General features: G+C 44.2%; 1 protein-coding gene across 7 annotated transcripts; it reads left to right on the top strand.

Moving 5' to 3' along the window:
* The first annotated feature begins 9780 nt into the window (after window positions 1-9780).
* On the top strand, window positions 9781-61623 carry NKTR (natural killer cell triggering receptor). Of its 7 annotated transcripts, none has more exons than XM_068145891.1 (17): window positions 9781-9877; window positions 10279-10363; window positions 21621-21695; window positions 27141-27248; window positions 28190-28234; window positions 29995-30082; window positions 40676-40705; window positions 42018-42163; window positions 43409-43631; window positions 44614-44766; window positions 46400-46487; window positions 47524-47669; window positions 48525-51467; window positions 52705-52800; window positions 53950-54009; window positions 55567-55662; window positions 58974-61623. In XM_068145891.1, the coding sequence occupies exons 2-17, from the start codon at window positions 10306-10308 to the stop codon at window positions 59050-59052; spliced, it is 4434 nt and encodes a 1477-aa protein (XP_068001992.1). In that variant the 5' UTR covers window positions 9781-9877; window positions 10279-10305; the 3' UTR covers window positions 59053-61623. The 7 variants fall into 7 exon arrangements, with proteins under 7 accessions (XP_068001992.1, XP_068001991.1, XP_068001990.1 ...); XM_068145890.1 differs by having other exon boundaries at window positions 55564-55662; XM_068145889.1 differs by having other exon boundaries at window positions 44611-44766.
* Window positions 61624-63064: the final 1441 nt, after the last annotated feature.

The raw sequence follows: 63064 nt of genomic DNA, 5'->3' as shown, positions 1-63064 counted from the left end.
TGAAGTCATTTCTGCATCCGCACAGCAAATTGTCTCCAATGAATCTCTGCTGGTGGTAAACTGGTCTGCAGAGCTGCTTTGATGTCTCTGTTTCATGGCCCCCCAACACGCGCAGGGCCCTGAAGCTCTGCTGGCTGTGCACATTTGCATCACAACTGAATTCACAAACCCTCCTGCGATCCACAGTGCTGAAAGGTCCGAGCTGTCTGAGCTAAAACGAAGAAGCTCTGAAGCACCTGAGCTGACGCAGTTCCAAGCATTTCAAGCATTTTCCCCAGCACCACGGAGTGCTCTCAGATGGTGCTTGAAGAGAACACTGAGCCGGGGTTTATGCATCTTTAATGCAAAGGTAAAAAGGTAAACCAAACTTTACAGGAGGAAAAGAAATAATAAAGAAGCTAGGGGAAAGGAATCCTCATGCTATTTCCCCCTCAAAAAGCTATCAATTAGGTATTAGTTTGAACCAGAGTGGTAGTGGGGACATCTCATTTCACACCAAGCTTCTTACAGGGTCAGTTAGCTGCCCCCAGCAGTGTCTGTGATTTTTCTTTCCCCCCTTTTTGTTGTTTTGGGGATTTTTTTTCTGCTTTTTCAGTACCATTTTTTATGTCTAATCCCTACCTCAGTGTCCCTTCTGAATAAGGGCAGGCTTTTAGCCAGAATTGCCTTATTTCTTTCACTGACATAAGACCGATATGGGCTGTCAAAGTACTTACCAAAAGACCTTGGCTGTCATCCACTTCAAGAGCTCATAATTTAATACAAGAAAAGAGACAACAGGCACAGAGAAACAGATGGGCAATTGCAAGAACATGGTAACACAAACAGTCTAATTTTATTGTGAGGGTAAAAACTCGCTTGTGTTGCTGTTCTGCAGCGGGGCCCACTCACTGGCTTCCACACAAGACTCCACATGCAAACCAGACATTGTCTCATTTACTTGTCTCTCATGTGCTTTCCTGTGGCACCAAGTTTCACCAGTTAATTATACACTGCATAAAATACATAAAATAACCTCCTTTTTTTTTTTTTGGACCTAATGCAAAGTAGTATTGACTAGGTAAATCAAGGCTGACATGAAGTATGCTTCATCCTTTGGGTAAAGAATAGTTGTGATGACAAGCAAGGCTTTATTTTCTGTCAACAGCCCTGAGTTATAGCCCTCTGCAGAACGTGGCCCAAAACCAATTTAATTGCAATAGGGTTTGGATCAGGCCAAATGTTGATCTTGAGACCCACACAACAACCCATACGTCAGACCTCTGGCATTTATTGGTTGAGGAAATATAATATCATAGGATCATAGATTGGGTTGGGTTGGAAGGGACCTTTAAAGGTCCCTCTGCAGTCAGGAGGGACATCTGCAACTGGAGCAGGTTTTTCAGAGCCCCAGACAACCTGGCCTGGAATGGTGCCAGGGATGAGGCATCTACCACCTCTTGGGCCAACCTGGGCCAGTGCTTCACCAGCCTCAGTGTAAAAACTTTCTTCCTTCTGTCTAGTCTAAATCTCTCTCTTTTAGTTTAAACATTCATTCCTTGTCCTGTCACAACAGACCTTGCCAAAAAGTCTGTCCCCATCTGTTGGGGTTTGGTTTAAGCAAGAGGGGACATGGGTCCCAGAAACACCTGTGCCATTCAGGCCTTGAAGGATTCTCTGTTGATAATACAGCAGTGGAGTAGGAGCTGTGGGAAAGTGCTGATTGCTTGGCATGCTGAAGTCCAGCTGCCCCTGAGAAGGGAGGCAAGCAAGATAAGGAGGAGGCGAGATCTGGGAAAAAGGGCAAATAGAAAAATTCCACAGAGCTGTGAAAACAATGATGTAACCTTTTAGAGAGAAACCAATAGTATGTGTTACATTAGAATAGAATTAACTATGCATAAGATAAGACTATAAATAATGAAGTGTGGAACAATAAAGTTGGATGATTACTATCACTCATATTGAGTGCTGTCGTCCCTGTCTCCGTTCTCGTCACCCATCTTTCTTAGAGGTCCCTTAAGCACTGAAAGGCAACCAGAAGGTCTCCCTGGTCTCTTCTCCAGGCTGACCAGCCCCAACTCTCTCGGCCTGGCCTCACAGCAGAGGACTTCCAGCCCTCTCATCATTGTTGTGGCCTCCTCTGGACCCACTCCAACAGGTCCATGTCTTTCCTGTCCTGTGGACTCCAGAGGTGGATGCAGCACTGCAAGTGAGGCCTCACCAGAGCAGATAGGGGAATCATCATCAACTTATTTACAAGCAATGAAAGAAGAGTGAAATGGAGGTATTTTTGTAAAATTATGTGCTGAGAACAAAGAGCAAACCAGCAGCTAGTTAGGAAGGTAATGGAGGTGGGTAGCAATCAGGAGCAGCTAGAAGAATGACACAGGAGCTCCATTAAAAGGTGTTCCAGCTTCTGAACTCACTCATATTCAGATTTCCTGACAGCCTTTGCTTTTGAATGTTGTCTGGATGAGATGTTGGCACTGTGGAGATTTATGCCATATCAGCCCCAGACTGAAGCACTTCATTTGTCCAGGAGAGCACAGGCAGCTAGAGGAGGAGAGATCCAGTCTCCCAGAGCTGCCTCTCAGCAACTGCGTGACTTTATTTCTAGCCTCAGCCAGCTGCTGGTGATACTCAGCACACATTGTGTCCATTTAAAGTCCTGTATTGGTTGATGTGCAATAGAGGTATCAGAGCCTGAAGAAGCTACACTTACAGGAATATACCCTGCCCTCTTAAGCAATTCTCCACATAATGAATTAATGGTTTGCTTGTATTTCTGTCGTGCTGGGACTGTCATTAACAAATTCTGTTTACTGCCTGGGTAGCAGATGGCTCCTCCTACTCATGCCAGGGTTGGAAACACTCCTAAAGCTTTAGGGCAGGATAGGGGAAAGCTCTGTAATCCCTGAGGAAGTGTGTTAACGCTTCAGGTATTAATTGGGTTATGGTTCACAGGAAATCCCTGGGGAAAGGGAAGCATGAATGAAGGGAACTGCAGGGAGTGTTTGGATGTGTGAGGTTACACATACCCTGATGAGGATATGTCTGTGCCCACATCAATGTTCCCTCTCAGCAAAAGCAAGTCCTAGGACAAAGGTTTTGCTTGAGACATGGATTCCAGCTGTGGGACAGCTGTGTTGAGTGTCCTACAAGTTTGTCAGGGAGCAAAAGAGAGGGAAATTCATTGGAGCTGGCTCAGTGTATGGGTGGCTATAACCTGGGTTTATTTGATTTCTGTTCCCCAGTCTCCATGAAGTTATTAATGGCATTGTTAGTATGTTAAAAATGGTAATTATAATCCTTCTTTACTTCTACTTAATGCTCATGTTCAGTGAAAGAGTGATTTCCAAGGATCCAGCTTTCCATTCCTATGGGCAGGCTGGCTGGATTGCCCACAGGTAGAACTCTGGGGCAGCCAAAGGGTAACTGCTTGTTTCTCCAGTAACTTTCCCAGGCTTGGTCAGTAGCTGTTAGTGCTCAGTACCAAAAGTGGAAAGCTTCTGTCAAAGGCAGGCATTTGTGACAATCTATCTGCCTAAGCCTTCAAAGCTCCTGCTGCACTTGGAATTCTGTGTCCTTTAGTTCCTAGTTTCCTCCGTGCTGTCAAAGCAGGAACCATTGACCACTTCCAAGGCTCTCCTGAAGCCCAGAATCTTAAAGGCTTTGGTAACATGGACTGAAGGTTCTTGCTAGCCATGCACAGATCCTCAGCACTTTGGTATTCAATGTGTGGGAAAATGCCAGCTGTTAGTGGCATGGTGTGGATTTTGATCAGCAGTCTAGAGCTGGCAGGTTTTACTGTTCATCAGGACAAGGTGTAACAGTTTTAAACTGAAAAAGGGTAGCTTTAGATTAGATATAAGGAAGAAGCTCTTCACTGTGAGGCTGGGGAGACACCAAACAGGTTGCCCAGAGAAGTTGTGGATGTGCCCTCCCTGGAGGTGCTCAAGGCCAGGTTGGATGGGGCTTGGAGCAATCTGGTTTGGGGGAAAGTGCCACTGCCAGGGCAAGGGTGTTTGAACTAGATGATCTTTAAGGTCCTTTCCAATCCAAACCAATTCTATGATAATCTGATTGCTTATCCCCAAGCCATGGGTTTCCCTTTAACATTCCCAATGCTCAGATGCTGACATGAATATTTTTAATTAAGCCCTTTTTCACTCTCTGTGTTTGCCACACAGATAACTGCTGTCAGCTTTTCACTTTTGACTTGCTGTTTGTTCATGAGTTAAGCTTTTCATAATTAAAACACTTTTTCAGTTATTTTGGTCTGAAATGTTTATTCCTCAGTAAAAACACTGAAGAAATGGTTTTGCCTACCTGAGTGATTGAAGGGGAGACTTCAGGTGCTCATCTGTTCTTCAGGCACACAAGTCTCTTAGATTTAACTGTGGCATTTTCTGGCTCTTGTATCCACCATTTCTACACATTCAAAACTTCAATGACCCCTGAGAACAGCTCTGAGTCACTTCTTCTCTGGGTGTCAACACTTTGTGGCCGTTCACACCAGATCAGGATCTGCAGAGAGCAGCTACAGAGCAAGATCTTGAACAAGCAGCCATGAGTTTGCCTCACAGAATTATTTTGAGCACCACCTCTGCAACCCAAATGCACCAGATAATGAAAAAGGGTGTGTTGAAAAGTCCTTTTCCTCCTTTTTTAACTAATGGGTGTGGAAATCACAAAACAGGCAATGAAATATTCAGCAACCTAGGATAGGATAGGATAGGATAGGATAGGATAGGATAGGATAGGATAGGATAGGATAGGATAGGATAGGATAGGATAGGATAGGATAGGATAGACCAGACCAGGTTGGAAAAGACCAACCTATCACCCAACACCATCTAATCAACTCAACCATGGCACCAAGCACCCCATCCAGTCTCTTCCTAAACACCTCCAGTGATGGTGACTCCACCACCTCCCTGGGCAGCACATTCCAATGGCCAATCTCTCTTTTGGGGAAGGACTTCTTCCTAACATCCAGCCTAAATATCCCCTGGCACAGCTTGAGACTGTGTCCTCTTGTTCTGATGCTGGGTGCCTGGGAGAAGAGACCAACCCCCACCTGGCTACAACCTTCCTTCAGGGAGCTGGAGAGAGCAAGAAGGTCTCCCCTGAGCCTCCTCTTCTCCAGGCTAAGCAACCCCAGCTCCCTCAGCCTCTCCTCACAGGGCTGTGCTCCAGACCCCTCCCCAGCTTTGTTGCCCTTCTCTGGACACCTTCCAGCATCTCAACATCTTTCCTAAACTGAGGGGCCCAGAACTGGACACAGGACTCAAGGTGTGGCATAACCAGTGCTGAGTGCAGGGCAGAATGACTTTCCTGCTCCTGCTGGCCACACTATTCCTGGTGCAGGCCAGGATGGCATTGGCCTTCTTGGCCACCTGGGCACACTGCTGGCTCATGTTCAGCCTGCTATCAACCAGTACCCCCAGGTCCTTCTCTGCCTGACTTCTCTTTTCCAGACTCTAGGCCCTGTATAGCATTGCAGCTAAGGCCTTGGAACTGCAACAGCAATGAGAAAGAACTGACCAACAACTTGTTGCTCATAAAAAAAGCTTGTTTTCAGTTTCAGGCTTGGCTTCTAGCCATGGAATTTGCAACAAGATAAGGAAAAGCCTCAATCAATACCTAAACAAAAGCTGGGCAGTTCAAGCTTTCATGGCCACAAGTAGACAAATTATTAGCCTACATAATTCCATTTAGTCTACAATTATTATTTACAAAATAAAGCTGTTTCTGACTTAATTCAAGCAGTCTTACCCTGATGTGCAGGTGAGTCGTGTTACTGCTCCACCATGGCTTGTGTTCCCTCCTGCTTTTCCAGCTCCTGGAGCCAAGCGTGCTCTATCTCAGGAAGGAATGCAACTTTTAGCCAAGATTGGTAAACATGAATTCCTGGGCAAGTGGCCTGGTCTGAGCTAGAACAGGACTAATCCTGGTCGGTGATTTGAATTCTCAGCTCAGTCTCTGCTCAGTGAGGGCACTTTCTGAGTTTCAGGGCATGCTTGCACACAGTGGCTGCTGCTAGCAGGGAGAACTCTGATGGGGAATTACTGACAAGGGCTGGGCTGCAGAAAGGCTCTGGCTTAGACTTGCTCCTTATGGAGACCAAAGTCACTGCTGAATCTTGTGCACCGTGTTGGGGTGCAGTAAGTAAGAGCTGGCTGCTGTTGGGGGAAGGGGACAGCACAGGTGACCCTAAACTGACCAACAACAAATTCCATCCTATGGATGTCATCTTCAGTATAAAGCTGAGGGATCACCAGAGTCTAGTTGGCATCTGAGGTGTCTGTTCTGCCTTTGATCCCAATCCAACTGTTTCTGAATCCAGCTCCTGTCTCCCATTTAGTCCAGCCTGGGACTTCCCCAGCACCTGCCCACACCATGAGTGGTGGTGATGACATCATTGCCATCAGAGGACTGGGTTCAATATTGGTTTGTCACTATTTGTTTGTAACTATTTGTATCTCTTTCTTATTATTGTTATTATTTTGATTAAAGCTGATTTAGTTTTTATTTCCAACCCATCAGTCTCTCTCCCTTAGTCCCTTCCCTTTGGGAAGGCAGAGGAGTTCACAGAAAGTGCCTGTCAATTGACTAGAGGCTGGCCCAGCCCTGACCCTTGACAGCAAGGAATATACCACTAAAAAAACCTCTGAAGTTGAGCTGAGGTACAATAAAGTTAGGTTCACTGATCGTGGTTCATGCTGAAGCTGTCTATAGGATTGGAACCTAGCCATGAAAAACTTAGCCTTTGGAAGGGAGTCTTTCACAGATCTATAGTTTATCAAAAACTATATCCAGGAGCAGGTCTTCATAACTGCACTGCTTTGCCATGCAGACTTGACCCCCCTCAAACAGGCTGCATCCGTGGTCACTGGAATCAATGGGGACTTTGTCAGTGCTTTCAATGAGCACAGGATGTTACCAGCACAGCATCTGCAGCACTTCCCAGAGAAGAACACTGGAGAAAATCTTCGTTTTTAACGAAATGTTTCACGTTTCAAAAGGCTGGCCTCAGACGTGCTTGGGAAACTTTCTTTTCTGGGAATGTCTTTCTTCCACCAAGCTGCATATTTATCAGCTCTAGTCCTAGTGATGATCATAAGAGCTTCTCTCCCAGGGGATCAAAACTTCTTTCTAATTTGCTTTCTTAGTAAAATAATCAGGGCTTGAAATTATATCTCTCTCTCTCTCTCTCTCCTTTTTCCTATTGCTCACAATCTTTGCTACTTGCATGAAGAGCAAGTAGCAAATTTCCACATCTTTTTTGAGACTTTTGTATATTTCATTGCTTATCTGCCTTCAGCAAGTTCATGTTCTGAAAACGGAAGAGGAAGAGACTGAAGAGGTAAAGAGGTAAAAGGGAATGAACAGCTTATTTCAGCTCAGGAGGTACAGAATCCACGTAACCATAAAATCCCAAACCTCTATGCTGTGAGGACAGGCTGAGAGGTTGGGGTTGTTTGGCCTTGAGAAATGAAGGCTCTAAGGAGACCTTCTGGTGACATTTCAGTACTTAAAGGGGTCAATAAAAAAGATGGGCCTGGTGTGACAGGACAAGGGTGATGGTTTAAACTGAAAGAGGGGAAAGGCAGACTAGACACTTTTTACACTGAGGGTGGTGAGACCCTGACCCAGGTTGCCCAGAAGGATGGTAGGAGACATGCCCCTGAAAACATTTGAGGTCAGGTTGTTTGGGGCTCTGAGCTACCTGATCTAGTTGAAGATGTCCCTGCTCCCTGCAGGGAGCTTGGAACAGGTGACCTTAGAAGGTCCATTCCAACCCAAACCAGTCTGTGATTCTCTAATTCTAATACAATACCCTTCTACTTTCTAAGAGCAATTCACAGCTAAATAATTTAGGGCCAGACTGTGCTATGTTTTTCTCTGGCTGTATGATCGCTTACCGTGCCAGTATCCCCACAGGACCAGCAAACCTACGTGACAACTCCAGTCAGGTTTCCTGAGGGACTGTCACATGTTATTAGACATAATAAAGAATGACAGAATCTGCCTGTTCAAACTCCATGAGATGCTCAAATACTACGGTGACAGCAGCAGTTAAAGCTATAGATAAATTCTGTCTAAAACAATCCCACTTCACCGCACTACTCCTAACTTCTAAACCATCCTTTGATTTCAGTATCACTTTATTCTCAGCACATTCATTTTTAATCCTAGACCTCTGAGTTTCTCCTCAGACAAGGACGTAACTGCAGATACTGCTGCCAGGTGAAATTACTGCAGCGACTTCTGGTTCCTACGACTTTGGGAAAGCATTCGGAAACATTTTACTTCACGGGTGGTGAGCACTAAGAATGTCCTCACTGCTTAGAAAGTGACAAAACTTCTTTCCAGAAGTAATAAAGAGGTTTGTTTCTTTTTTCATTGTGTTTTATTGTGGAGTGGTGAGGCTGTGGTTTAGCTGTAGACTACATGGAGGGGCTGTAGGGATGGCACAGTGTACACAGGGTGTCTTTCAGGCAGGAGGTGCTGCTTTCTTCTGCCTTCCCTGAAAACCCATCTCTGTACAGATGGGAACAAAGTTACTTTCACGGGAGAAATTATTAAATCAATAGAAGGTGATACAAAAGGTGGTTTAGGCTGCAGGACATCCCCGGTGTGAAGGGACTTGGAATGAAGGATGTAGTAGGCTGAGGGTTTGGCAATTGAATGCTCCTTCCTGAACATTTTTGATACTACAGTTGCTACAGTTACCACTTCCACACTTTGGGATGGTCCAACATGCCCAGCTCAGAAAAAAATAACCTATGGTCTGCTGCAATGATTAAAATTTCTTTGTTTGTTTGTTTGTTTGTTTTCTTGGATTCCTAAGGCACGGGTGGCCAAGTTTATCCAGGGCTGAGACTGGGCAAGCGTCGGGGTCATCCCAGGCTGGCCCTTGCAGCAACCTTGTTTTCATACTGAAGGAGAACCAGAGCGGTCCTACCACAGCCCTGACAAATGCATTGCAGCAAACACCTTCCCATATGAAACCTTCTCAGATTTTTGTGCTCGCAGAAATATTTTCCCTTGAGGAAAAGAAAAAAAATCTCTGCAAAACTACTCAGGCTTCTCAGGTGTCCCCCAAGCCTCATTCTCTCCAGGCTAAACAATGCCAGTTCCCTCAGATGCTCCTCACCAGCCCTGTTCTCCAGACCCTTCCCCAGCTTTGTTGCCCATCTCTGGACACGCTCCAGCCCTTCAATCTCCTTTTGGTAGTGAAGGGCCCCAAACTGAACCACATACTCGAGGTGTGGCATCCCCAGTGCCCAGCACAGGGGCACAATCCCTGCCATACTCCTGTTTGCCACACTATTGCTGAGCCAAGCCAGGATGCTCTTGGCCTTCGTGGCCACCTGGGCACGCCCTGGCTCATGTTCAGCCAGCCGCTGACCAACACCCTCAGGTCCTTTTCCACAGAGCAGTTTCCAACCACTCTGTCCCCAAGCCTGAAGCCTTCATGGGGTCGTCGTGACCCAAGCGCAGCGCCTGGCACTTGTCCCTGTTGAACCTCATCCCATTGTCCTCATCCCATCGACCCAGTATGGCCAGACCCCTTATTTATTTTTCTCCACAAAGCCCCTTCCTTCCTGCGCCAGCCCCCTCAGCACGGCAAGGAGCTGGGGGAAGGCTCATCCCGCCCCCGCCGCTTCCCCTCGTCCTCCCCTCAGAGCGCTGCGCGGGCGGCGGGAAAGCGCGGCGGGGCGGGCGCGGCGGAGGAGGCGGGGCCGCGCCGTGCCGTGCCGGGGCGGGGCGGGGCGGCCGGACGGGCCATTGAGGCGGTCGGTTAATGGCGCTGGGGGCCGGAGCGGGGTAGTGGTGGGGTGCTGAGGGGGAAAGCAGCAGAGGAACAAAGCGCCGGAGCTGCTAGGTAAGGCCGCGGCCGCTGTCCCACTTCCTGGGGGAAGGGGATGGGCAGCGCTGACGGAGTTCACCCTCCCCCTTTCCCCTCCTCCTCCTCTTCCTTATATCGGCTGTTTGTGAGTGCAACAAATTCTCGGGGTGAATTTCTCTCGCCGGCCTCCTCCCGGGGCCCCGCCGCGGGCCCTGCCGCACGGCCGGGGGTTGCGGGGAGGTGGGCGGGGGGGATGTTGGTGTCGCCTGGAGTTTTTGGCACTGCCGCCGCCGTGTAATTTTACCCCTCGGTGGGAGGGGAGGGAAGGAGAAGAGGGAAGGGAGGGGAGGATTCGGGGGTGGGGTGTGGGGGGGAGAGGGGCGGGATCCGGCGGTCGCCGCTGCTCCTTCCCCAGCGTTCCTCTGCTTTGTGTCCAGGTGGCGAGGACGGGGCTGCCCGCGGCCATGGGTGTGCAGGACCGGCCCCAGTGCTTCTTCGAGATAGAAATCAACCGCGAGCCAGGTAAGGCTGTGCCTCTCGCACAGCCATTCGCCTCCAGTGGGGTGTTTTGGAGAGGTTTTGAACCTGGTTTTTTTCCTTTGAAGGACTCACGCCATTGACGTGTTATCGCCGAGTTAGTTTTTAGCAACTTTGGGTGTTTATTGGGGTGCTGGATGCTTTGTGTTCTCACTTGCGTTTGATTTCTTATTGCACAGACGGAGGTTCAGGGAGGCTGTCACTCCAGTGAGGATAAGCACTCTGTGTCAGAGGTGCTGGCTGGTTACCTATTGCACCTTTACAGTTGTATAAACTGTGGAAAATTAGGGCAAGTTGTGAGGAAACTGGAGACCACCTCCTGGAATTCTTTTTAATCCTACAGTAATTAAAACTGGAGGGGGGACCCCAGGAGGTCATCTGGTCTAAATCTTTTCTCCTCAAAATGAGCCTTCTGAATGTAAATGAAGAATTGACCGTGGAAGCATAGAGTATCTCTCCAGATGGCCTGTTTTAAAAAAAAAATATATTATAATTAAGATAAATCCCTCTCTTTAACTCATGTTTTCCCTGTAGGAAGTGTAATCACCCCTAAGTGCTAGACTGTGAGTTTTAATCCTGGAATAGCTCCTTGATTCCCTTATCGGTTTTCCCCACTCGGTAAAAATGGTTGAGCAGGTTTAGTTACCCATCCTTTTGTCAACGTGAGTTTATCTGTGCCTCTGAGTTGTCTTCACGTGTACTTGGTGCTCTGTATCTCCACTATTTGCCTCTCAGGAAAATGAATAAATGTGATGGCTTCATTATGCTTTCACTTTCATTTTCTGCTTCAGTGTTTCTCTGAAAGCTTTTGAAATAAGAGTTTGTATCTCTGAGTTTTCAGATTTCAGTTGTGTTCAAATAGAGCTGCAGCGCGTTTGGCTTGCTCTTTATCTTCACCAAAGTTGCTAAAGATTCAGTTCTAACATCAGTAACCTGGCAGGGCATGTGTATAAATCTGTTGCTATTGTAACTGCTATTCAGGTTATTTTAATTAGCAGTCCCTTTTCTGAGTACCTCTATTGGAGAGAAAAATGTTACTGTAAATGGAGTTCAGGCACTTTGTGTTGCTTTAAATTGGCAGTGGAACTAGACTAAATATATTTGAGGCTGGGTAAGTTTTCAGTTGAGGACTGGTGGTTAGATGGGATTGATTTATAGCAAAGACCATTCATTCTTCATCTCATTTGCTTGTAATCTTTGTTAGGGTTTTCTGTTTGACACTCCACCTGAAGAATCTCTCCCTCTGCCGTTTTTTCCCATCTCTTTCTTTATGTGCACCTTCCTGTTCCAATTTGGTAATGCCTCTTGCTGCCTGCCTTGTCCCTTCCTCAGCCTTGTGCTGTCCATCACGAGTGAAAGTGGATTACCTTGTTTTCCCTCACATCTACTTGGGTTTGATGACTGATAGCGGCGTCAGAGAGGAATTGCAGTGTTAGTGTTCTTGGTGGTGCAGAGCTTTGGTTCTCAGGAGTAGACACAGGGCTTTGGCTCATTTCGTGCTTCTCTGTATTTATTTGCTCTTTAAAGTAACAGGAATCTCGCAGCTGTATATGAGATTCAGAACCCTGCTGGCTTTATTGCACCTAACTAATGACTTGTGTTTTTTCAGGAAAATGTGCCAATTTGTTAAGATGCTGGTATGGGGACTTGTGTGTAATCTGGATATAGCACTTTGTTCTGCTCTCTGTTTATTCATTCACTCTGCAACTATGTCTTGGGATTTGAGGGTACATTTAAAAAGCTTAGACATTGCTCTTAGCTGTAAGATGACCTTCAAAAGCTGAGTCGAGTGTGAATGATAAAGCAGTGCCTCCAGATGACACGAAGCACTAACTCTGAGAGATGCACTCTCCTGCTGATACTAGTGAGGTGTTAATTTTAACTTTGAAACTGTCAGCAGATTTCCAAATGAACACTGTGCTTATTTGACTGTAATACAGTAAGCTGATCTGCTTGTTCCTTTTTGTTAGATGTAGGGAGGAAGAACTGGGGTAAAGAACAACCCTGTGTTTTGTTGCTAGCCAAGAAATAAGACATTGCCCTCTTGCTGTCTGCACTGAAAAGCTGAACCAACATCTCTCTGCAAAATGCAGGGAGTAAGAGGACATGCCTCTCGCAGTACTGGAAGCATCTCTTTGTCTGCAGAATACAAAACTGTGTCGTTTTTAACAGTGTAGGTTGCCTGGAGTCCAAAAACGTTCCCCCACGCAGCTGCCAAATCTTAGCTTTCCCCTAACAGACTTTGCTTCCCGGTGCTTGCCAAGATACCTGTAGCAATTAAAACCAAATCAAAGTGGTGCACAGACCAGATGAGCAGGAGCAGCAAAAGGTGGGGTGCGTGCCTGTGTGAGAGGGGAGGGCACTGCAGAGTTTGTTTGCTCTTTAACTACATCCCTTAGAAAACACAGGCTTCAATGTGGCAGCTTTGGTTGTGCTCTCAGAAGCTTTATTGCAGCTTTTGTGTCCACGTTTTAATTTTAGCTACAGAGCCTCAGAACAAAACTTGATGCCTGCTTGGATGTGCCTCTTGCAGTGGGGCAGACTTTGCAGGGGCTTTGTGTCAGTGCTATTTTAGGTCTAAATTTAGGCTGCTTTTATTAAGTTGCCTGTTAAGCATTTTTTAGTGCAGGCACATTGTGGTTCGTAGTTTTTACAGAGCAAATGGAGGCTAAATCAGGAAGGAGCATTTATTTTGTTACCAGCACAGACAGCATCTTTCCTTTCTTTTGTGTCTGTGCTACCAGTGGATTTGGATGCATATAGTGTGCTCATAGCAGTAAACTACTTGCAATATTCCAAGAAGTTTTGGGATGGCAGCAGGTGCTTATTTAAATAATTCTGTCTTTACTCTCTGGTGCCAAATCTGTGTGGAGCTTCTGTCTTTCAGGTACGGTGATAATTGCAGCAGATGTCTGACCAGGATGTCACATACAGAGGCTGCTGCTGTAGCAGTTCATGGGGCCATCCAAGATATTTTTTTTTCCCCACACCTCTCTGCTCCACCTCTGTGACTGCCTTTATGCATTGTAAAGTGTCTTCTATTTACTTATTTATGCTTTGTTTCATTCTTAGTCACAGAAGAATTTTCCCTCTCTACTTTCTTTTTTTTTTTCCTTCCTGTCCTCTGTTATTGTTCACTTTTTAATTCCACTTCAGTTACTTTCCTTCCTGGGGTATGTATTTTATCAGTCAGTTCTTTCATTACTTATCTCCTTTTAGTCACTTCTGGTAAAAGTTTGATGTCTTTCCATCTGAAAATAAGGAAAAACTTATTTCCTGTGGGGGTGCTGGAGCTCTGGACTGGGCTTTCCAGAGGTTGTAGCATCTCCTTTCTCTGGAGAGATTCCAAACCCACCTGGACATTGTGGTCCCAGGCCACCTGCTGTGGGTGACCCTGCTTTAGCAGAGGGGTTGGACTGGATGCTCTCCAGAGGTCCCCACCAATCCCCACCATTTCCTTATTCTGTATATTTTGGGATTTCAGCTCTATGAATGTGTGAAATAAGCTCCACTGCAGAAGTCCTTGTGGTCTTCATGAGTAGAAGCAAGGAGGTCTTAAGGGTTTTTTGTTACACTTCTTGAAGACAAACACTGTCCTCAACTGGATTCCCATTAACTTTCAGCCCTTTGAAGACAAAAAGCTGTGGGTTGGCAGAAATCAGATCAGCACTTTGATTCTGTCCTTGAACTGATTGACACTCCAGTGCAGTACAACAGGAGCCAAGGGGCTGTGCTCTGTGGGGAAGCTCTAAGCAGAGGGTGTGAGGGAGATAAGTTACAGATAGTTTCAAGGGGAACTGGTTTAATAAAAACTGCAATTCATTCATTGCATAGAATTGTTGTTGTCAGTTGTGGTGGTGAGAGAAGGCCTAGCTCTCCCTCTCCCACAAAGAAAGAACCCACAGCTAGCTCAGTTGGAGGAGCAAAGCTATATGCTGTATTTACAAGCAAGATGAAATGCAGGTTAATATATACACAATATATACAGTATTAACAATATATACAGAAATACACAGCAAAGAAAGTAATATAGAACAAAACTTCCTCCTCTGGACAGAGGAGGGTTCCCCTCCTGTACCCCCTCTCTCCCCCTACCTCATTTTTTTCCCAAAAAGGGCTAGGGAGAGAGAAAAGCTAATTAATAAGGATGAAACTTTTGTTAGGCCTCAAAGTGCATCCAGGGATTAGTCCTCTTCTCTGTTATCCAAGGTCATTCCAGCTAGTTGCTCAGAAGCAGACAGGCTGGAAAGGCAGAACAGACTGGAACAGAGTGAGACTCAAATTTCACCTATCTACCAAGGAAATTCATTTAGGATATCAATGTTTTAATTTTAATACCAAAACATTGAGCCAGAGTGTCCCAGCACTGTCCCTTTCTTACAGGCACAGCCTAAAACAGTCACATCAGTGCACAGTGAAACATCCTGAAGACTTACCTTGAGGTCTAGAGCAAATTGGAAGAACAAACTGATCAGCCTCTGCTGTTAGAAGACAGTGTGTAGTCTCTCACTTGCAGTTCTCTGTGAAACTGAGATGTTTGCTTTTGTGGAGACCACAGAAGGCTGGAGTGGAGGGACCTTCAGGTAGTGTTTAGAATCATAGAATCACTTAGGTTGGAAAAGACCTTCAAGATCATCAGCTGTTAACTCAGCACAGTAAAGTCCACCACTATGGTTAGTTCCTCAGCATCCACCACATCTACCTGTCTTTAAATCTCTTCAAAGATTTACCACTCTGTTCCAGAGCTTGGCAATCCTTCTGGGGAAGAAATCTCTTCTTAATTCACACCCTAAACTTCTCCTGGCACAACTTGTTTCTTCTTGTCTTATCACTTGTTACTTGGGAGAAGAGACAGACTCCCCCCCACGTGGCTACAAACGTCCTTTCAGGCAGTTGTAGAGACTGAGAAGGTGTCCCCTGAGCCTTGTTTCTTCAGGCTGGAGCTGTTCAACTCCACTTCCCTCAGCTGCACCTTACAGAACTTGTGCTCTACACCCCTAGATTTGTGGAAGATGGGGCTTAGTAGAGAGCTGGGAGGAGAAGTTTATGGAGGGTTTCCATGCAAAGAGTGTAAGGTGGGGTGGGGAAGCATTGACAAAGTGTCAGTGTTTCAAGACTTCATGGACAGAGCTCGAGAGAACTGAGACTTCTGTTGTTTTAACTGGTGTTTTAAAGAAAATCTGTTCTTTTTCCACAGGAAGCATTTTTTTTATTGTGACAACTGTAGTCATAGTTCCACTTCAAAGCAGGCTTTTTAAACTGGTGCTCCCACATTTAGAGATAAATAAATTAATGCCATTAAAATGTGGTCATTTTAGTGAGCTGCTGTTTAAACTTGTGTGCAAGTCTGTCTAAGCTTTTGGGCCTCTTGCAGATGTCTGACCTTGGGCTGTAAGGGAGGTGGGTCAGTTTTAATGGTTGTAATCTCTGCTTTCTCCTTCAGCAGGAGCTTCCTGCTGCTAACACTGGGAAAAGTGCTGCAGTACCTCCTTGGTTTCACTGTGGTTGGAAAAGACATTCAAGATCATCAAGTCCAACCATTATCTAACTCTCCCAGGGCCACTACTACACCATGTCCTTGAGCACCTCATCTAGTTTAAGACACCAGGAAAAGACAAACCCAGTATATTTAAATTCCTTTTTGAATAACCAGGTTTATCTTGGAAGTGTCTATCTGGAATTGTTACTTCTATAGCCTAAACATGACGTTATCTAGCAAAATGGTTTGTTTCCTATGGAAAACACAGTCAAGCAATGTGGTTTGGCTCCTGAGGTGGTTTCTAAGAAGCTAAGCAGCTAAATTGGGTGAAGTCATTTGATAAACATTGGAAATCAATGATCATTTTAATAAACTGCTAGCAGGAGCCCTCATTACAATACAGCATTGGTATTCCTACATGGAATTTTTACCACTTCATTTGAATCAAGTACTAGTTCTTCCTGAGCCGAAAAATAGATCAGAGGTTCAAAAATAAAACTAAAGGAGAAATGTTAATCTTTCAAATTGAAAATAGAGTTCTGAAATGGGATTTTTTTTTCCTTCATCATTATGTCTCCTGTCTCTGTAATTGGTGTAGCTCATTAGCTACAGATAGCACTTTATGAAAGCAAACTTCAAAACATCTTAGACTTTATGCGTGCATCACTTACTCTAAGTAATTATCAGTAGTGTAAATACTTCTTTCATCACTCCCATTTCTATCAAAAAATATCTTTCAGCAATAAATTGAAAGCCTGCTAGCAGATAGGAAAGCTTTATCAAAGAAGCCTTTTACCAGGGACAAGCAAATGCAGACTAATGGTTGGTTATTTCTGTGGTGTGTTCCAGCACACAAAGTGCTGTCGTGCACTGCAAGACCTACACTGTTGTTTCAGATGAACACATCTTCATAGCCATGAACTTAAGAGAATCACAACATAAAGTTAAAATTACAGAAATGTCCTGCATACTGATGCATTAAAACAAAGATTTTAATGGGTTTTGTGACTTCCTTGTGATACTCAAATATTTCAGCTTAGCTGAGGATTTTGTTGTTTAAAATCCCAGCTTTTTTTTGCTTTAGGCTGGAAGTGAGGTGTCCCTCCAGACTCATTGCTTGGGTACAGCCACCAGTGTCCCTCCAGACTCATTGCTTGGGTACAGCCCCCTGTGTCCCTCCAGACTCATTGCTTGGGTACAGCCACCTGTGTCCCTCCAGACTCATTGCTTGGGTACAGCCACCTGAGGAATCTGGGTGGGTTTGTGAGCAGACTTCACACAGAACCACAGAATGTTGGGGGTTGGAAGGCACCTTCAGAGATTGAGTCCAACCCTCCCTGCAAAAGCAGGATCACCCAGAGCAGGTCACACAGGAACGCATCCAGACAGGTTTTGAAAGACTCCAGAGGAGGAGACTCACCTGCTTGAATAATTCTTCTTCGCAATGGCTTGTTTGTCTTTCAATTTACTATTCAAGCAGAAAGCTTGTCCCCTAAGCAGGGAACCTTTGTAGCAGGGAAATGAAGCTGGAGGCATGTATTGTAAATTTCCTTCGTAATGTGAAGGTGGATCATGTCAGAGGAGAGAGGTGTCTAAAGCTGAGGAAACTAGTAGCATCTCAAATGTGTTTATTTTAGTCTGTGTTAAGTTAACATATACCTCAGCTCCAAGTTCAAGATGAGATATTTCCTGCCTTTTTTTTTTTGAGGGAAGAGGTGAGAGAAAGATTTGTAGGCCCTAAGCATACTTTTAATACAGAATTAAATTATTATTATTATTATTAACAGCTGTTACTTGGCTGACCAGGATGTGAAAATGTGTTTGATCTTTCTCTGTCATGCTTAATTGCCTGTCAGTGGAAAACAGCCTTTCAGTGATACTGGTGTTCATGCAGTTTAGGTAAAATACAGACAGTAACCCACCAGATGGGTCCACAGTATGTGGTTTGTGTCTTGTAAGCACATGGCAGTGTTTTATATAGTTGGCTATAACAGGGTGAGCAGTGCTTGATGGAGGAGAGAGCTTTTAAAGTGGGTCGTTCAGTATGGGACATGTGCATTCCAGTTTGGAGGAGTTGAAAGGCATGAGAAGCTGGCAGACTCTGGTGAAATACACTATTGAAATCATGATACCTTCATTCTGAATGGTTTCTCTCATGTTCTGCCTTGAAATCTTCAAGAAGTTAAGATGCCCTTCTTCCACCAGAAGACAGGAGTTGTGTGTGCTGCTTAAGGTGGACCTGGGATGCATTAAGGAGAGTGTGGCCAACAGGCTGGGGGAGGTTCTTCTCCCACTCTGTTCCACCCTAATGAGACTACACCTGAAGTACTCTGTCCAGTTCTGGACTCTCCAGTTCAAGATGAACAAAGAATTACTGGAGAGAATCCAGCAGAGGCTACAAAGCTGATGAGGGGCCTGCAGTATCTCTGTGAGGGGGGGAAAGGCAGAGACACTTGGAGCTGTTTAGCCTGGAGAAGAGCAGCCTGAGAGATCTTCTCAGTGCTCAGCAAGAGCTAAAGGGTCTGGGGCAAGAGGGTGGGGCCAGACTCCTTTCAGTGATACCCAGCGATAGGACAAGGGGTAACAAGTACAAACTACAACACAGAAAGTTCCACCTAAGCTTGAGGAGAAATGTCTTTTCTTTGAGAGTGCTGGTGCCCTGGCCCAGGCCACCCAGAGAATTTGTGGAGTCTCCTTCTCTGGAAAGATTCCAAACCCACCTGGACATTGTGAAGCTGTGTAACCTGCTGTGGGTGACCCTGCTTTAGCAGAGGGATTGGACTGAAGGGTCTCCAGAGGTCCCAAACCCACCAGGCTGTGGTTCTGTTCAGGAGTGTGGTGGAATTTGTCTGTGGAATAGGGACTTGGAACCAGAAGGCTTCTGCAGTTTAGGTCTGAGGGCAAAGATCCTTTCTGGAGCCTGTGGACAGTAACACCTGTAAGTTGTCTGGCAGCTGTCACCTTGGTATATGAGCAGCTCATCTTTGTTTCTGTCCCTTGAGTAGAATGGGGATAGTGACAACATCTTCTCTGAAGGACATCATGTGCTATTTCACACAGTGAGTGCCAGAGGAGATCTCTAGGTGCCTTTCCAAAGCACTCAGGCACCGTGCAAGCGGAGGAATGGATTTCTACTGTCCTGAATTGCTGCTCTTGTAATGAAAATGGCTAACTCTGTCACAAAACTCCCTTCTCTATTGTGTTCTCTGTACAAATCCTCAATCCACACAGCTTATAATGGTTTCTTCACTTCCAAACAAGCTGCCTTTTCATCACAGTACTTACAGCTCACGCTGTTTAATGTGGGGTCTTTGCATATTTGCTGTTTCTTCATCCTTTGGAGATTGTCCCTATGCCTTTTCTTTATAGATGTTCCTGCTGTCATGCCAAATGCTCAGAGAACATTCTTACTGCAGTTAACGAACTGCAGACATTGCAACACTTGAAAGCATCTTGAAGTTTTAGCTGAGAGTACAAAACAGAAGTGGTTTCTGTGTTTCTTGTTTTTCCTTTTCTCCCTTTTATGAACCAACCATTCACCTAGTTGCCATTTTTATGTGTTTGGACAAAGTCCTAAAATTTAACGGAGTTTTTCTTGGTGATGAAGTATTGAATAAAATAGATTTGAACTTTCCTTTAATAAAAGGAAGAATTAAAAAGTACTTCCTGGAGTAATTAGTTTTAAGTTGGATTTGACATCTTACCTGTTTGCACCACTAGAGGGTAGTGCTCATTGACAGATTATTACTGCTCTCCTTGGAATGCTGGCCAACTGTGGCTTCTGTGGCTTATTTCTCTGTTATTTCCACCAAGCTAGCTTTTTCTTAGCTAATGATATTTTATTTTAAGGAGTTCGTACGTGTGGGAGATTCTTGGTGGCGGTTTTGTTGCTTTGGATTTATTTCAAGACTTGAGAGAACTGGGGCTGTTCCATCTTTGAGAAGAGAAGGCTGAGGAGGGATCTGATCAACGTCTATAAATACCTGAGGGATGGGTGTCGAGAGCATAGAATCATAGAATCAATAAGGTTGGAAAAGACCTCAAAGATCATCAAGTCCAACTTGTCACTCAACACCTCATGACAACTAAACCATGGCTTCAAGTGCCATGTCTAGTCTCCTCTTGAACACCTCCAGGGACAGTGACTCCACCACCTCCCTGGGCAGCACATTCCCATGGCTAACAACTCTCTCAGTGAAGAACTTTCTCCTCACCGCCAGCCTAAAATTCCCCTGGCACAGCTTGAGACTGTGTCCTCTTGTTCTGGTGCTATTTGTCTGGGAAAAGAGACCAACCCTCACCTGGCTACAATCTCCCTTCAGGTATTTGTAGACAGCAAGAAGGTCTCCCCTGAGCCTCCTCTTCTCCAGGCTAAACAATCCCAGTTCTCTTGGCCTCTTCTCATAGGGCTTGTGCTTGAGGCCTCTTACAGCTTTGTTGCCCTTCTCTGGACACATTCAAAAGTCTCAGTTCTCTTTGAGAGGAGGAGGTTGAGAAGGGATCTGATCAATGTCTATAAATACCTGAGGGATGGGTGTCAAGGTGAAGGTGCCAGTCTCTTTTCGGTGGTGTCCCATTGTAGGACAAGGAATAAAGGGTACAAGCTGGAACACAGGAGATTCACTTCACTACAAGGAGACACTTCTTTGCAGTGAAGGTGATGGAGCACTGGAAAAGGCTGCTCAGGGAGATTGTGGAGTCTCCTTCTCTCTGAACACTTTCAAAACCTGCCTGGATTTGTTCCTGTGCCACTGTGCACTAGGTGATCCCGCATTGGCAGCAGGGTTGGACTTGATCCCTGGAGGTCCCTTCTAACCCCCAACGTTCTGTGATATGCCATCATCTTGGAAAGTCAAGCAGAAAATGTGAATCAGTTCTAGAATTTTTCTAAAGTGAAGGTTTGGTTTTTTTCTGTATTAAACCACTTTCCATCAGTATTGTAAGGTTTCTAAGGTATGCAATGTAGCTACCACTGTGGAGGTAGCTGTACTCGGAATGAGACTTGCTCTGGGAGACTTTGCACAGGGAGAAAGTAGTGTTTGGTTTGTGGTATCTGGCAAGTGGAGCTTTAGTCCTGAATTGGCTGCTGTTGTGTTGCCCTCATTTCATCTTTCCCATTTGCTGCTTCTCTGTTTTGTTTGCTTGTTTTTAACTGAAGGATTTCAGCCCCAGATTGCCAGTGTGTCTGTAATCCTTCACACGCTGTTGGGACTAATTGAGTTGGAATTTTTAGGTGATGATCACAGGGAAAACTGTGGAAATGTAATTAAGTGATGAATGTATTTGTCTGTGGTACCTGGGGGAGAGGATTCCTCCAGCTCTCTGAGGACTTGTATTTCTGGCAAATGGCTGTCTTTTTCAAAACAGAAATGAATTGACAGGATAAAGGAAATCCATTTGGCTTTCCAGGTTGAAATCAAAGTGGAATCAGCAGGGGTTTTTAATACATTAGATGTAACAATATTGCTTAATCTTAGCTCATTCATTTTTATTATCATTTCAGTATTGTTCTTCTCTGCCACTTTTTAAAACATGTAGATATTTGAGATTTTAAATTGTTTTTGGGGTGCTCTGCTTGGTAAAGTTTTCTCAGGAAATTGTATTTCCAAACCATTCTGATTTATTTGTACCTAGCTTTTCTTGTGTGGTAGCATGGGTTAGGTTGGAAAAGATCATTAAGATCATTGAATGAGCATTTAAGATGAGTGAATAAAGAATTCTAAGCCTCTTGATTTTAATTATTTATTCATTTTTCTCTTCTAGTTGGCAGAATTATGTTTCAGCTCTTCTCTGATATATGTCCAAAGACTTGTAAAAACTTCCTTTGCTTGTGCTCAGGTAAGCAACCTGCTCATGGTTAAGATTTTTGTTAAATGTTTCCTGCAATTATTATTTCTGTAATTAGAAACCACAGAAGAATAAGAGTGTTGATCTCTTCATTTTTTGTGCTGGAAACAAAGCTGAGATTTGTGAGCACTGAGGAGGATTTGAATAATGCATAGCAGGAAGTAGTGTGAAATTCTCTAACTGGGGCTGAGTGAGAGCTGTGGAGGTAATACATAATTACACAATGCAGAACTCTGAATTTGTGGAACAAAAACGTTTATTTGCACTTATTTTTGTCCCTGCTGTGGGGCTCCTGTAGGTAGAAATGATTGACAAGGCTGAAGCTGGTGGAATTACTGATTGCTCGAGTCGCACAAATGTGATAAAGACAAGCAGTTCCTTAGGATTTATCAGGGCTTTAGGATTTATCAGGAGAGACATTTAAGCATTAATGTCCCTGCACAGTCCAATGGTGACATTTTATGTGGTGTCCCAAATCAAACTTTGAATATAAATTTTATTTTTCCTCTTACCTAAAGTGTTGATGGTATATAATAAAATGGGAGTGCATTTCAGGTGTGTAGAAGTGTTGCACAGGGATCACAGGATAGGAGCATCAATAAAAGCTTAGATAAACAAGATAAAACCTTCTCATTTATAGCTAAATGAAGGACTAAAAGGGAATGTGGTGTTTCCTTAGAAACCCTGGGCTTGTTTGGTGGAAAGCAGGAGAGGAGATCTGTGAAAGGAGATTCTTCACAGGGAGGGTCATTCATCATTGGAATCATAGTATCAGTCAGGGTTGGAAGGGACCACAAGGATCCTCTAGTTCCAACCCCCCTGCCATGGGCAGGGACACCCCACACTAGGTCAGTCTGGCCAGAGCCTCATCCAGCCTGGCCTTAAACACCTCCAGGGACAGGGCCTCAACCACCTTCCTGGACAACCCATTCCAGGGCTTCACCACTCTCATGGGGAAGAACTTCCTCTTCACCTCCAGCCTGAATCTCCCCACCTCCAGCTTCATTCCATTCCCCCTAGTCCTATCGCTACCTGAGATCCTGAGAAGTCCCTCCCCAGCCTTCCTGTAGGCCCCCTTCAGATACTGGAAGGCCACAATGAGGTCACCTCAGAATGTGCTGCCCAGGGAGGTGGTGGAGTCACCATCCCTGGAGGTGTTCAGGAGGGGATTGGACGTGGCACTTGGTGCTATGGTTTAGTCATGAGGTCTGTGGTGACAGGTTGGACGTGATGATCTTCGAGGTCTCTTCCAACCTTGGTGATACTGTGAGACTGAAATCAGAGGGGCAGCACTGGCAAAAGAATGTCTGGGTATAGCATAGAAAACCTCCAATCTGTTTTTCCAGGTAGGACTTAACTTTCTAAAAGTGGTTTCTAATGGTTTGAAATGTAAGGGTAGTAGTAAGGCTTTGGAGTCTTTCTGATGTGCACTGCTCCTCAGGGATTTTTTTGCTGTAAGTTGCAGATTATTCTTGATGAGGTTATTTTAGGAATTGGTGTGTGTTAGTTATGCAAACTGCATGTCTGTTGGTCATCTCCTGGCCTCATATGTGAATGCTCAGTGACTTGCAGTATACCTTGAATTACCTGCTCCAGTGGAGCCTCTGCCTTGTGTGTATGAAATTATCCTTTCAAATTCATTAGAATGCTCCAGCAAAACTTTCCCAGGCAACGTTTTAACATCTGGCCTTAGTGAACTGCTCTTAGATAACTGGTTATGTGAAACAAATTTGATGTCCTTACTCATTAGCTTCCTAAAGTTCATCTTGTCAGAGCTCAAATCCCAGGACGTGATGTCTTCTAGGTAGAGCTCTCCTCCATCTTCACAGAGATTATATGAGCTTGTGGAGGCAACATTAGATATGCTCTTTTCTCTTTTTTTTGAGGTCTGTGTGGTGATGCCCCCTTTTTATTCTACTTTCTGGTTTTCTTTTATCACTTATGCTTATTAAAGAAGTACCTAGAGATGGATTGAAAATGGGACAGGATGGTACAGCTGCCATAGAAAAATGGGAACTCGTTTGAAGTTTATTTTAAGCAGAAGAGATGACAGAAAGTAAGAAGTAAAATGCAGTAACAGACTGAATAAAGTCATGTCTGTTGTATCTCTGAAGGACTGCTTAAATTCTCACAGTAGCTTAGCTAGAAAAATGTTTGCTGATGACACCAGGGTGTGTGGTGCAGCAGACAGGCTGGAGGGAAGGGAGGCCATCCAGAGGGACCTTGACAGGCTGGAGAGGTGGGCACAAGCCAACCTCATGAGCTTCAACAAGACCAAGGGCAGGGTCCTGCATCTGGGTCAAGGCAATCCCAGGCACAAATCCAGGCTGGGCAGTGACTGGCTGGAAAGCAGCCCTGAGGAGAGAGACTTGGGGGTGCTGGTGGAGAAGTTCAACAGGAGCTCTCAGTGTGCACTTGCAGCCCGGAAAGCAAATCAGATCCTGGGCTGCAGCAGGAGAAGTGTGGCCAGCAGGGCAAGGGAGGTGATTCTTCCTCTCTGCTCAGCTCTGCTGAGACCCCACCAAGAGTACTGTGTCCAGTTCTGGAGCCCCTATTGCAAGAGGGATCTGGAGGTGCTGGAAGGTGTCCAGAGAAGGGCCACGAGGGCTGGAGCACCTCTCCTATGAGGACAGACTGAGGGAGTTGGGGCTGTTCAGTCTGGAGAAGAGAAGGCTCCGAGGTGACCTAATTGTGGCCTTCCAGTATCTGAAGGGGGCCCACAAGAAGGCTGGGGAGGGACTGCTCAGGATTTCAGGTAATGATAGGACTAGGGGGAATGGAATGAAGCTGGAGGTGGGGAGATTCAGGCTGGAGGTGAGGAGGAAGTTCTTCCCCATGAGAGTGGTGAAGCCCTGGAATGGGTTGTCCAGGGAGGTGGTTGGGGCCCTGTCCCTGGAGGTGTTTAAGGCCAGGCTGGATGAGGCTCTGGCCAGGCTGATCTAGTGTGGGGTGTCCCTGCCCATGGCAGGGGGGTTGGAACTAGATGATCCTTGTGGTCCCTTCCAACCCTGACTGATACTATGATACTATGTTAGGTGGAGGTAAAGGAAGGAGGATATGCTGGAGATGATGAAGCAAGCAGAAGAAAGAACAACTCTAAAGAAACAACCCAAAAGTCTGACTTGTGTGTTGCATCCTTGTTTGAATTCTGTTGTACAGCCAGCTTGGCAGGTTTCACTGATCTCTTCAGCTGGAACCTGTCTTTAACTGGAAGAATGTTTGAAAATAGGCTTGAAGTTAGGAGGCTGACTGTTAAGACCAGACTCTGAGGGTTAAAAGCTGCCCAAAACATTTGTTTTGTTCTTGCAAATTGTCTTTGCTGCTGCAAACTTGTAGGGTAGAAAAATTATTTGACAGATAGCTTCAAAAATTCACTAATAAGCACATGGTAATTAAATTCTTCTGTGGAGGGAAAAGCACAGAGAGGAATCTGAAGTAACCTAATTTCTTTTGGTGAATTCAATGTTGAAGAGAATTAAGTTATATGACTTGGGAGAAGAGACCAACCTTGCCTGGCTCCAGCCTCCTTTCAGGCAGTTTAGAGAAACAGGAGGTCTCCCCTCAGCTTCCTTTTCTCCAGGTTGAACAACCCCAGTTTCCTCAGCCACTCCTCACAAGATTTGTGCTCTACACCAGTTTATTACCCTCCTTTTGGACACACTCCATATGCAAGGACTTTGCTTCTCTAAGGAGGCATATAGCTGTGTAATAGAGAGGAGATGCTATCCCTTTCTTAACCACACAGTCTACATAATGGAATATCTTAGCAGCAGACTGTGAGTGTTTGTGCCCTGCATACATTCAGCATTCTGCATGCTAGGCCAGTCCATGTGCTTTATCCTTAGAGGTTTGTGGGTACCCACCTGCATTCAGCTGATAAAGTGATGTGTGTCTTCACTTACACTGTTGTGGGCCTCATAGCAGCTTGGTTTGGTCTGTGAACTTCCATTGTGTCATTGTGAAGAGTGGTTTCACTTGACTCAAGACCAGGTGAGATGCCCCAAGGGAAGGACTAGAGACCAGTGTTTGAAATGCAGTGCCCATAATGATGCCTGGCTCTCTCCATAATCTCTGAGGGAAGCCAAGATTGGTTTTGTCAGAAACAGATGGAGGAGGGCAGGGTGATTCTGGCTGTCTTCCTGCAGCCTGACATTGTTGTCAGAAATAGACCTGACTGCTGTGAAGGAATGCTGTCTGCCCCAAGAGCAAGAGGCTCCTTGTGTTTAAATTCAAACACCTGGACTTGCAAACTGCTGTTTGCAGACCCCTCAGTCAGTCCACCTGTTGAAAACCCACAAGCACATCTGCTCTAGGGTGCTTTGTCAGGAGCTTCTCTTCTCATAATCTCAGAGATCATTTGGGGGCACCTAATTCAAAATGCCTCCAACTAGGTTGGCAGTCAGGGTGTTAGTAGGGCATGCAAAGGTTGGTGCCAGCCACTAATGGTGGCCTGGCCCTGTGCATGGATTGGTGAAGATGTGACACATGCTTGGAGTACCTCAATCCCATTTCTCCAAGAATGGATTGCACTGATACTGAGTTGAAGCCTGCTCTGAGTTCAGATTGTCATCCTGGGCATTCAGCTGGTATATCCAGATATACAAATGGTGTGAAAAGGACTCTGCTGTAAGCTTCAGGTAACAAAGCAGTGTGGCTAAAACCATAGAATAGAACAGAATAGACCAGGTTGGAAATAACCTTTGAGATCATCCAGTCCAACCTATCACCCAACACCATCTCATCAACTAAACCGTGGCACCAAGCACCCCATCTAGTCTCTAACACCTCCAGGGATGGTGACTCCACCACCTCCCTGGGCAGCACATCCCAATGGCCAATCACTCTCTCTATGAAGAATTTGTTGCTAACATCCGGCCTAAACCTCCCCGGTGCAGCTTGAGACTGTGTCCTCTTGTTCTGGTGCTGGTTATCTGGCAGAAGAGACCAACCCCCATCTGGCTACAACCTCCCTTCAGGTAGTTGTAAACAGCAAGAAGGTCTCCCCTGAGCCTCCTCCTCTCCAGGCTAAGTGCACTGCTTCCTGGGAGGGAGGAAAGGAATTTTTTTTTAAGCAGAAACAACCTCATTTTCACTTCAGTCACCTTGTAAAGGAATCATTTCTGCTATTAAGGCAGTGAAAAGGCAACAGGTAGGAATGTGTTGTCTTGCAGTTGTGCTATAGAATCATAGAATTGCTAGGGTTGAAAGGGACCTCAAGGATCATCCAGTTCCAGCCCCACTGCCATGGGCAGGGACACCTCTCACTAAATCAGGTTGCTCACAGCCACATCCAGCCTGGCCTTAAAAAACCTCCAGGGATGGGGCTTGTACCCCTCTACCACCTATTCCAATGGCTCTCTTGTATCCATTAGCACTGAGGAGATAAAATGTTCTCCCTGACAATCTGTACATTCTTTTTGTGTAACCTTCTTGCAGGTGAAAAAGGAATTGGCAAAACAACTGGAAAGAAGCTCTGTTACAAAGGCACCACATTCCATCGTGTGGTTAAAAACTTCATGATTCAGGGTGGGGACTTCAGTGAAGGTAAACCACGTTCTTAAACCTGCAATGCTCCAAATGGAATAGAGATGTTGTAACTTGGGCTGTTTCAATGTAACTGTGGAAAATGCCATTGAGATACTACAGAGCCATGAAACTACTCAATTTGCTGGGAAGTGGAGCACGGCTCAGCCGTTTCCTTGCTCTTTTTTTGCCAGTCCAGAATGTTTCAGCTGAACTAATACTTGTTTAGAAGAATGTATTGACATGAAAGAAACAAAACCAACCTTTGCTGGAGGATTACCTCATTAAAGCAATCCAAAGTGTAGCCTTTTAACTGGGTTTGGGGTTGTCTGCAGTAGAGGCAGCACTAGTAACACTCTGTTGATGTGGGGGCCATAATTATTTGGGTAAGTTTATTAAAGTAATAAAGAGCCTAGAAGTATGCAATGGTTAAGGACATTTTCCAGGAGTTTCTTTGTTTCCTGCTCCTCCAGTATCTCTACAACATAATGTTTAACCTGTTGTCCTTCCTTGCAATGCTTGTCCTCACTAAAATGTGTCCTACGCCCTGTCTGCTGAAATCTTGTGCCTGACAAACCGGACAGGTGAGGGAATGTGTTTCGAGAGTCAGGCGGAAGTGAAGAGGTCTTTAAACCCTTAGCTACTTCCTTACCTCACCTGGGGTTTTGTCTTGTTTGCTGCTGTTATTTTTCTGTCTGCTGCTGCCTTAGCAAATACCACTGAGGATTAGCCTTTGGGGCCCTGCTTCAGACTTGCCAGCGTTCAGAGGCACTGAGGCAATCTTCCTTCTCAATATTTGGAGCGTCAAGAGGATAACGCATGGCTGTGGCTTTTAATTTGAGGAGCTTATGCTCTCACACTGGTGGCCAGAGTATCTTGGTTTGTTATGAACTGGTGGAATGTTAATACATCTGTTTTCATAGGTGAAACAAAAGCTCTAATTAGTGCTTTTTAATGCCTAGGTAATGGAAAAGGAGGCGAATCTATTTATGGTGGCTATTTTAACGGTAAGAGGAAATAATGTCTTTGCAGATCCTTTATTCAGCTCTGAGATAAACAAGTCTTGATTCCCAAGCTACTTAATGAAACCAGGTCTACTTATAGATCACCTTTTTGCATGAAACTAATGTTGCATGAGAATCCTTTTTATATGCATGACTTTCAGATAATTTTTTGGGTAATATTTAACTTTTAACTGACAATTAATTAAGGCTAACATTATTGGTTAAACGTGACTTTCAGCATGGAGGTTAGGCAACTTTATTCATGAATAAACTCCTATCTTCCTGCCTAAAACTGTCAACATATTCTTTTGTTTATAGAGAATGTGGTCTTTTGCAAAATGAAAAGGTAAGAGACAAAAGCTCAGTAACACAAATTCAAACTCTGTTCCCTTTTACCCTCCCTAGTAAATATATAGACAACTGATACATCCCTTTGTAGATGGGTATCTGTGTTGCTTGGAGAAATGAAGAGTTCTGTGTCTAACCTTTCTGAGGGTTAATGACTTATTCTGAGAAAGAATCCTGGTATAATTTCCAGCTCTAAACAGTTATTTCTTCTTTTGTTAATGTCCCTTTTCCTCCCCTTCCCTATTCAAGGTTTGTATGCCTACTGTTCCTTTCTAAAAGTGTTTGAAGTTGTTTACATGCTACACAAATTAGTTTGCTTGCAAAGAACTTGTCAATAAATAAATGTACATTTACCTCTTTGGGAAAATCTGTTGTTGGAAGGAAAATGGTGAGTTTATAAAGCATTCCTTTAGAGACATACAATTCTTTCTTGCAAGAAAGCCGGTAGTTACTGTGGTATTGAAATGTTAATAAAGGCACAATATGTGTTTATGTAAGAGCCCCTGGTTCTGTTTGTTTTGTTCTGCCTGCTTAAGTGCATGCCATTAAGTTTGTCTTAAACAGAGACCTAGTTTGGAGTTGGAGAATTACAGCCTTTAGTCAAAAGAAAAGTCTCATATAGGTCCATTTGCTAAGATGTAACCGGGGTTTGCTTCTGAAGGTGGTGAGTGCTAAACATGCAGCTTTGTGGTTTGATATGTAACCTTAGAAGTAATGGGCTCATACACCAAATTTGGCTGGGTTTTGTTTGCAAAATCAACTTCAGATCTAGTTTTATATTTAAGCTGTACAACCAGAAGTCCTCTTGAATTCACTGGAATACAAAATGCATGTTTAGTTGACTCTCAATTAATGTTGTACTTGGCTTGCAGGAAGAACGTGTTCTTTGGTTGCTCAGCCAGGTGTCTGGGTTTTATTTCCCCTTGTGTGTTTTGAGACTTCCAGTTTTGAATGGAGAGGTGGCTGAACATGCCCTACCAGGGAAATGCCTTTGTCCTTAGATCTTTCTGCCTCAGGTGCATGCTGTGTAAATAACAGGATCATGTGTGTTAAACCTTGCTTTAGGATGTCAGTAAATCTGCCTCTCTCCTTGCTCAGAAAACGCTGGATTCAAATCCAGGCCTGTGAGAACCTAATGTTTATTGAAGGCACTACTCATGACTTCATTAGAAATGTTTGGCTTGTGTCTGAAACTTTTTCTTCAAGAAAGAATGTTTTCTGTCTCATAACTGCATCTCCTGTCACTTTTGGAGGGGTTTGTCTCAATGTGATTTTGGGGGCTTCCAACCTGTTGATGTTTCTTCAGCAGCCGCAGCGCTTCTCTTCCTCATAGCGCACCCCTAAGTTGCTAAGAAAATGAGACTCGTGTTCCTCGCCCAGGAAGACTCTGACAAACATGTTTTTTCTTCAAACAGATGAAAACTTTATTCTCAAACATGACAGAGCGTTCCTTTTGTCAATGGCAAACCGAGGGAAACATACCAATGGTTCCCAATTTTTCATGTGAGTAGAAGCAATGCGGCAGTTGAGCTTTTCTTACACAGAGAAGCGCTGTTCATGAGAAAGATGGTATTGCTCAATTGCCTACAGCCATGGGCTGGGTGGGACTGCTAAATTAGCCTACAGTCATGTTCTAGGTGGGATTGCTAAATTTGCCTACAGCCATGGGCTGGGTGGGACTGCTAAATTAACCTACAGTCATGTTCTAGGTGGGATTGGTAAATTGTCTACAGCCATGGGCTGGGTGGGACTGCTAAATTAACCTACAGCCATGTTCTAGGTGGTACTGCTAAATTAGCCTACAGTCATGTTGTAGGTGGTACTGCTAAATTAGCCTACAGTCATGTTCTAGGTGGGATTGCTAAATCAGCCTACAGGCATGTTCTAGGTGGTACTGCTAAATTAGCCTACAGCCATGGGCTAGGTGGGATTGCTAAATTAGCCTACAGCCATGGGCTAGGTGGGATTGCTAAATTAGCCTACAGCCATGGGCTAGGTGGGATTGCTAAATTGTCTACAGCCATGGGCTAGATGGGACTGCTAAATTAGCCTACAGCCATGGGCTAGATGGGATTGCTAAATTAGCCTACAGCCATGGGCTAGATTGGATTGCTAAATTAGCCTACAGCCATGGGCTAGATGGGACTGCTAAATTAGCCTACAGCCATGTTCTAGATGGGATTGCTAAATTAGCCTACAGCCATGGGCTAGGTGGGACTGCTAAATTAGCCTACAGCCATGTTCTAGATGGGATTGCTAAATTAGCCTACAGCCATGGGCTAGGTGGGACTGCTAAATTAGCCTACAGCCATGTTCTAGATGGGATTGCTAAATTAGCCTACAGCCATGGGCTAGGTGGGACTGCTAAATTAGCCTACAGTCATGGGCTAGGTGGGATTGCTAAATTAGACTACAGTCATGTTCTAAGTGATATAGCTAAATTAGCCTGCAGCCATGGTCTCTGCCTTAATTTAGCTAGGGTTGAGTGGGGTTACCTGCAGCTGAAGTTACGAGAGGAGACTTCGGTTAGCCCAATTTGCTTGTGGCATTCATTGGGATCAAAAGCTGGTACTGCATGGATGTTCCTGCTTCACTGCTTTTTACCCTGAACCCAAAAATGGCTCATGCAGTAAGCTCCTGGTGTCCAGGAAATAGGTTCTTTGGCTTTGTGCATGCACCATGTAAATCTGAACAGATCCTCTGCAAGTGGCAGTCTCAGGCATTGTGTGCACAAGGGAATGAGATCTAGAGGTGGTTTGTGTGGGTTTGCATCTGCTCTTGAAAAGATGAGGACTTTTTAGTTCTTTTGGGGCATTTTTTTCAGGTTTTGTTGGGGTTTTTTTTTTGTTTCAGTTGGGGTTTGGTTGGTTTGGGGGTTTTGTTACTTATTTATTTGGTGGGGAGGAGACTGGGAGTTAATTTTTCTTTATTTTTTCTTTGTTTTTTAAAGCATTTTTTGCTCCTGAAATACTTTTCTTCTGTATTGCTACACAGTTCTGTTTACTTGTCTATATGCCAACACCTTTGGTACCAAAGCTTTGTGAAATTCTGTGATGATAATTTCCCCTCCCTTAATTGCCTTAAAAATATAAACTCTCATGTGCAACAATATTCTGTTAAACTGTAGACAACAATTCCCTGCCATCAACAGGTACTCAGATCTGTGATGTGCAGGGACTTCTGGTTAAGGTACTTGTATTCCAAGTGTTCACTATTGGCATTTTGAAACTAATGAGGTGACCTAATTGTGGCCTTCCAGTATCTGAAGGGGGCTACAGGAAGGCTGGGGAGGGACTTCTCAGGATCTCAGGTAGTGATAGGACTAGGGGGAATGGAATGAAGCTGGAGGTGGGGAGATTCAGGCTGGAGGTGAGGAGGAAGTTCTTCCCCATGAGAGTGGTGAAGCCCTGGAATGGGTTGTCCAGGGAGGTGGTTGAGGCCCCGTCCCTGGAGGTGTTTAAGCCCAGGCTGGATGAGGCTCTGGCCAGGCTGATCTAGTGTGGGGTGTCCCTGCCCATGGCAGGGGGGTTGGAACTAGATGATCCTTGTGGTCCCTTCCCACCCTGACTGATACTAATGAGCTGTTTATTTGGGGCTACTTTTCATGTGGTTACTCTTCCCTGGTAACTCCCTTTGACAAACTGCCTTCTGCAACTATTTGAGTAGCTCTTGCATTTGGAAAGACCTGAATTAGAACTTGGGGCTAGAGCTGAGAACTTTGATGAAATAAGCCTGCTGTTCTCCAAAGTAAAATTTTAGTGCAGTGAACTTGCCCAGAATGAAAACCAATCAAGACCAATTCTTTGCCATCTTTCTTGGGGGATAGGAATGAATGGCGCTTCGCTGTCTGCAGTAAAGGAGTCAATTGTCCTCAAGAATCTTTCTTTCTTTCTTTTATTTATTTTTCTTTGCCTGAAAAAAAAAAATCTATTAAAAAGAGCTTCAGTTTGATATGCCCAAGTTCAGATAAGAGACATTTTTAGGTCTCTTCCTAAAGAATGCTCTAAAAATGGAAAATGAGTAAGAAGCTCGGAGGATCTCTTTCAGTTACCACTGTGAGAAATTGTAAGTGTCAAAAGCTTTTTTTTTTTCCCCCCTCCCTCTATTACCTTCAAATCAAAATTTAGATGATGTGCTTCTTTACAGTAAATCTGGATATGTATACACATTTAATGTGGAAAACAATCTGTGTGTTAAAGACTTTGGGGCTTAATAAGCTCCCTGAAAGCCATTAGTTCACCATTTACTGCATGGTGACTTGCCTTTTGGTCCCCTTGCCATGATTTTCCATTTTTAAGCTTATCTGAACGGTATACATGAAAACTTAATGGTGTCACATCAGTCAAGAAGCTGTCATTTGAGGGCTCTAAAGTTTCTTTTCTCTCCTGCATTTGATTCAGAAGTTGTCTGCTTTCCCTTATGCTTAGTAGAGTCAGCTTATTTGTTTGATTAGATTTAACAGCTATGAACACTCCCCGTGCACCAAAACAACCTCAGGTTGTCTTGGATGCTGAACTACCATTTACATGGACCAATAAAATGAGCAGTGTTTTAAGAGCACTTTCCTCAAGCACAGAGGAAGATTTCTTCCAAAATTCTATATATTCATAATAGAACTGTAAAGAGAGAATGCCAGTTTGGGAAGTCAGGTAATGCAAGACAGAGAAACATGATCATCTCCATGTAAGCTAGATTCTCCTGCAGGAATCTAAAGATGTTTTTAGAGTCCTGGAGTGTGCTACCTGGCCTTCAGCTGCTGGGAGAGAAGGATGAGGATGTTCTGAAGGCCTTGTGTCTTACCTGCCTGCCCCATGCAGATGCTTTGCATATCCTGCAGCACCTTAAATGGCACCAGCTTGAAACTGAATGATGGCCAGAAGTAGGCTCCCAGTATAACCAGTGAGGTTTGGGTGGGCAGCTGTCAAGTCTTTAAATGGTGCTTTAATGCTCCAGGGACCATCTTGACCTTGGCCTTTTTTTCATTGTGCTGGATGCAGACATCAAATGCTGTCTGAGACACCTTTGGGAACTCCAAGACAGGGAGGGAGTGGAAACATGATGTAGCACCTTGCCAGACACCCTGCTGTCCTGGAGCAGCCGCTGAAAGCCAGGCAGGATACATTAGAAGCAGCTCAAAGTGCCTGCACGTTGGCAGCTGAGTGCTCCCCCTAAATCTGACCAGCAGCTGATCAGGATCCTGCCTCACTGGTGGATGCCTTTACTATAGTCCAAGTTTCTGTATTTAAGATGAATCCCACTGCTGGTGTTCAGTGCTGCAGCTGATCCTGGGAGTGAATAAGTAGTGGGGCTGCTTGTGAATGTATGGGGTTTGTGTGCAGAGTCAGTTGTAAGGTCAGGTTCATGTTTGATAACTCATCTTATGAATAAGCAAGGAGGGATGGTGAAACCTTGGGAGACCTTCTTGTGGCCTTTCAGCATTTAGGGGCCTACAGGAAAGCTCAGGACAGACTTTTTAGTGGGGCCTGTTGTGACAGGACAAGGGGTGGTGGTTTCAAACTAAAAGGAGATTTAGACAAGGTACAAGAAAGAGTTTGTTTTATGCTGAGAGTGATGAAACACTGACCCAGGTTGCCCAAAGACGTGGTAGAAGCCTCATCCCTGAAACCATTCTAAGTCAGGTTGGTTGGGGCTCTGAGCAACCTGCTCTAGTTGAAGATGTCCCTGCTGACTGCAGAGGGTTGGACTAGATGACCTTTAAATCTCCCTTTCAGCTTGAGCCATTCTATAATTCTGTGAAACTGAACAATCTCTTTCTGTACAGGCTTTTAATGGTGGGCTTTGTTTTCTGCCTCGTAAGATAGAGAGTTTGAGTTTCAAGATTTAAAGTAGGCAACAACTGCTGAAGATTTTAGTGCCTTAACTTGAAAATGCAGTGAATTGAAGCAGTTAGTCTTGCTTGGTGACATTTATCTGATTACTTCAGGGAATGTACTGTGCATCTGTAGAGCTTTTCTTTAACAGAATGTTTGCTTCCTTCAGTGATACGCTTTGAAACTAAAATGTGTTTCTTGCACTCAGGAACACACAGTTACTCAGTAGTTTGCCACTAGGAAAAACGTTTTCCACCTGAAAATTGTGTGAAAGGCAGTCTTCAGTGGCAGCCTTTGGATTTCTTTTGAACTGTTTCATTTGTAAATGTTTATTGATTAATTTTACATGAAGGGAAATAATTCCTCTCCCTCTGAAGTCCTGTAGACCCCTGTTTGCCTTTTTTTTCCCCCCTCCTAGCTTCTCTAATGTTGATGATCAGGAGGGCAAATAGATTATCTTCTTATAGGAATTTATTCATGCAGGGCTAAAACAGTAGCAAGAATCCTGATTAGAACGCTTTTGCTTACTCATCAGAAGTGCTTTCCCTGCTTACCACAGAAGTATGTCATTGGGAATAAGTAGGGGAGTACCTCTTGGGCAGACTGCACTAACAAATTAGGTCACAACATGACTCCATGCCATGCCTCAAAGTGTTGCAAGTTGAGCTGCAGTGGCCAGTTTTGCTTGGAACAGAGGCTCCAGACTAACCTTCATGTAAAAAAGCATCTGGCCCATCCTGATGTACTATCAGCTGTCTTTGGCTCTTCGGGAATTCCTCTGCCATGAGTGTGCTTAAAGCATTTATAAGCAACAATAGAGAACTGGGCATGGAAAAGACCTTGTAAATATTGTTAGGAAGCTCCAGTGAGGCCAGTGTCACATGAATTAACTAATTAAAACACTGGCAAGATGGGAAAGTTAGAATAGAGCCAGAAATGTGTGTATGTAGTGCCAGAAGTGCAGTATTTAATGCTTGTTGGTTAATTTCCCCCCACTGATTTCTTACTTGAATAGGAGTAGCTGTTGGGTTGAAAGGAGAATGTCTAGTGGAGGAAGGATTCTGTGTTTCATTCACAAGGACTTTAAACAGGCCAAGTCTGTTCCCATGTGTGTCTGTGAGACATTTCCTACTCTAAAGAAATGCATCTTGTTGAAATCCAGCAGGAAGGGTCCAGAAACTATCCCTTTATAATGTTTGCATTTGTGAAATACTGGAATGTTAAGGGGTTTGGTTTGGGTTTGGGTTTTTTTTTGCCCAAAGGCATGTGTGGTAGCAATTTATTGCAGAGCTGTGAAGATAGTTAGAAGGCAGCAGGTTATAAATGGGCTGTTTGTATTTGCAGATAGCACCACTGATTTAATTCTTTCCTGTGAATAACTTCTTTTAGAAACCTCAGTTGTTTAGCAAGTGTTTTAAACACTACCTGAGTGTATTAATCTTTTAGTTGTTCATGTTGAAATTCAGATCTGGAATGCTTAGGGTAAGGTAGAGGTTGGCAGGAACCACTTCTTTTTTCTATATACTCCCATATCTGTTCTGAAGTGCTGTGAAAAAGTTGGTGATGGTTATGATGATGGTGATTATTATTATCAGTATTATTGCTATTGAGGGAGTGCATCCAGAGCACTGCACAAGCACAGCTATTATCTTCAGGTCCCTGCTTTAGAGTTAGGAAGCATAGTCAGCCTGGTTTTGGGTGTTCCAGCTCAGTGGCTGTTGTGACTAGTTGGATGATTTCTTCCCAAGCAGTGTGGTGGGATTCTCAGTTCAGTTGATCTGGTGGCGGTCTCTAGTCTCATTAGAGCAGCTCCATCGTGCACATGGCTGTGCCCAGCCTGCTAGGAAGGAAAGCTGCAGTATCAAAAAAGTGCAACTGTGGTGAAAAACGAGTCTATAAGGTAGTATAATGTTGAGACTCCTGAGGCTTTGCTTCTGTTCTCGTACAAAGTCTGTCAAGCTGCACTTGCTGGAAAAAGAGAAGTGTGGAAGGAAGCATAAAGAAAACAATAGGAAGCCAAAAACAAAGTCACCAACCGCTCTGTTGTCAGTGGGAAGTTCTGTGCAATGGTTAATTTATTGCCTCATTATTTAGCCATGTAGTTTACTGAGGAATTCAGCCTTATAACAACTTAAATAGGAGTCCTAGGTTGTGTCTCTTATCAGTTCAAATGCTTGGAGTTCTTGCCTTTTGTGTTCAAAAGCTATTTAAAACCTGAGGCTGCTTTGCTCTCACTGCTAGGTTTGTTTGTTTATTTACCCATATTGAGGGTGTTGCTGGTGTCATGTGCCTCTCAATCTTTGCTTTCTTGCTCAAAACTGAACAGCTTTTATTCTTTGAACGTGTGGTGCCATGCCTAGTTGCAAATTCTCTAAGCTAACCACTTTGAGCTCCTAATGAAATAAATTGTGAGGACTTCTGGTTTGATTTTACAAATGATTCCTGAGTGTTACCAGCTTGTTCAAGTTACTTCATTCCTTCAGTCTTTTTGGTGTCCCAAAACAGGTATTCTTTCTATCAGCAGTTGGTTGGGTTTTTTCTTGTACTGTGAATGAAATGCCAATTATCAATAACACAAACAGCTGGCAGATTTCAAATAGAGGGGCTGGTGGTGTGTGATCTTTGAGCCCAAGTGATATACCTGCACCTAGCACGCAGGCAGGGCCCCTTGGCTGGACCCAAAGCTGCTGAGAAGGAGTGCAGCCCACGTGAGAACATTCACAAGATGCTTTTGTGTGCCACAGATAACAAACAGATCATTTCAATGCTCAAATATGCAGAGGCATAATTAAGAACTAATAGTTTATTGGCAGGGGCAGGGGGGGAGGATGCCCAGTGTGGGTGAGCTCAGCTGCTGATGCATGTTGGAAAACATTGCTGCTGTTCAGAGTTAGACCAGAGCAGAATTATGGTATTAGCTGGTGCATTTGCTTTGCCTTTTTTCTGTTGCATCTGCAATGTGTTTTCTCTAATTCTGAACACAAGCAATGCACATAGATTAAAGAAAACACACGTTTTCCTTAGGTTTAGAAAAGCTTCATCAGGCAGGGGAGGTGTCAGCTAATCATGAAGTGTACCAAGTTGTAAGCTTCCTGACTTAACCCATTTCATTTGTAAATCATAACATGTGAGCACTGGGGTGCCAATCCATGAAGCATACTCCTAGGGCTGGATTCAGCAGAGCATTTGAACACTTAGGGAGCTGCAAGCATGTGAATACACCCATTGCAACCAGTTATTCATCTGCTTAAGTCGTGTCTGTGTTCTAACACTTATGCTGGATTGAGACTTGGAGGGGTGGGACAATTCTCTCCTAACCATTTATCTTCATAGTGGTGAATGCAAGCAGGTTATGTCTGTAGGTTTCTGTTTGGTTTGGTTTGGTTTGGTTTTTAAGGAGAATTTAACTGTTAGTGGTCAAAGCAATCTTGCCCTCGAAAGAAAATTTAGAGCCCTCTTTTAGGCATCCTTGTTCTGCGTACAACTTGGTTTAACAATGATTTTGAACTTTGTATTTGATAAAACATAGACTCAGTTTTGTCTGGAAATGTATTACAATTTATTTCTGCCATTTTTGTGTAAAATTTACAGAAACAGTGTTACATCGTGCGCTCCAAAGGTAATGTCTCATTCCTCTAAGGCTGTGTCCTTTCCTTTTCTTCTTTCTGTTTTTTATGACCTTTCTTGGGTTTGGTTTTGCCCTTTATTTTTTTTTTTCCTTTTAATTTTTTTTTTTTCCTGATCATATTGTTATGTGTATTGAATACTGTGTTAGGACTGAAGGTCTTGTGGTGGGGGGTGGGTGGTAACGTGCCTTTATCAAAGATGCTTTTCCTCTTCAGCAGTGTCTTTGAAGTGAAGAAAGGTATTTGTCCTTCTGGAAATAACCTGGAGAAGAGCATATATTTTAAGGCAGATTTTTAAGTGGATGACATTATCAAAGTTCTGTATCAAAATGGTTTTGATTAAAAACACTGTTTCAGGGGAGGAGCTCATCATGATTTCAGGTTCCTATAGTGCAAAGGCAGTAAGTAGGTTCCCTCCTGCTTTAAGATTTGAAGTCAAAGCAAATGTTCAGGGATTGTAAAAGGCAGAATACATCCAGAAAACTTGAAGTGCTTCTTTCAAAGTGCAACTTTGCAGAACAAACATCATGTTACAGCCCTGACACTGAATTGAAAAAGCTTTGAAGAGCACAGTGAGGAGCTGGGCTTCTGCTTCCTCTAGGAAGTGCCTGTTGAGTCACCCAACTCCTTGTGCATCTGAGTAGTTTTCTCTTGGGATAATCCTGTTCTTTCTGATGTAATTTCAGGAAGGACTAAATGAAAACACTCCTATCCATTTGATCTATCCAACTGCCAATGTAATGGGAAAAAAAACCCTCTACATGGCTTTTAATGAACCAACAATCCCTTTCTTTGCTTTGTGAGGACTAGTCTAAATAAAGCCTATGCTTGGGTGATCTGCTCAAGTGATCTTCAAGTGGTGGTGCTGCTGCGTGGCAGGAGCGCAGTACCACAGCGTTCATCTCAAGTGTCTTTGAACCTGTTGCTGTTTCTAGCTATTCCTAAGCACTGAGCCTTGTTTATTACTGGTTCCATTAAAGTAGCACACATATGGGTTTTCACTGCTTTAAATCAGCTTTATAATTAAGCCTGCTTAAACTGGTTACCTAACAGCAGGTGGTTAATGCAGTTGACTTTTGGTTAAAGAATTTGGGAAGCTGTAAGAATTTTCTGTCTGTAGCAATACTCTGTGTTAGCAAGGGAAGAACAGAGAACCTTCCCCCCCCTACCACTGAGAAATTAAAGGTTGTCTTTATACCATTTCTTTCCCTGTGTTAAACCAGAGAGGTTTGCTCATTATTGGCATTACAGAAGTGGAAGGGCTGGTTGGCATTTGGAGCTTAAAAAAGAATCAGGAGTGTAAACACTCCTGGTTCACAGTTCCAGTTTTTGGCATGGGTTCCACCACTGCAGTGTTTTATGGCTTAGTAGTTCCACACTTGAGTGAAGATATGTGCTTTGAAAACAGTATTTGATTAGAGCAGTGAAAAAATGACTTCACTGTGCCACATCTGTGTGCTTGTAAATTTAGAAAAAGCATGGAATTATTTCTTTTGAGAGAGGGGAGTTCATTGGAAGAAGGCTAGAAAGGCAAAATAATGCTGGGGAGGAGAGAGGAAGAATATTCAGATATTAAAATAGCTTCAAATGCAAATTTATTTTGGTTTTGTTCCTTCCCCAATATGTAAGATTAATGCAAGTCCTCATGCTCCTTACTGAATTTTCATAGCAAGGTTCCCTGTGGCTCACATACAGAAATAATTCCCTTTCCCTCTTGGAAAAGCATACAGAGAGATGCCAGGTTGTAGCAGTATCATCAGCAAGGTGAATCATAACAGAGAATTATGGATGCAGGGCCTCAAACATCCTGATTTGAAGTCAACTCAGCAATTGGGCATGATTCCAAATGCCTTTTAGGCTAGTCTACAAACTGTAATGCAGTTGCATTTCTCCTCCAGGTTAGAAACAGCTAAATGTGGGAAGCTGAAGCCCATGTTTATCACAGAAATAGAGCAGTGTCTAATGCCTGCTTGCATTGTGCTTTTGGGAAGCCTGTGAGCTCCTGAGCTGAAGTGCTGTAGTCTTGATAGTGGAAAAGTATTGCTTCAAATTCTGAGTCATGAGGGCAATCAAGTAAAGAGAGGGTAAGAAGTGTGAGAGGGTGGAAGCAGAGAATCTATCACATATAAGAACTTCTTGGTTAAAAAAAAACAAGCCAATAATCTATGACCTTGTAATGCAAGAACCTAAGCATTTCAGACACATTGCTAGTCCATTAGTTACCCTGCTGCCGAGTGCCAGGTCGTATCTCCTCTGTGAGTTGTATTTGACTATGTGTTTAAAGGCACTTACATGAAAAACAAAAATAATCATTTATTGCATGCATAAAGTGATACTTGGTATGGTTTTCCAATATGCACAGTTAGGTAAGCATCAAAGAGATTTCATGTGAAAGTATAAAAAAGCTTGTGTGTATAACTTGTCCATTTCAGTTCCCTGTATGTAACTGGATTTTCTCACTTTTTTTTTGTCTTACCTTCATCTCTTCTCTTTTTGTTTTCTTTTTTTCTTTTTTTTCTGTGCCATTCTCCTCTTTTTTTTTTTTTTTTTTTTATCTGAATCTCTGATTTTCTTTCTTCTTTTTTTTGTTTTGTTTTCTTTTCTTTTACCATCTTACCATCCTGCTGTTTGTCAAACAGAACAACAAAACCTGCTCCTCACCTCGACGGGTAAGAATCCTTTCTAGTTTCTGCAGTTTCTGGCTAAAATTTGAAGGCTGTGACCCTTTAAGGGCAAAGAGGCTGGGGAGGGGTCTGGAGCACAGCCCTGGGAGGAGAGGCTGAGGGAGCTGGGGTTGTTTAGCCTGGAGAAGAGGAGGCTCAAGGGAAACCTTCTTGCTCTCTCCAACTCCCTGAAGGGAGGTTGCAGCCAGGTGGGGGTTGGTTTCTTTTCCCAGGCAACCAGCACCAGAACAAGAGGACACAGTCTCAAGCTGTGCCAGGGGAAGTTTAGGCTGGCAGTGTAGAGAAAGCTCTTCCCAGAAAGAGTAATTGGCCATTGGAATGTGCTGGCCAGGGAGGTGGTGGAGTCACCATCCCTGGAGGTGTTCAAAAAAGGCTTGGATTTGGCACTTGAAGCCATGGTTTAGTTGTCATGAGGTATGAGCTATTAGGTAATAGGTTGGACTTGATGATCTCTGAGGTCTTTTCTTACCTGGTTGATTCTGTGCTTCTACTCATGTTCTGTTGAAAGTAGATATCAATGGGGGAAAAGCCCAGTCTTCATTCTGTGAGAGGTTATACAACAGAACACGATGGAAAAGTGAAGTTTCAGCCCTGTAAAAACTGCAAGTTGCCACTTGCTTCCTAAAGCTGCTTGAATACTTGGAACTTCTTAAATCCTGACATCAGTTTTTTTTTGGTTAAAGCTGGTTGCTGCCCTCAGTCCATAAGTCAGTGAGCTGAAATGACAAGTTTGGATAATGCTCTCTCTCGTGGCATGATTTTATCCCCCAAATATATTAGTTCTTGGATGTATAAATGATGGGGCAAACGGAAGGAGGAAAGAGAAACGTGTGATGCGGTAGAACGAGGCTGGGGATGGATTAATTAGAGCTGCCCTTGCAGCCCCACTGGGAATTTGCATTCTGGGTTTGTAGAGACCTGTAAATAAATGCCTCTTCTCCGGGGAAAACTGCATTTCTTCATCATCTTTATATATGGGCTCTTGATCTCTCTGTTGCACAAAACCTTAAAAATAGAAAGATGGATTAGTAGTGATGATCTGTTTACCCTGCCCATATAGAAGAGAGTGGAGTGACATCAAGTATTTCTCTCAAATTGAACTGGAGGGGACCTGTGCTTTGCTTTGCTTGAAATGCTGGCATGGCTGTGAATGCAAAAGCAATAAGAATCTGATGTTTAAGTCCAATACGTTCTTTAAGAGCTGAGCGTTTCTATTTCAGACTGACTTTTTAGCTCTGCAGCTCGCTGGAAAATAACTGCAGCACGTTGGTGCTCTCCAACTGTTTCATTTCTGCAGTGTTCATGTTGTCTTTGGACTGGTTATTTCTGGATTTGAAGTAATAGAGCAAATAGAAAACCTGAAAACTGATACAGCGAGTAGGCCCTATGCAGATGTGCGAGTTATTGACTGCGGGGTGCTTGTTACCAAGTCAGCCAAAGATGGTAAGCACACTACACCTGACGTTCACTGCATGTTGGTATTCTTTTCAGAGAGTATAAAAGTGATGCCAGTGTCTAAAAGTCATTGTGGTAAAACCTCTAGAATCTTGATTCTTAACAAACCTTTAAAACCTTAATCGTGGTGTGGAGGAAAGCACAGCCAGGGAAAAGGCTTTCCTGACCTGAACCTTTGTGTCTTGCCTGCTTCCTGTTCTCCTTCATTAATCCTTGAGGTTAATGTGGCTTATAAAAAAATAATTAGAACTTATTTTGCTGACTCTGAAAGGTGGAGACACTAACATACTTTTCCTCAAGTTGAATTTTGTGTGGTTTCCAAAGGTTTCTTTTCAGATGATGTAATGTTAATGCATGCAGTGTATGCAATCAACATCATTTTCCTTTCCATGGCACTTCCTGGGGAAGGAATTGTCTTAAATCTATTTGAACAGTTACTCTAAAGTAATGGAGTGCTTTACATTTGTGTCTTTTACTTCACTTTTGACTTTCCTTAAGGATAATGTGGCTATTTATGTCCTTCAGAGGAAGTCAAGAGAATAGATGATGTAAAAGCTCAAGGAAGCAGAAAAGAGAGAAAGTCAAAGTTTCAGAAACAAGAAATGAACAATGTAGACTGTGTCTAACTCTGTTCAAGTTTTTGTTGCCCCTGCATTGCCTTCTACAGAAACTACCTTTTTTAATTGTTCAGTGTATTCATTCATTAGGAAGAAGTTGTTCCCCATGAGGGTGGTGAGACGCTGGCACAGGTTGCCCAGGGAGGTGGTGGAAGCCTCATCCCTGGAGGTTTTGAAGGCCAGGCTGGATGTGGCGCTGGGCAGCCTGATCTAGTGTGAGGAGTCCCTGCCCGTGGCAGGGGGGTTGAAACTAGATGATCCTTGAGGTCCCTTCCAACCCTGACAATTCTGTGATTCAAAAATTACTGTGCTTTGCAGTTGTGTGTCTTGCATGGTAGAAGTTGTGCATGGAAGTTCCTGCAGTTTACTTTCAGAAATATTTTACAGCTCTCTGGGAAACATTTGTGTAATTTTATTGGTGGGGATTTAGACAGGACCAAATGATGCAACTTTTTATTGTGCTTCAATGCAACTCATTGTGAAGGGAAGTTCACAGAGTTCCTCTGAAGCCCTGTGTGCGCGTTTATGCCTAGATAAATGTGTATTTTGTGCTGTATGTACACACTGCACACACCTGCAGCTGTACACACTGCAAACTGAAAATGTCTGTCTTAAGCTTTGGAGAAGAAGAGGAAAGTATGCTCTGAGTCAGAAGCTTCAGACTCCTCCTCCAGTGCATCAAGCTCTTCAGAAAGCTCATCTGAAAGCGAGGATGAAAATGAAAGAAGCAGAAGGAGGAAACGGAAGAGAAGAGCTAAGGCCAAACAGTCGAAAAAACGAAGGAAGGAAGAGAGGAAGAAAGAGGATCCAAGGAGCAAGCGAACCTCAAGCCAAAGACGGTGACTAACCTCTTAAACCTAAAAATCTCAGAGAAATCTGAGACACTCTGCTTTGGTTCCATGAAATACTCCAGTAAGGAATATGAAAATGCTTTTATTTCATGTGAATTTTGATGCTTGGTTCATAAACAAACAAAACCAAGTGAAATAAAGCCCTAAAGCTGAGCTTGCTGAGTAACATTTCCCTGGAGGATTTTAAGGTGCTGGTAGCGAGGAGGTGAAGCAACTTTGAAATGAGTCTCAACATGTTGAAGTATTTGGGACTCAGAAGAACTGTTAGACATTAGGCAAATAATAGATCTTTGTCTAATTGATTATATTTCATGACAAATGGCAAATTAAAGCGAAATTATTTGCTGCAAAGCAAGGACTGAACCTTCTTGCCAGTAGTAGTGCACAATGAGCCCTATGAGGAGAGGTTGAGTGAGCTGGGATTGCTTAGCCTGGAGAAGAGGAGGCTCAGGGGAGACCTTATTAGTGTCTACAACTATCTGAAGGGAGGTTGTAGCCAGGTGGGGGTTGGTCTCTTCTCCCAGGCAAGCAGCACCAGAACAAGAGGACACAGTCTCAAACTGCACCAGGGGAGGTTTAGGCTGGAGGTTAGGAAGAAGTCATTCACAGAAAGGGTAATTGGCCCTTGGAATGTGCTGCCCAGGGAGGTGGTGGAGTCACCATCCTTGGAGGTGTTTAGGAAGAGCCTGGATGGGGTGCTTGGTGCCATGGTTTAAGCTGATTAGATAGTGTTGGATGTTAGGTTGGAGTCGATGATCTCAAAGGTCTTTTCCAACCTGGTTATTCCTATGCTATTCCTATTCTATTCTATTCCTCCCCTTAACCTAAACTGAGTTGCTTAATGAAGCCAGATTTGGCTGTTAAACTATCATTCTGATGCATCACCTGGGCTTGTTTTGGTGCTTTGAGAAGCGGTGTTTATCAGTTGACACTTAATTTGGGGTTCTCCACTTTTTGTCCCCCACAGCAGCCTTTCTGACAAGAGTGATACAACAGAAAAAGCAGCTGATGTTAGTGCAAAGAGGGACAAGCCTGTGGTACGTCCTGAAGAAATTCCCCCAGTGCCTGAAAACAGATTTTTGCTCAGAAGAGATGTGCCTGTTGTCAATGTGGAACCTGAACCGTAAGCAACATTGGTGTTCTTGTTATGTTCACTTGGTGGAAACAATGCCTAAACCTTTCCTGCTAACGGTCTGTAGCTACTACTGAAAGCAAATGCTGGCTCTGCTATCAGTATTTCTAAATTAGGTAATTTAATTGCCCTTTTTACAGTTCTCTGTTTCAGTATTCCTCACAACTTGTGTCAGAGTTTTTCAATGAGATCTAATGAGTTAGTTTCATTGACCCTTAGGGATCATACATGGTGTGACCTTCAACTCATAGAGTAGAATCATAGAATCAACCAGGTTGGAAAAGACCTCAGAGATCATCAAGTCCAAGCTATTACCTAATACCTAACACTAATTACAGAAGATGCAAAAACACAGTGAATAACTTCATAAGAAATCCTGCAAGGTAAATCATAGCAAGTCACAAAATGGTTTGAATTGGAAGGGACCTTTAAAGGTCAGCTAATCCAACGCCCCCGCAGTCAGCAGAGACATCTTCAACTACAGCAGATTGCTCAGAGACCCAAATAACCTGACCTGGAGTAGTTCCAGGGATAGGGCTTTTACCACCTCTCTGGGCAACTCAGGCCAGTGCCTCACCACCCTCAGTGTAAGAGATGATTTCCTTCTCTCTAATCTAAATTTCTCTCTTCTAGCTTTACACTATCACCCCTTGTCCTCTCACAACAAGACCTGCTAAAATGTCCCCATCTTTCTTAGACCCCTGTTAAGTACTGGAAATCAACAAGGTCTCCCTGAAGCCTTCTGTTTTCCAGGCAGAGCAACCCTAACTTTCTCAGCCTTTGTTCATAGGAAAACTTGGCACTGGGAGAAGTGCCATCTTACACAGAAGATGAAACTTGGATTCAAAATCAGCCAGAATTTTATGACCCACATGATACTTGAGAATAAGAGAAGATAATCTTCTTTTGATACCAAGGAAGGCAGCCCAAGGTGGTGGTGGAGTCACCATCACTGGAGGTGTTTAGGAAGAGCCTGGATGAGGCACTTGGAGCCATTGTTTAGTTGATTAGATGGTGTTGGGTGATAGGTTGGACTGGATGATCTCAGAAGTCTTTTTCAACCTGCTCTGCTCTGCTCTATTCTATTCTCTACAAACTGTTTGGGATGGGGATTTTTCTGTTTTTAGTTAATATTCTAGTCTCCTTTAAGCCTTTTCTTGAAAGATTAATGATGTTTCCCAAGCTTTGGGTAACTGCTTCTGTCAAGAACAGTACACAAACTGTAAAAAGGAGTGCTGAATTACCTCTTGTTTCAGAAAGAAGCAAGGCTTTAGAACCTAAGGACTCTTAATTGTTGAGGTCCTGAAACCCTTGAGAAAAGCCAGATGCCACATTAACAGAGTGCAAGTTCATAGTTGGGGTTGGTTTCTGCATAAGCTACACATTTGGTTGCAAACCAGTATGTGTTGATTTGCATTTTGTTGCAGAACTGTTTGTCTTGCTTTGTAACTTGGAGAATTCACTGAATTCTTAGTTCTGCCATCTCAAAAATGAGATTACTATTTCGCATGATGAAGTTAAAATCATAGTATCATAGTGTAAGTTGATTTTTTTGCTTGTTTGGGTTGGGTTTTGTTTGGTTTTTTTCCCCCCATGTGTGCTCATATTTTGTTCATTTTTGTAGGAAGCTTCTTGATGCTGCACCAGTTCTCAGTGACCAGAAACCCTCAGTCTCTAAATCTGGACGAAAAATTAAAGGAAGAGGCACAATAGTATGTGGCCACTGAACTTATTCTTTCTTTTCATCTGTAAGAGCTTTCTTTTTTTTTCCCAAGTAGTTGTTGCTTCAGCTCAAAGGATAGGGAAGTTCTAGGTCTTATGGTAGGTTATCTTGATGTTTTTTCATGTTAACAGGGTGTATTAGAGTCTTCTATCTGTAACTCTGAGTTTTTGTTCTGAGAGGCAATATATATTTTATTCTCACATATTGGTTGCTTTTATAAGTGGCTCAACATAATTGAGTAAAACCCAGATGTTTTTCTTCATTATGGAGTTGAGGAGCATCTAATTTCCTCACAGAATTTACCTAAGTGTGTATCCAACTGGGTAATGGGAAATAATGAGTTAGCACTATTAGAGTTTTTTTCCCTCTCTTGCACAAGTAGCTCTTACTGCCTACTTAAATGCTGTGCCTTAGCAGAAATTTTTTAAGCATTGAAGCTTCACTACACTTTCGTGGAAGTTTGGTTTTATTGTTTTGGGCTTTTATGTGCTCAAAACCTGTTCTATACTGTTCTAAACGTGTTCTCTCATTTCTGAAGAGCTGAACAGCAGTAACTTTGGAAACAGGGCTTGTCCTTACTCAGACAAGCAGTTAGGTGTCAGCTAAGTCAAGTGATAGATCTGTGCTTTAGTAGCCAGAAAAAAAGCTAGTTATCTGCAGTGATTGTGGTGTTATTCCAAAAGGTGTTACTTAAAAAGAATCCATGACCTCTTCTTTGATTATTCCTTTTACCTTTTGAAAGAGAATGGACTAGCTGCTGGCCCCTCTCAAACTTTGTGCAGAGCTCTTAGAGTGGGAGAAGTTAATTAGCCGTGGAGTTCAGCTTCTGATGCAGGGTGAATGCACTCCAAAAGTGGCAGGAAATCTAGAACTTGCACTTCTTCATGGCCTTTGCGTGGATAATGTTGTCCACCTGGTGTTATGAAGGTGCATGCAAAATCTGTGCGGGAGACACTGTGTCTTGTCTACATTATCCATTCTCTTAAAGAAAATGACATTATCAACTCCTGTCTTTGCTGTCCCAGCGCTATCACACCCCACCTCGATCACGGTCCTGTTCCGAGTCCGATGACGATGAGAGCAGTGAGACCCCTCCTCACTGGAAAGAGGAGATGCAGAGACTACGAACATACAGACCTCCAAGTGGAGAGAAGTGGAGCAAAGGAGATAAGTAAGATCTCATTACAAATTTATAAGGTCTTTTTTTTTTACACAGCCTTTGATAGATGGTGTAGCTGTAGCCTATCAGAATCATTTAGGTTGGAAAAGACCTTTGAGGTTGAGTCCAACCGTTAACACAGCCCTGCCGGGGCCACCACTAGACCATGTCCCACAGCACCAAATCTACTCAGCTCTTAAATATTTGATTTGAAAAGTGTAAACATTCTTGGGGTTAACACAATCCATTTAAAACCTGAAAATTAGAAGTGAAAAAACCTTCTGAAATGGGACATCAGGTGAACACGTGCAGAAATGCATCAGAAGACTTACTTCTGATGGTGGCATCTTGGATACCTAAGTAATTTATTTGTCTGTCCAGTTTTCTGTTGCTTGTCACATTTCCTTTGTCCTCAAACTTAGTGATATGGTTTGTTTGGATACCAGGTAAGACAAGCAAATCCGCCAATCCTATGTTGGTTTAGTTAAAGGTTCTTTCAGCAAACTCTGTAATGAAAGTCAGCTGTCCAGAATCTCTGTTGACCTCATACTAAATAAGAGATTCTAGCAAGAGGAAAACTGAAGAATATTAATCATGGCTAAATAATTGAAAATGTTTCTGACAGCTCCTTTTACATATAGCCAAAAGAATACTAAATAAGGTGGTGGTTTAAAATTTGTATTTGAGTGTGATTTAAGGATCCTGTAGTTGTGGAGGTCAAAGTCCTGTGGACTGTGACAGTTAAAACATTAAATCTCTTCCCACTGGTTCTGCAACATGCCAAATTTGCTGATGTTGGCCATTTAATTTCTCCCAGAGAATTTGCTCTTGCTAGTGATGTCATCACAGATCTTGTTTGTTTTCTAGGTTGAGTGACCCATGTACAAGCAGATGGGATGAAAGAAGTGCGTCCCGGAGATCAAGGTCTTGGTCACATAATGGTTACTCTGATCTAAGTACTGTAAGGTATTCTAGCCATCACAAAAAGCATAGAAAAGAGAAAAAGAAGGTGAAACACAAAAAGAAATCTAAAAAGCAGAAGCACTTCAAGAAGCACAAACAAACAAAAAAGAAGAAAACCTCAGCCTCATCAGACATGGAATCCTCTCATTCCTTCCACAGGAGGACAAAGTCATCTTGTGATCGTGAGAGGAAATCTCGTTCTTCTTCATCATCTTCTAGACATTCGTCCAAAAGAGACTGGTCTAAATCTGATAAAGATGACCAGAGCTCATCAACTGTATCAAGCAGAGGGACTCGGTCATACTACAGGTCCAGGTCCAGATCCAGATCTAGGTCTAAATCACGATCTTATTCCCGAAGAAGTTCTAGGTCAAGATCAGCCTCTAAATCATCACATTCTCGAAATAGGTCAAGGTCAAGTTCTAACTCCAGGCATCAAAAGACAGTTTCCAGTTCCCCACGAAATATTTCGACACGATTGGCTGAAAATAAGTTGAACAAGGCTGTTGAGCCCGTGAGAGCAGTTATCCTTCCCAGTGATAAAGTGGTTGTAGCACCGGTTGTCCCAGAAAACCTCCCTGTTATACCCTTAAGCGACAGTCCACCGCCTTCAAGGTGGAAACCTGGGCAGAAACCATGGAAACCATCCTATGAGCGAATTCAGGAAATGAAAGCTAAAACAACCCACTTAATACCCACACAAGCTAGTTACAGTTTAGTAGTGGTTAAAGAGGCTAACACTTCTTCCTCCTATCATAAGCGACAGAGGAGTTCAGATAGCGACCGAAGCAGTTACTCCAAGTATCGTAGCTCAGATAGCTGCCCAAGATCAAGAAGCAGATCGTCTCGAAGTAGGTCATACTCCAGATCTTACTCAAGGTCTAGAAGTCCATCTAGCTCTAGGACAAAATCTCATTCTTCTGGCAGATCACCATCACTGAGTAAATACCACAGTGACAGGTCAGGCTATAGCGAGTCAACATCTTGCTGTTCCCTTAGTGATGATGATAGGCGCAGAAAGAAACGAAAATCCCCCCCGAGTGACCAGAAAGCTCGGCCTCTGAAACTGAGGCAAGAGACAAGCTCTGAAAGTACGCTCCCTTATAAGTGTACAAAAGACTACGATGAGTCTTCCCAAGGCCTGAAAGAGAGTGACAGCTTATCATCTTCAAACTTCTCTACTGACAGTGAGCGTTCCGCCAAAGCGAAAGTGCTCCAAGAGAAAGAAGACCGCCTGCAATTAGAGGGAGATGCTCAGAAGCAGGATAAGAATAGCTTAAGTTCGGAGCGAAGGGAGGAGAAGTCCAGGCACGAGTGGGATTCTGAGCAGGCCAAAAAGAAAGCAGCCAAGGAGAAGCCTTCTGAGCAGCCTAGGAGTGGCGCAAACACAAAACGAAAATCCTATTCAGGCAGTAAATGGGACTCTGAATCAAATTCTGAAAGAGGAGAGGCAAGATGTAACAGGGTGGATTCCAGGCCCTCCTCTAGTAAAGAAGAAGGAGAGGCCTCGACAGGATCTGATACAGAGCGTAGCGTGGAGAGAAGGATCAAAAAGCAATCCAATTCATCTGAAGGATTTCTGGACTCTGACTGCGCCTTGAAGACAAGCAGACACTTGTCGTCATCTGAACCTGAGAGCTCTTGCTCTAGCTCAACAAACATCAGAGGGAAGTCAAGAAAACACAAACATGGGTCAAAGAAAACGCTCAAAAAAGCACATTCCAAAAAAGCAAAGGAAAAATCGAAAGGGAAAAAGGAGAGGAAACACAAAGTTCAGAAAAGAAAGGAGATGTTTCATTGGCAGCCCCCCCTGGAGTTTGGTGAAGAAGATGATGATGATGATATCGATGAAAAGCCGGTTACCAAGGATGATAAAAAAGAAAAGCAGCTTAGCAGGGACATAAAGGATAAAACACAAGCTCATGAAAAGGATGAAACAGTCAAAGATAAAATGGGAAACGGTGAGAAGTTTTCTCTGGATGAAAACCTCTTAGGTAGGAGCAGTATGTGTGATGCCTCGCCAGATTTTGGTATCCTTAACAAAGACAGCGCTGAGGCAAACTCTGCAGCCAGCATTTTAAACTCAGGGATAAACGTGACCACTGGCAAGGGTGAGGTGAAACAAGCAGAAGAGAGTAACGAGAACGGCTTGGAAGATCTCATTCAAACAGATGACAACATGGAGATTTGTACTCCAGATCGTAACTCACCAGGCAAAGCTGATGTGGACATTTTGTCTCCTGTCATTCTCACTGCTAAACCTCAGGATTTAAGTGCTGGTGTAAGCAAAGAGCTACAGATTGAGCCCCCTGGACAAGAGACTGTCAAACTAGGAGCCAATAGTATAGACATTGTTAGCATTACAGAAGGAAAACAAACAGGAAGGCAAGAAAATAACCCTGTCTCTGTGTCTGGTGCTAAAGACTGTAGTGTGAAAAGTGAAATTACAGAGAATGCACAAAGCAATATGGTAGATAATAAATGGAAGCCTTTGCAAGGTGTTGGTAACTTACAGCTAGCAGCAATCAGTCCTGCTGCAGAAGTTAAGAACGTCACCTCAGCACCAGAGCCTAAGCCAGCAGGTTTAAGAATTGAAATAAAAGCTAAAAACAAAGTGAGGCCTGGGTCTCTGTTTGATGAAGTCAGAAAAACAGCCCGGCTAAACAGGAGGCCGAGGAACCAAGAAAGCTCCAGCGAGGAGGAATCTCCAAGTCGTGGTGACAAGAGCCCCTCCCGGAGCCTCAGTAGGTCACGCAGCAAATCCGAGTCTAAGTCCAGGCACAGAACGAGGTCCATGTCGTACAGTCACTCAAGAAGCCGATCCCGAAGTTCTACGTACTCCTATAGGTAAGAAATGTGTGCCCTTCCCTCAGCCCCCCATGGTACCTTGGAAGTTCTGATGGGTCTAGGGTGTGGTTCTCCTGTTCAACAGCACTATGATTCTACTCATGTTCTATGCTCTTTCATATCTTTATTGATGAGGGGAATGAGTCCATCATCAGTGAGTTTGCAGATGACACCAAGCTGGGGGCAGGAGTTGATCTGTTGGAGGGTAGGAGAGCTCTGCAGAGTGACCTTGCCAGGCTGGACAGATGGGCAGAGTCCAAGGGCAGGAGATTGAACACATCTAAGTGCCAGGTTCTACACATTGGCCACAACAACCCCATGCAGTGTGCAGTGCTACAGGCTGGGGTCAGAGTGGCTGGAGAGCAGCCAGGCAGAGAGGGACTTGGGGGTACTGGTTGATAGTGGGCTGAACATGAGCCAGCAGTGTGCCCAATGGCATCCTGGCCTGTATCAGGAACAGTGTGGCCAGCAAGAGCCCAGCACTGGTTAGGCCACACCTTGAGTCCTGTGTCCAGTTCTGGGCCCCTCAGTTTAGGAAAGATGTTGAGATGCTGGAAGGTGTCCAGAGAAGGGCAACAAAGCTGGGGAGGGGTCTGGAGCACAGCCCTGGGAGGAGAGGCTGAGGGAGCTGGGGTTGCTTAGCCTGGAGAAGAGGAGGCTCAGGGGAGACCTTCTTGCTCTTTCCAACTACCTGAGGGAGGTTGTAGCCGGGTGAGGGTTGGTCTCTTCTCCCAGGCAAGCAGCACCAGAACAAGAGGACACAGTCTCCAGCTGTGCCAGGGGAGGTTTAGGCTGGATGTTAGGAAGAAGTTCTTCATAGAAAGAGAGATTGGCCTTTGGAATGTGTTGCCCGGGGAGGTGGTGGAGTCCCCATCCCTGGAGGTGTTTAGGAAGAGACTGGATGGCATGCTTGGTGCCATGGTTTAGGTGCCATGGCTTGGTGCCATGGTGATAGGTTGGCCTTGATGATCTCTAAGGTCTTTTCCAACCTGGTTAATTCTGTTCTAACCCAATGAAAGTAGTCAGCAAAGGGGGGAAGGCCAAGTCTTCATTGTGTGAGAGACTATCCAACAGAACAAGATGGAAAACACTGTGTCATTCAGCTGGCGTGGAAGAAAGTTTTAACTTCAAAGATAGCTTTCTAATGCTTTTGCTCCCTGTTTGCTCCTGCTCTTTTCCTCAGTTTTGTTCTGGTATTTTTTTTTCTGTGCTTTTCAAAATTGTTCATTGATTGTAGGTCAAGAAGCTACACAAGAAGCCGAAGCAGAGGGTGGTACAGTAGAGATCGGTCAAGAAGTCGAAGTAGCTCTTACCACAGTTACAAGAGTCGAAGGTAAGGCTCTCTAACTGGCAGTAATTTGGGGTATGTTACAAACCCAGTAAATAAGGCACAGCAGTCCAGTTCTTGGGGCTCTGAGCGAGCTGGAAATGTGCTCTGCTGTGCATGCTGCAGTCTGAAGTGTCTGCTTGAAGTGTGCAAGGGAGAAGAGGCAGAGTTTAGAATTTCCCATTCACAGAATCACAGAATGCTGTGGGGCTTGGAAAGGACTTCTGCAGGGTCACCCACAGCAACTTGCCCAGGATCACAATGTCCACATGAGTTTGGAATCTCTCCAGAGAAGGAGACTCCACAACCTCTTTGGGCAGCCTGCTCCCTGGCTTCAGCACCCTAGCAGTGAAGTCTTTTTCTCATGTTCAGGTCAAACCTCCTGGCTTCCATTTTGTGCCTGTTGCCATTTCTCCTTTTACTGGGAGCCACTGAAAAAATGTCTGGCCCCATCTTGTTGCCCCCCACCCTTTAGCTCTTGTTGAGCATTGAGTAGATCCCCTGCTGCCCTTTCACAGGCTGAACAGGCCCAGGTCTCTCTTTATTTGCTCCTTTGTCACCTCAGCATCCTTGTGGCATTTGCAGGACTCTCTCCAGTAGATCCCCCCGCTCTTGAAATGGAGAGCCCAGAACTGGACACAACACTTCAGATATGGCCTCACTAGGGCAGAGTAGAGAGGGAGGAGAACCTCCCTCAACATGCTGGCTGTGCCCTTCTTAATGCATCCCAGGAGGCTGTTGGCTTTCTTGGCCACAAGGGCACATTGCTGGCTCATGGGCAGCTTGCTGTCTGCGAGCACTCCCAGGTCCTTTTCCACAGAACTGCTTCCCTGCAGGTCAGCTCCTCCCCTCTACTGCTGCAGGGGATTATTTCTCCTCAGGTGCAGGGCTTGTTACTGCTCCTGACTGTTATCAAAAAGAAGAGTTGTTTAGTGTTTGGTAGTACAGATGAGGAATTTGGAGCAAAATGCTTTCATCTCTTGATACCTGCTCTAGGTGAACCTGTTCTGACAGAGGGGTTGGACTAGGTGATCTCCAGAGGTCCCTCCCTCCTGTCATTCCATGACTGTGATCTCCTCTTGCCTCCCCTCTCCCCCTCACCCCTTCACACTTGTTTCTGATGAACTTAAAGTGTCTCTTGCCTTTTGTTGTCAGTCGAACCTACAGCAGAAGCAGATCCAGAAGTAGTTCTTGTGGTCATCACAGCCGATCCAGGTATGAGTGACAACTTAATACACACTCTGCAATAAATATGCTTAGAATCAAAATAGCTCAGTGTAAGAGTAACCTTTTATCTACAGTACTTAAGAACATATAGTTTCATGGCAGCAACCATAAGGCACTTCAAAAAGCTGAGAGTCACCAAATCTGTCTGACATGACAGTTGAAAGTGCTGATGTGAGATAAATAGCAGTGAACACGTTTCACTCCATTGTTATATTAACACAGAGTTACCAATGGAGTCACTTCACTGCTTGTTTTCTGTACAGGTTTCACTCCATTGTTATACTAACACAGAGTTACCAATGGAGTCACTTCACTGCTTGTTTTGTCTACAGGTTTCACTCCATTGTTATACTAACACAGAGTTACCAATGGAGTCACTTCACTGCTTGTTTTCTGTACAGGTTTCACTCCATTGTTATACTAACACAGAGTTACCAATGGAGTCACTTCACTGCTTGTTTTGTCTACAGGTTTCACTCCATTGTTACATTAACACAGAGTTACCAATGGAATCACTTCACTGCTTGTGGTTTCACTCCATTGTTATATTAACACAGTTACTAATAGAGTCATTTCACTGCTTGTTTTGTCTACAGGTTTCACTCCATTGTTACATTAACACAGAGTTACCAATGGAGACACTTCACTGCTTGTTTTCTCCACAGAGATTGTTGATGAAGTAATAAGTTGGGGTTTTTAATGCTTGCCAACTCTTCTCCAGATTAGTAAATCTGAGGGATTTACTCTTGTTTTGAAGTTAGTTGTTCTTGTATTTAAACTGCTATAAACCAGAATGATTCTGTTTGCCACTTTTGAGGAAAGTGATTCATAGAATGGTGTGGGTTGGAAGGGACTTTAAAGATCATCAACCAGCTCAAATCCCTCTGCCATGGGCAGGGACACCTTCCACTAGACCAGGTTGCTCGAGGCCCCATCTATCCTGGCTTTAAGCACTTCCAGGCATGAGGCATCCACAACTTTTCTGGGCAACCTGTTCCAGTGTCTCACCACCCTAATAGTAAAATACTTCTCCTTAACATCCAATCTAAATCTACCCTGCACTAGAGCTCAAAACCATTGCCTCTTGTCTTGTCACCACAGCCCCTTGTAAAAAGTCCCTCTCCAGCTTCCCTGTAGGTCCTTTTCAGGTACTGGAAGGCTGCTGTAAGGTCTCCCTGGAGCCTTCTCTTCTCCCAACTCCCTCAGCCTGTCTATGTAGGAGAGGTGTTTCAGTCCTCTGATTATTTTTGTGGCCCTCCTCTGAACCCTCTCCAACAGGTCTGATGTCTTTTGTGTTGGGGATTTCAGAGCTGGATGCAGCACTGCAGGTGGGGCCCTCACAAGAGCAGAGTGGCAGAATCATCTCACTTGCCCTGCCGGCCAAGCATCTATTGCTGCAGCCCAGGATGCGGTTGGCTTTTTGAGCTGCCAGCACGCATACAGCCTCTCAGCTCTGTATTTAGAAGTCTTTAAAACATCCATTTTGAATCAGTAACATTTTAGACAAGAAAGTGCAAACTTACAGTTCTTCTCCCTTTCTAGTAGGTCTTACACATATGACAGTTACTACAGCAGAAGCCGAAGTAGAAGTAAAAGGAGTGACAGCTACCGAAGATCTAGAAGCTATGACAGGAGGTGCAGGTATGTTTGGGGCTAGTCTGACTTTGATACTGCATATATGCAAACTAATTTGCTAAATGCATCCTTAGAATGCTCATGAAGGCTAAATTTTCTTGTCCCAAGCATAAAAGAAATCCCTTGTTAACCTGAAGTAATAACTAAAACCAAAATTAGAGTGGGGGTGTGAGTGAGGAAATTGAAATTGCTGATGCCATGAATATGAGGATGGGGAAGAAAGTGAGATAAGAAAGAGAGGAGGCTCCAGTTCATTATATGTGTGCATTCAAAATGAGCATGTTTGGCATTTTGTGATAATTTTTAACATTTCTTGAAAGCTGAAGTGATCCAGCTCTCAAGATTTAAATCAAGTGCCCCTTCAGTGGATTAAGAGCTGCCTGGTATGCAAAGAATCCCACGGGGTGGTCAGTTCTTCTGGGTTAGCCTGCCAAAGTAGATTGAAAAGGGGGAAAATCTGGAAGGGGAATTGCAGAGCTCCCCAGAAGTGATTTTTAACTTCTCAGAAAATAATTTGGAAAGCACAACTTGCCTGCAAATTCAGCATGCTTCCGATGGATCGAAGGTGAGTTGTACTCTGCTCAGCCCAGGGGAGTTTCCTAGGAGTGAGTGCATTACACAAAGGTCAGAAGTGGAACAGGATGTAGAAATTAATGTGAATATCAGCACTGGTTTGTTCTGTACCTTTTTAATATTCTTACATTCATAAAATGGTTTGGGTTGGAAGCTACCTCTAAGTTCATCCATTCCCAACCCTATCTGGCACTGACAGGGAAACCCTCCACTGGATCAGGTCGCTCAAGGCTTCATCCAACCTGGCCTTGAACAGCTCCAGGGACAGGGCATCCCCAGCCTCCCTTGGCATCATGTCCCATTGTCTCACCATCCCTACCTTAAAGAATTTCTTCCAAATATCCACTGCTTGGACAGCAGCACTCTGAGCTGGGTTAGGAACTGGCTGGATGGCCGAACCCAGAGAGTGGTGATGAATGGTGTCACATCCAGCTGGCAGCCAGTCAGTAGCGGAGTCCCCCAGGGATCAGTGCTGGGCCCCATCCTCTTTAACATCTTTATTGATGATCTGGATGAGGGCATTGAGTCTATCATCAGTAAATTTGCTGATGACACCAAGCTGGGGGCAGGTGTTGATCTGCTAGAGGGTAGAGAGGCTCTGCAGAGAGACCTCGACAGGCTGGACAGATGGGCAGAGTCCAACGGCATGAGATTTAACGCATCCAAGTGCCGGGTTCTGCACATTGGCCACAACAACCCCATGCAGTGCTACAGGCTGGGGTCAGAGTGGCTGGAGAGCAGCCAGGCAGAGAGGGACCTGGGGGTGCTGGTTGATGGTAGGATGAACATGAGCCTGCAGTGTGCTCAGGCAGCCAAGAGGGCCAATGGCATCCTGGCCTGCATTAAGAACAGTGTGGCCAGCAGGAGCAGGGAGGTCATTCTGCCCCTGTACACTGCACTGGTTAGGCCACACCTCGAGTACTGTGTCCAGTTCTGGGCCCCTCAGTTTAGGAAGGATGTTGACTTGCTGGAGCGAGTCCAGAGAAGGGCAACGAAGTTAGTGAGGGGCTTGGAACACAAGCCCTATGAGGAGAGACTGAGGGAGCTGGGGCTGCTTAGCCTGGAGAGGAGGAGACTCAGGGGTGACCTTATTGCTCTCTACAACTACCTGAAGGGAGGTTGTAAACAGGCAGAGGTTGGTCTCTTCTCCCAGGCAGCCAGCACCAGAACAAGAGGACACAGTCTCAGGCTGCGCCAGGGGAAGTTCAGGCTGGAGGTCAGGAGGAAGTTTTACACGGAGAGAGTGATTGCCCATTGGAATGGGCTGCCTGGGGAGGTGGTGGAGTCGCCGTCACTGGAGGTGTTCAGGAGGAGACTTGACAGGGTGCTTGGTTACATGGGTTAGTTGATTGGGTGGTGTTGGGTGATAGGTTGGACGCGATGATCTTGAAGGTCTCTTCCAACCTGGTTTATTCTATTCTATTCTATTCTATTCTATTCTATTCTATTCTATAAACTCTCCCCTAATATGTCCCATATTAGTTGATGGAAAATCAGGCAGGCAGCTCTTGTCATGCTCATTTTTCACAAGTTGCTGTCAAGCCTTAGTGGACTTTTCCTCTCGCTTCTAGTTCTGACAGTAAGACAACTTTTCATCTTGTATGTGGGGGGAAATTAATGAGATTAACAAAGTAGATGGAAATAAACATTGGTTTAGGATGTTGGAGAGCTTCAGAGAATGTTGGATGAGGCTGTGCTGATCCTGCATTTGGAAAGCTTTCCTTGCAAGGACACGGCTAGAAACTCCCTAATGCAAGTTTATTCTGTGTGATTTACATTTGTCCTATGGCTTGTCTGACGCCATCTGGACTCTGTCTTGATGTTTGGCCAGGTGCTGGGCTTGGAAATCTTCTGGATTAGCCAAAACATTTTTATCTACAACTTCCACCCTGCAGACACACACTTCTCTTGTTGTGGGGCCTAGTTCTTAAGACCTTTCTTCAAACAAAACACTGGAATACACGAAGCAAGGGTTTGTGAAGTTCTTAGCTGAGCAGCACTTGCACTGTCAAATTCTGTTTGTTAGAATATACTTCTCAGCTAGCTCTTCACATTTACAGTAGCAGTTCTGGGTGATTTCTGAGCTGTGCAGAGAAAGCAAGGAGTGTTGTAGCTAACAAACACAGTTTGAGTTGAGCTACTCAGGGTTTTCATCATCTTGAGTTCATAGTATCAGTCAGGGTTGGAAGGGACCACAAGGATCATCTAGTTCCAACCCCCCTGCCATGGGCAGGGATACCTCACACTAGATCAGGCTGGCCAGAGCCTCATCCAGCCTGATCTTAAACACCTCCAGGGACAGGGCCTCAACCACCTCCCTGGACAACCCATTCCAGGGTTTCACCACTCTCATGGTGAAGAACTTTCTCCTCACCTCCAGCCTGAATCTCCCCACCTCCAGCTTCATTCCATTCCCCCTAGTCCTATCACTACCTGAGATCCTGAGCAGTCCCTTCCCAGCCTTCTTGTAGGCCCCCTTCAGATACTGGAAGGCCACAATGAGGTCACCTTGGAGCCTTCTCTTCTTCAGCCACAGTTAGTGACTGTTTTAATTTGGAGTCTCCCTTAGTGGCCGCTTCGGTTGTGCGAAATACCAACCTGTAAAAGGCTTCTCGAGTGTCTTCCCTCTCTCTTGTCACTTCGTGGCTGTCTTGACAATATCTTTTATTTTCTTTTCCCATGGTGCAGTTTTGACTTGGAAGCTCAAAATACAATTTTGAGGCATTTTAATCTTTTCTTTGCAGATCTTCAGGCTCCGACAGCGAAAGCGATCGCAGCTACTCCAACAACCGAAGCCCCAGTGAAAGCAGCAGATACAGCTGAAAACAGTTCTTTGATGTTGGAAACTCTATTTAGGACTTCTTTTTTCTTCTTTTCCCCCCCCCCCCCCAATGTTAATGTTAACCAAAAACTGTTTTGACAGTGTCACAAGTGAAGTTGGAGGGTGTTTACCGAGCTGAAGCTACCATTTAACAGCAAACTCACTCGACTCTGTGCTGGGAGAGAGAAGCGCTGAGCTCAACTCAACTGAGCTCAACTCAACTGAGCTCAACTCCACTGATTTATTTTCTAGTTCTTTTTTTTAATGTCAAGTGCTACTTTTACAAAATAAAGAAAGAAAAGAAAAAAAAGAAGAAGAAAAAACAACCACAAACCAGAAACCAAAACAAGAAATGCAACCAAAACCAGTTTTCTTTCTTTGAATTGGATGCTCCAAGCCATGGAAGACACTTGGGTGAATTTGCTGCCCTCGTTTGCCTGGGTGCAGCAATCTGTGCTGTCTTCAAGTGTGTTTCTAAACACCTGAGGGCTTTCTGCCTCTCACAACTCAGTATGTACTAGCAACTCTTCAACTGTGAATGGACCTTGCAAAGGCTGCCATTTCTAGTTTATTAAAATGCCTTCTTTCTGTTTGGTTTTGGGGTTTCAGTGCTGGCAGATGGGTTCCATGCTGTCTCATTTGCTGATGTTACTACTTTTCTGCATTGCATACAGTACATGCACAGCAGCTAGGTGATGGAAACAAGGACTGCCACCTCTGTCTTAATTCTCACTGTACTGTGAGACTCCAGGATTCTGCTGAAAAATGGTGAAGCTCTGCCTAAGGGGAACTCTCAAACTGACAAGCAGTGAGTGAAAAAGGAAAACACATGTGGCAAATGGGTTTTGATCCTCAACTTGCCTAAACTTTGTTTCAGGGTGAATTCTGTGCTAAACAGCAATGTTAAGAGTCTGAAACAACAACAGCAAGCGTTTCATGCACTTCCAGAACGCCGCTTCGATTCGTGTTCCAGCACGTGGCGAACTTCAGCACCTTTTGAAGCTGGGAGCTTGAGTGTGCTCAGAACACTTCCTGAGAGACTTGGGTGGGGATGAGGTATTGAGCAAACAAACCCTAATGGCTCCTTGAGGAGAATGCCTGTAGATGTCTCCCATTTGCCACGAGGAACGTGTTGGTACCGCAGCTTACCGCACCCCTGATACTGTTGAAGTGACAGGACTACCAAACCAGTAGTATGCCTGATAAGAAAGAGCAAGGACAATGCCTGCAAGTTTAATGCCAAAAATTACTCCATGAGACAGGTTTGCAAAAAAAAACAACAACCCCAAAACACCAAACCCCACCACCACCACCACCTGGATTTGGACTGAAGAGCAGGAAGAAATGCTTTGCAATACTCTGACTGAGTTGATTTCAAACAGTTTGTAAACTTTTTCAGTGTTTAGGAAGCTGTGGACTGAGAAACAGGTTTGGTTGTGTTGTGTTTTTTTCTAATGGTATAACTGCAACCTGAGAAGTGGGATCTGTAGTGGAAGAACAGACTAATGTAGCTTTATTAGAGCTAATTCCTCTTGTACTATAATAGTTTTCCTTACTGACTTTTCAATACCCTCTGGAGATGGTTTTGTTTCTTCTCAGATGTTTTCAAATACTGAAAATGGTTTATTGGGGTGGGTTTGGTTTGGGTTTTTTTTTTTTACTTCTCATCAGGACCCAACAGCTTTGACAATTAAAAGCAGTAATTTCTTGCTTAGGCATCAGTTTGTAGAATCTCTTTAATTGACTTCAGCTATCCAAAATGTTAGCTTTTGGTACACTTAGTGAAACACAAAATGGTCCAAGTGAAGTTTGAAGGGATGACACCTCCCAGTTCTGCCCAGGATTGGCTGAGCAAGATGCTTGCCTTGCAGGCTCCTTTCAGCTGTGTTTGTTGTGAAGGTTTGTCACAACTTGAGGGCTGTAGACCCTTCCTCCTCATGTAGTACAAGGAGAAAATGTGTGCACCAATGTCTTCTAAAATGTTATGCTTTTAAAGTACATTTATTCCCTGCTCAGTCCACACTTGCAGCCACCTTTGTAACAGCAGCCATTTCAGAGTCCTGAACAAAAACTTCCTTGCTGAGCCAAGGTTCTGTTTGGTGCAATTTGGTGTAACTCCTTCCCCTCCCCTTCCTTTACTCAGTAAACAGAATGAGTGGTGGAACAAAATATCCAAATACAAACATTGCCATTCAACACTTCCAAGGAAAAAAGTTGCTCCAGGATCAGACTTTGTTGTATTTCAGATCTGAGCTGAGCTTTTATTATTCAGGCTGGAAAGAGGTCACAGGGGGGAAAAAAAAATGGTCAAGCAATGAATTGTTAATTGTCCAGAGTCCCCAAATGTCATTGGTTTATACCTTGACTTAAAGCTTTACAAAGGAATTGCATCTGGCAGACACCTGGGAAGGGCTGTGAGGAGAGGGGAGAGTATTTTTACCTAGTGAATTCTATTGAGTCGTGTTTCAGATAGAACTTGTACCCCTGGGCTGCTTTTCTATTGCTGGTCTATGTTTTTGCAACTTTGTTATTCAGAAGTAGTTGCTGTTTGTAAAATAAACTTTTTGTACATATCTGCAGATGCTGCTTTCTCTCCATCTGGAAAAATCCATTGCTGCTGGAGGGGAAACAGGCAGGCAAAGTAAAAATACACTTTCATTTCTGCCTCTGCTTTTGTCCTTTGAAAGCCTGCAGAAGTTGCCTTTCCTTCTGACCTACATAGAGGCTGATTCCTCAGCAAGACTCTGGGCTGGGTTTACATAATACTCATTGGAGGAACAAATATTTTGAAAGTTCCAAGTGATCTGAGGTCTCAGCATTTCCTCAAGATGCATAAAAGGTTCCTATGCTTTGTGGAGAGAGAGAGAGACACTTCCCCAATCCACATGGAAATCTCTGAAGGTGCTGAGTGGAATCACTCTGCTAAATATTCTTTCCCAAGTCCACATTCCCCAGGCATTGCTGTGGCATATTGGAGATGTGTGGCATTAGTGCAGGTCAGCAGATGTAAGGGCTCAGAGGACTAATCCATTAGTCTTTCAGACCTTCTGTTCTAGGAAAAACTGGATTTCACTGGAAAATGCCAGCTTTGTCTTAATGGAAAGGCTAATTGCCTTGCTCTGAGGTGAAAAGGACAAGTGGAAGTGTTTCCTCCTTTGGTGACTCGAACCAGCAATAGTGTGGCCAGCAGGGCAGTGATCATCTGCCTGTCTTGGGCACTGGTGAAGCAGTGCCTCACTCAAATACTGGATTCGGTTTGGGGCCCCTCACTACAGTAAGGACATTGAGGTGCTGGAGTGTGTCCAGAGAAGGGCAGCCAAGCTGGTGAGCGGTCTGGAGAACAGGTCAGGTGAGTCGCAGCTGAAGGAAAGGGGGGCTTTGAGCCTGGAGAAAAGGAGGCTGAGACCTTGCTCTCTCCAGCTCCCTGGAAGGTTGGAGACAGGTGGGGAGTCCATCTCTTCTCCCAGGTAACAAGTGATAGCACAAGGGGAAAGGTCTTTAAACTGAACCAGGGGAGATCAAGGTTGGACATCAGGAAAATCTTCCACAAAAGAGTAGTCAAGCCCTGGACCAGGCTGCCTAGTGCAGTGGTAGAGTCCCCATCACTGGAGAGGTTTCAAAGCCATAGGGATGTGGTGCTTTGGGACATGGTTTAGCAATGAACTTGGCAGTGTTGGGTGCATGACTGGGCTTGAAGATCTTAAAAGTTCTTTTCCAGCCTAAATGATTCTGTGCTTCTGTTATTCAGCCTTTAGCATGGTTAACATGGCATTTAGTCAGCCTGCTCTAGCTGGCCCTGCTTTAGCAGAGGTTTGGACTAGATGGCCTCCAGAGGTCCCTTCCAGCTCCCACCAGTTTGTGGTACTGCTGTTTCACCAACTGCAGAGCACTGCCTTTGAGGAGGGGGCATAAGAAACCCTAGGCAGGAGAAGCAGGAACTCCAGGTGATCCAAGCTGTGTAGTGATGAAAGGTGCAAAACATGGGAATTTAAGGTAGGGGAAGGGTGAGTGGCT

The sequence above is a fragment of the Melanerpes formicivorus genome, unplaced genomic scaffold, assembly GCF_026170545.1.
Source record: "Melanerpes formicivorus ecotype bairdi unplaced genomic scaffold, bMelFor1.0.p_v2 SCAF_13, whole genome shotgun sequence".
NCBI lineage: Eukaryota > Metazoa > Chordata > Aves > Piciformes > Picidae > Melanerpes > Melanerpes formicivorus.
This window is presented reverse-complemented; position numbering and strand designations above follow the sequence as displayed.

Coding starts and splice junctions, on each gene's coding strand:
- NKTR (XM_068145887.1), top strand. CDS start 10,306: ATGGGTGTGCAGGACCGGCCCCAGTGCTTCTTCGAGATAGAAATCAAC. Junction 42,164..43,408: donor TACCAAGTCAGCCAAAGATG/GTAAGCACACTA, acceptor GTCTGTCTTAAG/CTTTGGAGAAGAAGAGGAAA. Junction 47,670..48,524: donor AAGTGGAGCAAAGGAGATAA/GTAAGATCTCAT, acceptor TTTGTTTTCTAG/GTTGAGTGACCCATGTACAA.